The sequence below is a fragment of the Salmo salar genome, chromosome 23 (assembly GCF_965601325.2).
Source record: "Salmo salar chromosome 23, fSalSal1, whole genome shotgun sequence".
Lineage (NCBI taxonomy): Eukaryota > Metazoa > Chordata > Actinopteri > Salmoniformes > Salmonidae > Salmo > Salmo salar.
The window spans coordinates 25,081,432-25,149,776 of NC_138313.1; the positions used below are offsets into that span (position 1 = coordinate 25,081,432).

Consider the following 68,345-nt stretch of genomic DNA (forward strand, 5'->3'; position numbering starts at 1 on the left):
ACAGGGCAAAGAAATGTACTTTTGGCCTAAATAAAAAAATACAGGTTTGGATCAAATTCAATACAACACAAAGTAAAAACCTCTGTATTTTCAAGTATTGTGGTGGCACCATCATGTTATGGGTATGCTTGTCACCAGCAGGGACTGGGAAGTTTGTCAGGATCAAAAGTAAATATGAAAGGAGATAAGCCCAGGTAAAAAGTTAGAGGAAAACTCACCACAGTCTCCTGAAAACCTAACCCTGGGATAGAGTTTTCTTTTTCAGTGGTACAATTACTCACATTTTAATGCCAAAGACACACCAGAATGGCTTTCCAAGAGGTGTTGAGTTTCCCTGAGTGGTCCAGTCTCATTCCTGACTTAAATTAGCTTGAAAATCAGAGACAGAGTTTGAATATTGATGTCCTTGAATTATTCTCAACCAAATTTACTGGGCTTGAACAATTGTGACAAAGACGATGGATATATGTTGTGGTGGAATGTTGTATTCAAATGAGAGCGACTTTGTCATTTCTTCAAACAATCATCTTTATTCAATATCGATTAATTATTGAAATAATGAAACCGTCGACCCAACAGTCTTGACTGTTGAGCCGAGAGCCTACCCTTTACAGGCAATGATCAGTTTACATAGCTGATACCAAGAATGCTTGGTTCCACCCCTCCCATATAGATTGGGGGGCACCATAAGTCACTTTGGGTTCATCCTCTGGTCATCTGCCTCTGGTGTTGTCTCCTAGATGCCAGGATAATTAGGAATACTGAGGCCTGTTTTGTTCCTCCAGGCTATCTCTATCTCGGTGACACCCACCACATCTGATCTATGGAATGCCAGCTGTAGGTTTTTTATCACCAAGCCATCACTTAATCAGTTGCCAACCCAAGCTGCAAAAGACTCCTCAGTTAACTCAGAAAGGGAGAGAGAGAGTTCTAAGAACCTTACTTTATTTAATAAAACAACCATTTGGTGCATAAATATAACATCATTTTGTAATCAAGGCTACCACAATGTTGACCTAACAGCTGTGCAAAGTTGGCAGAATCTTGAAATAAAAGATCCCAGACATTTTCCATACACACAACACAATGCCACAGATGTCTCGAGTTTTGAGGGAGCGTGTAACTGCCATGCTGAATGCAGGAATGTTCAGCAGAGATTTTTCCAGAGAATTCAATGTTCATTTCTCTACCATAAGCCTCCTCCAACGTCGTTTTAGAGAATTTAGCAGTACGTCCAACCGGCCTCACAACCACAGACCACATGTAACCACGCCAGCTCAGGACCTCCAAATCTGTCTTCTTCACCTGCGGGATGGTCTGAGATGAGGCACCAGGACAGCTGATGAAACTGTGGGTTTGCAGAACCGAAGAATTGCTGCACAAACTGTCAGAAACCGCCTCAGGAATGCTCATCTGCGTGCTCGTTGTCCTCACCAGGGGCTTGACCTGACTGCAGTTCGGCGTTGTAACCGACTTCAGTGGGAAAAATCTCACCTTCGATGGCCAGTGGCACGCTGGTGAAGTGTGTTCTTTACAGATTTATTCCGGTTTCAATTGTACCGGGCAGATGACAGACAGCCTGTATGGCATCATGTGGGCGAGCGGTTTGCTGATGTCAACATTGTGAACAGAGTGCCCCATAGTGGCGGGGGGGGGGTTATGGTATGGGCAGGAATAAGCTACGGACAACGAACACAATTGCAGTTTATCGATGGCAATTTGAATGCACAGAGATACCATGACGAGATCCTAAAGCTCATTGTCATCCCATTCATCCTCCACTATCACCTCATGTTTCAGCATGATAATGCACGGCCCCATGTCGCAAGGATCTGTGCACAATTCCTGGATGCTGAAAATGTCTCAGTTCTTCCATGGCCTGTAGAGTCACCAGACATGTCACCCATTGAGCATGTTTGGGATGTTCTGGATCGACGTGCAAAACAGCGTGTTCAAGTTCCCACTAATACCCAGCAACTTCGCACAGCCATTGAAGAGGAGTTGGACACCATTCCACAGGCCACAATCAACAGCCTGATCAACTCTATGCGAAGGAGATGTACCACACTGCCTGAGGCAAATGGTCACACCAGATACTGACTGGTTTTCTGATCCACGCCCCTACATCTTTTTAAGGTATCTGTTACCAACAGATATATATCTGTATTCCCAGTCATGTGAAATCCACATTATGGCCGAATTAATTTATTTCAATTGACTGATTTCCTTATATGAACTGTAACTCAGTAAAATCTTTTAAATAGTTGCATGTTGCATTTATATTTTTGTTCAGTGTATTAACTCTGGGGTGTGAAAACATATGCAATCATAACAACTTAATATTTCTTTACATGTATTATTCATTTGGAACATTTTAGATAATTTTCTTTCACTTAAAGAAATTGGAGTAGGTTGTGTAGATCTGTAAGAAAAAAACAAATTTAATCCCTTTTTAGATTTAATTTTAAGACAGCAAAATGTGAGCACTGTATTTCATTGTTACTACGCAAGACATTGTGACATTTGTGACAGAATGGTTGACTTTAATATGAACTTCCCTCTCTTCCTGTTGTCTCAGAGCTGTTGTTGATTGTGCGGTCCATAGACCTGATGAAAAAAAAGAAAGGTCAGAACCGCATGGAGCATCATACAGACCGTTACTACGGTGATGGCCTCATCATCCGCAGGGGTCAGATCTTCATGATGTGGCTTGACCTCTCGCGACCTTACAATTCCAACACGGACAGACTCCACCTGGAGCTTAGGACAGGTCAGTGAGACATTCTGCTGAATCATGAAGGGTTACAATGACACAAAAATGTCCTCCCTTGTTCCCCTGATGGGAAGCCCTAGGGCTAACAAGTGCACATGATAACAGTAAGCCCTTTATAACCAATCATGGGAACTGACAGAGTAACTAGTTGGTTGTGTGTTTTTGTTTATTGGCATGAGTTTGTGTGTTAGTGTGCGCTTGTGTCTTGGAACGGCCCTGTGTCTGCACCATGTTTTAGTGATTATCACCATGGTAACTGGAGTTATGCATGTGGTTTGTGGCAAGCCTCCAGTGTTTTACAGGAGCCTGCCTCTCTCACAGTCCTGCAAAATCCCCTCTTTCCACTGACAATTCATTCCTACCATAAACAGCTTCGCCACCAACCAACCCACCAACTAATTTCACCATGCACTTTCAGCTTCTAGATTGTAATATTTATCTTAGAGATGAATTGAATATGAGTGTGTACTGAATGAGAGATGTGTATTAATAGACAAGCAGCAAATCAACATTCAGGACAGATACTGCATGGATCTGCAGAATCAGTGTACTGTGGGTGGATTGTAGATGTGTCTGTGTGTGCGTGTGTTTGAGGATGAGAATGTTGCTCTGCTTGTTGTCTCAAACACACCCTGTTAACACCTTGGGTGCAGTCACCAATCTGACATAGAACTCTTTTAGGAAGGAATTTCTTGATGCCGTTAATAACTAACTACAGATTATGAATCAACACGTGTGTTTTATTACTAAATGAAATATCTGTTTTTTGTCAGTGTTGCCAACAAACCAACTTCATGTTATTTTTTTCATGACAGCAATAAATGAAAAATTCAGCTAAAATAGGAGTAAGAGAAATTGCACTACAAAATTTCAACATATTTTGTTCTTATGATACTGAGTAATATTTGTGTGTGACTGTCTGGGATAGGACCCTTGCCTACAGTGGCAAAGGGCACCCATGTCATCATCCCATTGGTTGAGGAGCTGGAAGATGACCGTTGGGAGGCCAAGATTGTGCAACGGGACGGCAACAGGCTCAAGCTGTCCATCAACTCCCCGCCCACAGCCGTGATTGGTCGATACCAGCTCACCGTGGCAACGCAAAGCCCAAACGGGGAGGCCACATCTACACATGACCCTGGGAATGACATCTGCATGCTGTTTAACCCCTGGTGTGAAGGTGAGAGAGAGAGAGAGAGAGAGAGAGAGAGAGAGAGAGAGAGAGAGAGAGAGAGAGAGAGAGAGAGAGAGAGAGAGAGAGAGAGAGAGAGACAAAAATAAAAATGTCCTCCTGTGAGCTACCTATATCCCCCACTAGAATTCACATACTTTAATGAAGACAGCTTCTCCATCCTGGAGGGGTAATCAATAATTTCCAGGCCCAGGGACATGTACTAGTCTGTGGCGACCTAAATGCCAGAATCGGACAAGAACCTGACAGTAAATCTCAGTAAGAACCAAAATAATGGTGTTCCAAAAAAGGTCCTGTCGCCAGGACCACAAATACCAATTCCATCTAGACACTGTTGCCCTAGAGCACACAAAGAACTATACATACCTTGGCCTAAACATCAGCACCACAGGTAACTTCCACAAAGCTGTGAACGATCTGAGAGACAAGGCAAGAAGGGCATTCTATGCCATCAAAAGGAACATAAAATTCGACATACCAATTAGGATCTGGTTAAAAATACTTGAATCAGTTATAGAACCCATTGTCCTTTATGGTTGTGAGGTCTGGGGTCCGCTCACCAACCATGAATTCACAAAATGGGACAAACACCAAATTGAGACTCTGCATGCAGAATTCTGCAAAAATATCCTCCGTGTACAATGTAGAAAACCAAATAACGCATGCAGAGCAGAATTAGGCCGATACCCGCTAATTATCAAAATCCAGAAAAGAGCCGTTAAATTCTACAACCACCTAAAAGGAAGCGATTCCCAAACCTTCCATAACAAATCCATCACCTACAGAGAGATGAAACTGGAGAAGAGTCCCCTAAGCAAGCTGGTCCTGGGGCTCTGTTCACAACCACAAACACACCACACAGAGCCCTAGGACAGCAACACAATTAGACCCAACCAAATCATGAGAAAGAAAAAATAAATAGATAATTACTTGATACTTGACACTTCCCTGTGGCTCAGTTGGTAGAGCATGGTGTGTGCAATGCCAGGGTTGTGGGTTCTGTTCCCACAGGGGGCCAGTACAAAAATGCAATCACTACTGTAAGTCGCTCTGGATAAGAGCGTCTGCTAAATGACTAAAATGTAAAAATGTAAAAAAAACATTGGAAAGAATTAACAAAAAAACAGAACTAACTAGAATGCTATTTGGCCCTAAACAGAGAGTAAACAGTGGCAGAATATCTGTGACTGACACAAACTTAAGGAAAGCTTTGACTATGTACAGACTCAGTGAGAATAGCCTTGCTATTGAGAAAGGCTGCCATAGGCAGACCTGTCTCTCAAGAGAAGACAGGCTATGTGCACACTGCCCACAAAATGAGGTGGAAACTGAGCTGCACTTCTGTGACGTCGTGGGTGTGGAGTCAGGCGCAGGAAACAGAAGTGTTTAGTACAGTGCCTTTTATTACGCACCACCAAAACAGTATTCGCCCAACACAACAGGCCGTATCAAAATACAAAGTCCCAAAAAACACGATCCACTACACAACACACAGTGTAAATGAATGAAACAAGCCCGCACACAGAACAGGTGGGGAGACAGGCTTAAATAGCTTAGCTAATGACCTAATTAAAACAGGTGCAACAAATAAAGGCATAACCAACAGAAAAGGAAAAAGGGATCGGTGGCAGCTAGTAGGCCGGTGACGACGACCACCGAGCGCCACCCGAACAGGGAGAGGAGCCGACACCGGCCTCGGGGGTGACCCTGAGGGCGAGGCGCAGGGCGGTCCGGGTGGAGGCAATGGAAATCCCTCAACAGTGACGGATCCAGTATGTCCCCCACCGGCACCCAGCACCTCTCCTCCGGGCCGTACCCCTCCCAGTCCACGAGGTACTGCAGGCCCCTCACCCGGCGTCTTGAGTCCAGAATGGTACGTACTGTATACGCCGGGGACCCCTCGATGTCCAGAGGGGGCGGAGGGACCTCCGGCACCTCACCTTCTTGTAATGGACCAGCTACCACCAGCCTGAGGAGAGACACATGAAACGAGGGGTTAATACGATAATAAGAAGGGAGTTTTAATCTGTAACACACCTCGTTTATTCTCCTCCGGACTTTGAAGGGCCTTACACGCTGCGGACCCAGCTTCCGGCAGGGCAAGCAGAGGGGCAGGTTTCGGGTCGAGAGCCAGACCCTGTTCCCCGGTTGGAATACGGGGGCCTCACTGCGGTGGCGGTCAGCGCTCCTCTTCTGCTGTCCACCTGCTTGCTTAAGGGATTCCTGGACAGCCCTCCAGGCCTCCTTGGAGCGCTGCACCAATCCTCCACCGCAGGAGAGAGTGAGTGAGTGAGTGAGTGAGTGAGTGAGTGAGTGAGTGAGTGAGTGAGTGAGTGAGTGAGTGAGTGAGTGAGTGAGTGAGTGAGTGTGAGAGAGAGAGAGAGAGAGAGAAGAGAGAGAGAGAGAGAGAGAAAGAGAGAGAGAGAGAGAGAGAGAGAGAGAGAGAGAGAGAGAGAAGGAGACAAACAAGGAAGAAGTAAATTAGTTAATACAAAGAGAGCTTGTCCCTGTCCTCAGCCAACCCTACACTCTTAGAAAAAAGGGTTGCAAAAGGGAACCCTCTGTCGAAATGATTCTACATGGATTCTACATGGACCTCAAAAGTGTTGGACCAAAAGGGTTCTACCTGGAACCAAAAAGGTTTCTTCAAAGGGTTCTCCTATGGGGACAGCCGAATAACCTTTTTAGATTCTAGATAGCACCGTTTATTTTCTAACAGTGTAAGCTCAGAGACTCTCCATAGTCTTCACCCTCATTTCAGGCTGATGACATCACACAATGGAATTGTTTTCCTTTTGAACAACTGGATTTAATCTCTCTCTCCCTCTCCGTCAGATGACACAGTGTACATGGACAATGGCGATGAGAAGAATGAGTATATCCTGAATGATGTTGGAAGGCTCTACTACGGCACAGAGAACCAGATTGGTTCAAGAACGTGGAACTATGGACAGGTGAAGGAACATGAAGATTGTTAGTCAGTTGATGGCAAAATATTCTGAGTAGGACAGACCTAACTAACATATTTCTATCATTGCCCCTGCTTCTCTCTCTCCTTCCATCTCTCCCTCTCTATTTCTCAGTTTGACAAGGGGATCCTGGATGCCTGTCTTTATGCTTTGGAGAAGAGCGGGACCCCCCCCTCAGGCTGGGGAGACTCTGTCAACGTGGTACGAATCATTTCAGCCATGGTGAGTCCTCCTCGCAAATACAGGGCCTACACTTTAAAACTTCACAATATCACCTCTAACCTCGCCTCTAAGTCCAACCAATGTCCAACCAAACTGGCACCTCATTATTCCAACTCTAAATTGAATCCGAAGTGAACCCGTACTCTCCTTTATCCCAGATCAACTCCCCAGATGACTGTGGGATCCTGGAGGGGAACTGGTCAGGGAACTATGTGGGCGGGACTTCCCCTACATCCTGGAGTGGTAGTGTGGACATTCTGAATAAGTACCATAAGGACGGAGGCGCACCGGTCAAATATGGCCAGTGCTGGGTCTTCTCTGGGGTCACCACCACAGGTGTGTTTGTGTGTCTTTGTATAATTCAAATGACTTATCTGAGGGAAACTTGATTGCCATGTTGCTATGCATTGACCCCTAACCTCTCACCCTCCAATCTCTTCCAGTGTTGAGGTGTTTGGGCATTCCCTCCCGTAGTGTGTCCAACTTCAACTCCGCCCACGACACAGATGTCTCCTTGACAGTAGACGTGTACTTCGATGAGAAGTTGGAGTCTATAGATCACCTCAACTCTGACTCCATCTGGTGAGTAGAATATAAACATACTCTCTGACTCATGGTATCATTCAGTACTACATCATCTTAGTCATGTCATCACACACCACTTATGTAAATACAATGTGGATTTACTAGATTACATCTAAGTTATAACCCATTCCTGCTTTAGGAACTTCCATGTGTGGAACGACTGTTGGATGGCTCGTCCAGACTTGCCACCTGGTTATGGTGGCTGGCAGGTAGTAGACTCCACCCCCCAGGAGACCAGTCAGGGCACATACCGCTGTGGCCCAGCCTCCATCAATGCCATCCGTAACGGACAAGTGTTCCTGAAACATGACTCACCATTCGTCTTTGCCGAGGTGGGTCTCTAGTGTGTCTTCTCCCTTCTTTTCTCTCAGACGCACAGTGATGACCTCACTTGCCCCTAGTCTCAGATGTCCTCCATCTCAACCATCTCTACCTCTCTCTCTCTGCTGTACCTGTACTGTAGGTGAACAGTGATAAGATCTACTGGCAGAGGAACCTGGATGGCACCTTCACCCAGATCCACAGTGAGAAAAACGCAGTGGGCCACTGTATCAGCACCAAGGCTGTGGGCTCTGATGAACGCAATGACATCACAGACCTTTACAAGCACCCAGAAGGTAGCTTCACATAGCTGTGCAAATATTAACAAACACTGGGTAGCATTGCATATCATAGTTTCATTGCCATACCTATACAAGCAGACTCCTGTATAAGAACCCAGAGGTTAATATCTATTTTATTCTTTCTTATTGTTATTCTCTCCAGGCACAGAGGAGGAGCGCATCGCTGTGGAGACTGCAAGTCGCTATGGCTCCAAACCAGATGCCTACGCTTCACCCATCGCTCAGGATGTATCCATAGAGGTGACCATGGATGGGGAGGGGCCACGCATGGGGGGAGATGCAGAACTGACCATTGTCATGCGCAACGCTAGTTCTCTACCACGCACTATCAACCTCCACAGCCAGGTGGCAGTCATGTACTACACTGGTGTGGTCAAGGCTACTGTCAAAAAGGACCAAATTCCTGTGGAGCTGCTACCCAATGAAGGTGAGCCACTGGGAAATGTCTTGTGTTGCGTATATATGTGTAGTTCAGTCAGACAGTGTTATTCATTGCATGCCCAGGTTTTTCTCATCCCTAGTCCTACCTCCCTCTCCTAACAGTGAAGAACCTGGAGTGGATCCTTCAGTACCAGAACTACCAGGACCAGCTTGTGGACCAGGCTGCTCTGATGCTGACCCTGTCGGGCAGGGTCAGTGAGACACAGCAGGTTCTGGCAACTCAGTTCAGCTTCCGCCTCCGCACCCCTGACCTCATCATTAAGGTAAGCAGAATGAATTAATATCTCCATAAATCTCATCCACAGCATCTATATGTGTGTCTGTCTGTCCATCTGAATATTGTCTGTTGACAACATAATCCAGAGATGTTCTGTAATGATAAGGTTTCCATATACTTTCCCTCCTAGCCAGTAGGGGAGGCTGTGGTGGGGGAAAAGATGGCGGCTGAGATCTCCTTCACCAACCCTCTGCCATGCACGCTGAAGGGAGTGGTGTTCCGTGTAGAGGGGCTGGGCCTGCAGAGTGTTCGACAGATCACTGTTGGGTGAGAAACTATGTTCACGTACATTCTGCTTGCCATATCTCTTTGTCACTCCATTCATCACATGGGCATATACAAATGTCCTGTAACCAGGGTTGGGGTCAAATCCAATTTCATTTGGAATTCCAATTCAATTCTTGAATTCACTCATGAAGTGGAGAATTTACATTGAATAACATTTTAAATTATGGAATTGGAATTATACTGTTTTTGAATTGTAATTTAATTGTAATTGTAAAACATTTAATCTTTGGAATGTAATTGAATTGGAATTCTATATATTTACATTTCCTAGTTAAGGGAATTAATGGACGTAGTTTCAACAAATGTACTGTAGGATTTGTTTTTAATCATTTCAAGCTGTATTCCTATATTTCCAGTATAGCTAGACTGTCTGAAGCCTGAAAGCCTGAGGGAATTGAATTCAAATTGGAATTTGTGGAACTGTTGGGGATAATATTGAATTGGGAATTAAATTATTGGAACTTACCTAACATTGTAATTCAGAGGAATTTAATTATCTCTGAATTCAAAGACTGACCTGAAATTTGAATCGATTTAAATGGAATTTACAGGGAGAGAGATTTTAATTAGAATTGAATTTGTAAAATTGACCCCAACCCTGAGTGTAACATCAGCTAAACATGCCTATGAGTTCATCTGAACACAGCATCAGTCTGTATGACACTATACTCTCTGTCAATCTGTGGTGCATGTAGTCAATCTTCCTTCATGTTATGAACAAGCGCAGTACTGAGTGTCTCTATCATATTTCTCAGTGACGTGGCCAGTCACTCCACTGTGGTTCAGACGGAGGTCTTTGTCCCCACCCTGCCTGGACCCAGGAAACTGTTGGCTTCACTGGACTGTAAACAGCTCACACAGGTTCATGGTGTTGCTGACATCAACGTGAAGGAGAAATAAGTCTTCAGACACCATAGACCTCTCTTGGTCTGCTTGGCTATTGAGGCATAATCACTATGGAGGTCAGAAGAAATCATCTCCCTTCCTCTTCCCCCTACCAGAGTGCTGGTGTTGCTGTTGAGTCAATTATGATGTTCGGAAGTACAGCTTGAGAGACAGGAAAACCATACACCATGCAAGACAAGCATTTTCAATAGTCATGTTGTCACATATTTTTCCATTCCTCCCTCTCAATATCAGATTGGACCTGTATAATGTGCCTTGAAAAGTGGCTAAACGAATGATTGCAGCCCTTACAAGACTAATATTAGGACTTGAAGCATACCTACTGAACAGAGCACCCGTTAGTTATATGACACATGGGAACAATAATGTTAGCTCAGCATACTGTACAGTGCAGCAATACTACCTTATACAGAACATGTGGCATGTTATGTTGACAGAACATTATACACTATCTATGACATCATCAGATTTATCTCAGCTATTATTTATCACTTATTAGAAGGGCTTTGTGTTAACTTACACTGTACAATGATCTAATACTTTGGTGTTATTATTAACTTATAAACGTTGTTATGGATTTTAAGAGATCAGTTCTTTGAAACACATATCCATGCTTATGCGGCAGGGCGGCAGGGAGCCTAGTGGTTAGAGCGTTGGACTAGTAACCGAAAGGTTGCAAGATTGAATCCCCGAGCTGACAAGGTAAAAATCTGTCGTTCTCCCCCTGAACAAGGCAGTTAACCCACTGTTCCTAGGCCGTCGTTGAACATTTCCTAGTTAAATAAAGATAAAATAAAAAAATGCACTACATGTAGTGTGAATGTCTAAAAGTCTTTCTATTTGAACTGGATGAACAAATCAGTATTAGGAAGTCAAGTTAAATCTGCTCCATCCCATGCTTTTTAGATCCAGGTTTTGTATTAACATCAGATGTGCTGTTATTTTGCACTTATCAAATATCAACTCAATATTAAGTACACAATTAGCTCTGAACTAAATGAAGCACCCAAGGTAGAGGTTTATGACAAAAATGCTGAAATGGCAGCTACACATGTTTATTTTTCACAAACAGCATATCATCTGTAACTGTTTTAATAGTGTATTGTATTTGTGTGCTATTTACATGTTTATACTATGTGAGTAAATTAATTCCACTTCAATACTTTGTCCTTATTCTGTGTGGTGAGTGAGAGAGAGAGAGAGAGAGAGAGAGAGAGAGAGAGAGAGAGAGAGAGAGAGAGAGAGAGAGAGAGAGAGAGAGAGAGAGAGAGAGAGAGAGAGAGAGAGAGAGAGAGAGAGAGAGAGAGAGAGAGAGAGAGAGAGAGAGAGAGAGAGAGAGAGAGAATGTTTTTTTGGTAGAGTGACAGCAACAGGTTTACCCAAGTACATGTTATGAAAGAGTTGATATTTTAATAATGTAAGTGTTCAGTTTGACATCATGCACAATTATGAACACACTCCCTCATACACATACATAAACTGGAATGTACAAATCACATCTTTCTACATTTATTTGTCCTTTTTCATATTCAGTAGTTCATTACAACACGTGATACTGGCAGTCATAAGTCAATCCCTTCATAATAAAGTCAAGAAACTATAATGGTGGTCTTATTGTCAGTCATGACAAGCCTCTTGAAAAGGAAAACTTTTTTTAAAGCCTATAGTGGTTGGCACTGGGCTAATTAGCCTCTGCCAACAAAACTCACACAGTAGACTGTATTATATAAATAAAATTAAGCAGCATTGTTAAATTAGTCACACACACACAAAATCACTCATTCTCAGTCTACATTATCACAGATGGTCTACACAACTCTGTTGAACTCCTCAGGCTGATCAATATAGACCTGATCAGCAGCTCCCTCAACCACCTGAGACAGGGAAAGAGAAGGGGGAGGAGTGAGGGACTGTGAGGTTCAGCTCCATTTCACACTTTGTGATTTCAGGGGTGTTGTCGGTTGTAATCTTGTACCCATTCGTTTGAACTCCACTTTTAGGTCTGCTATTGTTAGCTCAAAAGAGAAGCCCACTGTGGTCTGCTCACCCAGTGCTTTTAGGTCAAATGTGAATTCCATAAACTTGAATACCCCCTCAGTTTTCAAATCACGTAGAGGGCTTGCGCGGTTGCACGATAGCAACCAAAGCCCATGTAAGTCAGTTTATAACATTCCATCTTTGGTTACTCTGACAGTTCCTCATATTTACATTGGCTGCAGCCTCAGGCCTTATGGTGGTAACCTTGGACAAGTAATTCCAATTTCTATTCCTTCCTCTATTACTAATAGGGATAGACCAAAATGGTGCAATCTTATAGCCATACCAACTATATCAATATCAACCGTCAGACAGGGCCTGCAACTTACATTTACGTCATTTATCAAACGCTCTTATCCAGAGCGACTTACAAATTGGTGCATTCACCTTATGATATCCAGTGGAACAACCACTTTACAATAGTACATCTATATATTTTTTGGGGGGGAGTGTAGGGGGGGGTAGAAGGATTACTTAATCCTATCCCAGGTATTCCTTAAAGAGGTGGGGTTTCAGGTGTCTCCGGAAGGTGGTGATTGACTCCGCTGTCCTGGCGTCGTGAGGGAGCTTGTTCCACCATTGGGGTGCCAGAGCAGCGAACAGTTTTGACTGGGCTGAGCGGGAACTGTGCTTCCGCAGAGGTAGGGAGGCGAGCAGGCCAGAGGTGGATGAACGCAGTGCCCTTCTTTGGGTGTAGGGACTGATCAGAGCCTGAAGGTACGGAGGTGCCGTTCCCCTCACAGCTCCGTAGGCAAGCACCATGGCCTTGTAGCAGATGCGAGCTTCAACTGGAAGCAAGGAGAGTGTGCGGAGGAGCGGGGTGACGTGAGAGAACTTGGGAAGGTTGAACACCAGACGGGCTGCGGCGTTCTGGATGAGTTGTAGGGGTTTGATGGCACAGGCAGGGAACCCCGCCAACAGCGAGTTGCAGTAATCCAGACGAGAGATGACAAGTGCCTGGATTAGGACCTGCGCCGCTTCCTGTGTGAGGCAGGGTCGTACTCTGCGAATGTTGTAGAGCATAAACCTACAGGATTGGGTCACCGCCTTGATGTTAGCGGAGAACGACAGGGTGTTGTCCAGGGTCACGCCAAGGCTCTTAGCACTCTGGGAGGAGGACACAATGGAGTTGTCAACCGTGATGGCGAGATCATGGAACGGGCAGTCCTTCCCCGGGAGGAAGAGCAGCTCCGTCTTGCCGAGGTTCAGCTTGAGGTGGTGATCCGTCATCCACACTGATATGTCTGCCAGACATGCAGAGATGCGATTCGCCACCTGGTTATCAGAAGGGGGAAAGGAGAAGATGAATTGTGTGTCTGCCTATTGAACATAGCTTGTTTGAATTGGAGACTCCTTGTTACTTTAAAATCATAAAGGACTTGGGGTGATGCATCTGAACATTAGGAGCTTACTTCCTAAACTGGATTAAATCAATATCTGGGCTATGCAGACGAATCCGGACATTCTCGTTTTGACTGAAACTTGGATCTCTGGAGACATTCTAGACTCATTCTGATAATAATAATATTGAGTCTTTGTCTGGGGTAATAATTGCTCCATAACTGTTATAGGGGTCTACCGTCCTCCCTCTGCTAACCTTTGTGCACTTAAGGAATTAACTTGTTTGTCTCTTTTTACTAAATCAGAAATTATCATCCTGGGTGACCTAAATTATGATTGGGAAATGCAGGCCTCAGACAACCTAAAATACATGTGTAATGATCTAAACCTAACCCAGCTGATGACTAAGCCTACACAGTCCAACCCTAAAAATCCTTCAAAATCAACTCTGATTGGTCTTATTTTAACGAATACATCAGAGAAATATGTTTCTACTGGTGTCTTTTCCGAAGACATTAGTAACCATTGCCCAGTTGTTTGTGTCAGCACACAGAGGAACTTCAACAATTTCAGTGAACAGGCTTTTTCACATGATCTTTATTTTAGTGACCTTGATTGTTGTTCAGCTATCCCTGACCCTGATTTAGCTTTGAGCCTTCTATACTATTGTGGATAATCATGTTCCCTTCAAAAAATGTATGGTTAAAGGTAGTTCGAATTCTATTGGGAACCTGGCAAAATTCTGGAAAACTGTCAAATCCCTGAAGGGTTCTACTTCCTCCTCTCTGCCACGATAAATTAATTCATACACTGGCCTCATTACGGGAAAAAATTCCATCATTGATGCATTTAATCACCATTTTATTTCAGCGGGCTCTATCTTTGAAATAACTTCTAAGCCTATTCACAATGATGTTGGGCTGGATGCTGATAGGGGAAACTTGTTGAATGATCAGAGAAATTATTACTTTAGGCTATTTACAGAAAAACAAGTCCTGAATGCTTTGCTAGCAATAGACAATAAGAAATCCAGAGGGGCCGAACAATTGGATCCTGGTCTGCTGAAGTGTGCAGCACCCATCATTGTTGGCTCAGTAACCCACATTTTTTTAAATTGTTTCAGGAACTATTCGAAAAGTATGGAAATCAGTGCTGCCACTCCATAAAGGCCGGATTAGTAGCGATCTTAATAATTAAGCCCATTTCAATGCTTCCTGTCTAGCTAAGATTCTTGAACGCTTGGTAAATGTACAAATTTGCTCTTTTTTATTTGAGAAATGTATTTTGAATGTAAACCAATAAGGGTTTAGGCCTAGGCATAACTCTATTACAGCAACCATTTTAGTTGTTAATGATCTTGTCAATACTTTAGACGCTATAATGAAATGTGCTGTTTGTGGACCTGTCAAAAGCTTTTCATACTGTCGATCATGCTATTTTATTGAATAAGTTGTCCTCGATAGGCCTGAGCTCTGATGCCTGTTCATGGTTTCATGATTATCTTAGTGACAGAACTCAGTCCATCGTGATTGACGGGGTTAAGTTCATTTCTTGAAATGCTGTACATAAAGATGCACCGCAGGGGTCAATTTTGGGACCTGTTCTCTTAACTATTTATATAAACACCATTGGTCAATCTGTTAAAAACGGTCAATTTAATCTATATGTGGATGGTACTATTATGTATGCTATTGCCCCAACTGTTGATCTAGCTGTGTCAAAACTACAGTCAGATTGTATAGCTATGCCGGAATCCCTTGCTAATTTAAAACAAAATACATGTCGTTTTTAAACTCTCGTATGAATGTTTCAGATTAACTACATGTTTACTCATTAGATGGTTTGAACGTGTTCATGCATATAAATACTTATGCATTTGGATTGAAATGGATTTTACATTAAAAAAAAAACTATAGATGAGCTGGTTAAGAAGCTAAGATTTAAAGTTGGCTTTTTCTACAGAAACAGATGGTGTCTTTCTCTAAGCAGTAGCAAGCAGATTATTCAGTCAACCTTTTTATCTGTTCTTGATTATGGTGATATTATTTATCAAAGTGCAGCTGCTACTACTCTTAAAACTTTGGATGCCACCTACAATAGTGCCCTTCATTTTGTTACAGGCAACAGTTTTGATACTCATTACTGCATCCTGTATCAAAAGGTTGGCTGGACTTCGCTAAATACTCGTAGATCTCTACATTCCTTTTTTGTTCACAAGGTCCTACTTAATAAACTTCCATCTTATCTAACTTTTCTGTTGAAGTATAGACACCTGAGTCACCTAACCCGTTCACAGGATTGGTTAACTCTTCAGGTTCCTAGGGTCTCCACCGAGATGGGTAAACCTGCTATTAGTTTTAATGCACCGTATTGCTGTAACAAAATTCTAAAACACATTTTATCTTGATATTCTGGTGCTACCGGTGATACAATGTGGCATAATCAAGTAGTCAAGTCAGGACTGGTGGGTACCTGTGAAATGCTTTCAGACATATTAGATAAGGGGACTCACTGTCAAGGATCTTGGCTTCTGTGCTCTTCAGAATGGACATGGACGTGGGGCACCATGAGGGCCACCATTCCCAGCCAGATACTGACTTACAGAGAGGACACACACTTCAAAAACAAAATACAAAATCCCCATTAAATGTCTACTATGCTATGCTCACTATTCATGATTATTTCCACAAATTTACTTTGGTTCAGTATTGTTATCGGTACTAAGCTATATGGAATTGTTTTAAGAAGGTCATACCAAGAAACATTTAGCTATTTGAGTTTGAATTATTTTAAGAGTATAAAAAGTATTAAAAAAATATCCAATTAGGAAAATTATTTTGGGCCTTACTGCTATTAACCCATACAAAAGCATTGCATAACAAATTCACTACATGGAACAGAGTCTGCAAAAGATTCAGAAGGACGTTTGTTTGGAATTGTCTGTCCTATATGTGAGAGATATAAGAAAGATCAGGAAACATTATTTATTTTTATTTTCAGCACTGAACAGTCTAAGCACTGTCTAAGAGGCAATTAATGCTTGATCTGAAAATGCTCTACTAAGCTATATAGAATTGCTTTAAGAAGGTCATATCAAGGATCATTTGATTTTGAATTTTAAGATCCCTTAAAGTAAAAAATAAATATATACAGTACCAGTCAAAGGTTTGGACACACATACCCATCCAGGGTTTTTCTTTATTTTTCTACATTGTAGAATAATAGTGAAGACATCAAAACTATGAAATAACACATAGGGAATCATGTAGTAACCAAAAATGTTTTAAACAAATGTAAATATATTTTATATTTGAGATTCTTCAAAGTAGGCACCCTTTGCCTTGATGACAGCTCTGCACACTCCAAAAAAGTATCTAAAAAGAAGTTTGTTCCGAAGTGTTCAATATCGTTCATCGCAAACTCAAGGCATATCAGGGACATATTCACAACACGTAGAATCAAAGTCGACCGATGGTCGTTGTTTTGTAACATGGAACTACTGTACAGTGGATTATATGTGCAAGAGGGAATGTTGTTATTGTTACACCAGTTTTATCGACACGTCATTTTTGTGCTACGTCTGACGGAAGCGTATTTGACAAACCGTTTGATTCTCTCTGCACCGTTTGGGGCTTTTTGTTCATAAGAAAACATGTCCAACTCGGTAATTTCAGTGATTTCTCGATTCCTGGAAGAATACACGACCAAAACATCGAATAAATTGAAAGTGGTCGACGCGTACCTTTTCTACATCTTGCTAACCGGTGCATTGCAGTTTCTGTACTGCTTGCTGGTTGGCACCTTCCCATTCAACAGCTTCTTGGCCGGGTTCATATCATGTGTTGGCGCCTTCATCCTGGGAGGTAATTGACACACTTCACGGTCAATTATTTGCATAATCATGTGACATTCAGCAGTATTATACGTCTATTAAATATGAAGATAATCAATGGTAGCAACCATTATTGCTGATTAATCGATCTTCTCTGTGGTCCCGCCCTGCTTACAGTCTGCCTGCGTATCCAGATTAATCCAGATAACAAAGGAGACTTCCTGTCCATCTCCCAGGAGAGGGCCTTTGCAGATTTCTTGTTAGCCCACACTGTCTTGCACCTTGTGGTCATTAATTTCATTGGTTGAGAAAACCAATGATTTGGATCCTCAGAACAGGTGTGAACAGTACACACACACCCTCAATGTTTTTCATTGTTATCCAGTGTTATTTGTCAGCGTGTTACTAACATGATTCATGTTTGTTTCATTTCACAGATGAACAACCGACATGACCAAAATGCACCTGTCACCTCAAGACAACATTCATACAATTAGATTTACCCTGGCTGGAAGAGCAGGGACAGCTCAATAATGACAGTAATGGCCTATATGTTCTACAAATTCCTGTCATTTGTGTTTCTGGAATAATTATTTTGTACTGTTTGTATGATTGTTGCAATCCACTTGAGATTGAAATAAATGACACAGAATTCTGTTGAAAAGATACTGAGTTGTGATTTAATGAAATGTCTTTCCTTGCCAGTATTGGCAATGATTTTCTTAGGAGACATCATTCCATTGCTAGCACTGGAGAAGACTCCACATTTTGGACTTATTCTAATAAAGCTACTTGCATTGTAGGGCAATAGCTGTGACCTAATGATTATCTTTAGACTTGCAGTTTTCAAATATTAAAGGCAGAGGCATACACTAAATTCAAGGATGCTTTTTTTTCTCTCTAACCTTGTCCCCAGTTTATTGTGCACAGCCCAATGGGATATCAACTATCTATCCAAAGTTGACCTTGTGCTGTGCTCATCTACCAAGTGGGAAGGTGGTAATTATCAGTGGTGAAGTCGTAAATACGAGTTAGATGCATTCACGTGCTTTGAACTTGTTGAGATATGCCGATTGGCTGATGGCAAACAAGCTGCGTCAATTATAAACTTAAAGTACAGCTATCATGCTCGCAAACAAATTATAGTGTTAAAAATACATATTAACTTTATATGGGAATTGGCCTATATGTATAGGGTTAAATTGAAATGTTTCTTACAGAAGAAATATGAAAAGCATATGCATAACCATGGTAGCGATTGATAAGGCAGTTTGGAGATTATGGGAAAATGATTAGACCAAAGGTGTGTACACTGAATCCAAACATTACACTGTTGATTTTACGTGCATTCTACTGTAGTTTTCGCCACATTTGTTGATTACAAAATCTGAAAATACTCTGGATAAATTCAGTAACACGATAAGATGATTCCTGGAAAATGTGGGGTAGGTGCAACAAAAAAATGACAAGGGTTTGAGTGAGAGGACTAACTGGTGTCTCCAAGTGGCCACACACTACTCCAAAGAGTGCATAATTACTAAGCAATTTCAATGCACTTTTATGACTCAAAGAAGAGTCCTCAACTACGCACCTGAAATCTCAAGACAACATTCATATAATTTGATTGTGCCCCTGTAATTTATCCTGACTGGAAGTGCTGGGACAGCTCAATAATGACAGTGATGACCTAAGCAGCAGGTAGCCTAGTGGTTAGAGCGTTGGGCCAATAACTGAAAGGTTGCTAGATCAAATCCCCGAGCTGACGAGGTAAAAATCTGTCATTCTGCCCCTGAACAAGGCAGTTAACCCTAGGTTGTCATTGTAAATAAGAATTTGTTCTTAACTGACTTGCCTAGTTAAATAAAAAATATTGCCAACATGATTAGCTAAGTTAGAAAATATATTACATTGCTAGGCTTTCACAAGGCAATTCAGAGAAACAGATTGTAATTGTGGTGCGCATAGAAAGGAGTCATTATTGCGTATGCCGTGGCAATTTTCTTCACTTTAAACAAACAGGCTAATTCTGTTCAGAACAACCCAGGGTATGACGACATGTCATCTTGTAACTTGTACAAACATAGTGATCATAAACGTTGACACTGTACATGACATGAGTGTTGGAGATGTGAAGTGCACATTTGGACTCACAGGTGTTTGGTTTGCCAGTATGTCATCAAAGCGGTATTTATTATAGGCTAATCCTCAACCTTTCATCTTCCAAAATGTATGGTGCAACTCAATATTAGGAAGGGGCTCCTAATGTTTGGTATGCTCAGTGTACACAGGTCTTTCTATAAATAATGGGAACAATGTGTGACATGGGACCAAAATGGCAAAATGGTATGAAACAAAATCAAAAAGGATTTTTATGCAGTTCCACATGTGTACTTAGAGGAATATATGGACATTAGCCCATAACTACCTATACAACAACATAGGCCTAGTCATCCTTTATTAAGCAGGGTTCATACAGACATTGGCAAGTCGAATTCATGGACATTCAGGGACTTTTTCAAGCACTTAATTGTAATTTTCAAGGACCTCAATGTTATACAATTGTATATATATGGCAGAGGAGGCTGGTGGGAGGAGCTATTGGAAGATGGGCTCATTCTAATGGCTGGAATGGGATAAATAGAACTGTATCAACACATCAAACATGTGGAAGCCACATATTTGACTCCATTCCATTTACTCCATTACAATGAGAATGTCCTCCTATAGCTCCTCCCACCAGCCTCCACTTATATCAGGATAATGCATACATTTCATTTCATTTCACTTCATTTCATGCATTTTTATTTTTTTGTACTGGCCCCCCGTGGGAATTGAACCCACAACCCTGGCGAAGCACACCCCATGCTCTACCAACTGAGCCACAGGGAAGGCCTATGTCCTGTGTAATGATCATGCTGTTTAATCAGCTTCTTGAAATGCCACACCTGTCAGGTGGATGGATTATCTTGGCAAAGGAGAAATGCCTTTGTATTTTAGCTAACCCCAAAATTTGAGAGAAATAAGATGTTTGTGCATATGGAACATTTCTGAGATATTTAATTTCAGCTCAAGAAACATGGGACCAACACTTTACATGTTGTGTTTATATTGTTGTTCAGTGTATATATAATGTAATAAAAGACCCCCTATAAGTATGTTCTTCCTCGTACATTGGTCTCTAGTTAAATCATTCGACGGGCCTTTTCGTCCTATGACAAATGTAGGGCTGTAAGATTCACTTTCATGTATGCACAGCACTTGGCAGTAAAATAGGAAAGTATTTTCAAACTCGGTGGTATTTGGTCTTTTCGAGTTTCCGTATTTAAATAATAAACTTTTCCTCAGAGAGGAAGAGACAAAGCGAGAGGTTTCACTCTCGCCAACGTCTGTCCAAAAATAAGCACGATGCGTTTCTATGGGCTTATTTTGGATCTAAGATTGTCGCCTTCCTTCACGACTTTCGGACAACCAACTCCCATTGTTAGGGCGGAGACATGGGCATCTCGTCATTATATACAGATATCTGTTTTACCCTGCGTTTCCCGGCCATGTCTAGATGGGATACAGATTTTGTCAAATTGACGTACATATTTTTGTATTTTAGCTAACCCCAACTATTTCCCTGACCTTAATCTAATGACCCTAACGAGCTACTTTAATTCTCATAACCTGCTGCGTAAATTCCCCTAAACTCAATTCTGAAAATTCAATTTTGACAAAAGCTGTATCCCTTCTAGACATACCCGCTTTTACCCGACCCTCACAGATAATCCTGAAAACCGTCCATGTAGCTAGCTACAGACAGGTAAATATATATTCTGCATATATATTTTTCTAAACATATGAGCTTTATAATATTGCTATTTGATACGTTGGGTGTGTAGCTAACATTAACTATAAAAGCCATCTAGAACGAATTATCTACAATAGCTAGCTACGTTAACGTTAGCTAACGTAAGTTAGTTTAGGGCAATTCCACGTACACTTAACATTTTCATTGAACTAATATCATCAAAATCAATAAATCACAGTACGTTTTTGGGCTAATTCAGTAGTTTTTACCTGAATGTAGAATCCTGTTGAATTTAAAAATAATTTATATTGCTTAAACATGCATTACATGATACTGTTGCTGCTTCCTGTTGTCATGGCCGAGTATCAAAACTGTTTTTAAATTCATAATCAATACGCTGAAACAAGTCGTGATATTTTGAAGACCAATACATACAAGTTATTCGAACACACGTTTTCAGATTACTTGTACTTTGCTAAATTTGTATTTTAGAAACTGCATACCCACCAATATTTACCAAATGGTCACTCAATTCTGGAATTGATTAGCTTGTTCTACTGTATAATAAATATCGCGCGCAAATGAATTACTCACATCGATATTGAAATTAATGGAACTGGGACAATAACAGCATCTACATGTACCGTTTGCGCTCTTCTAACAGACAACCCTCAATGAACTTGTGTATACCACATACACTAGATGTGGACACCCCTTCAAATGAGTGGATTTGCCCATTTCAGCTGTTGTTAGTTCGAGCACACAGCCATGCAATCTCCGTAAACAAACATTGTCAGTAGAATGGCCCAACCGAAGAGCTCAGTGACTTTCATTGTGGCGCCGTCATAGGATGCCACCTTTTCAACAAGTCAGTTCATCAAATTTATGCCCTGCTAGAGCTACCCGGGAAACTGTAAGTGCTGTGAAAACGTCTAGTCAGCAACAACGGCTCAGCCGTGTAGTGGTAGGACACAAGCTTACAGAAAGGGATTGCCGAGTGCTGAAGCGTGTAGTGTGTAAAAATAGTCTGTCCTCAGTTGCAACACTCACTACTGACTTCCAAACTGCCCCTGGAAGCAATGTGAGCAAAATACCTGTTCGTCAGGAGCTTCATGAAATGGGTTTGCATGGCCGAGTAGCCGCACAGAAGCCTAAGATCACCATGTGCAATGCCAAGCGTCGGCTGTAGTGGTGTAAAGCTTGCCACCATTGGACTCTGGAGCAGTGGAAATGCGTTCTCTGGAGTGATAAATCACGCTTCACCATCTGGCAGTCTGACGGATGAATCTGGGTTTGGTGAATGCCAGAAGAACGCTACCTGCCCCAATGCCTAGGGCTAACTGTAAAGTTTGGTGGAGGAGGAATAATGGTCTGGGGGCTGTTTTTCATGGTTTGGGCTAGACCCCTTAGATCCAGTAAAGGGAAATGTTAATGCTACAGTAAACAATTAAATTCTAGAATGTTCTGTGCTTCCAACTTTGTGGCAACAGTTTGGGGAAAGCCCTTTCCTGTTTCAGCATGACAATGCCCCCCGTGCAAAAAGCGAGCTCTGTACAGAAATGGTTTGTCGAGATCGGTGTGGAAGAACATGACTGGCCTGCACAGAGCCCTGACCACAACCCAATTGAATGCCTTTGGGATGAATTGGAACGCCAACTGCGAGCCAGGCCTGACGCCCAACATCAGTGCCCGACTTCACTAATACTCTTGTGGCTGAATGGAAGCAGCAATGTTCCAACATCTAGTGGAAAGCCTTCCCAGAAGAGTGGAGGCTGTTATAGCAGCAAAGGGGGACCAACTCCATATTAATGCGCATGATTTTGGAATAAGATGATTGAGGAGCAGGTGTCCACATATTTGTAGTGTATATCTGTCTATAGATGGCAACCAGTCATAGCCAGGAGCCACGTTTCCATCCACAGTTTTTATGTGAGTAAACTCATACCATATATAAAAAATCACAACAGCTGTGAAGGAAACCGGTAGTTTCGGTTCAATTTTACAAACGCAGACAGATAATTGGTTCGTTTGACAGGTTGGGATCGTTTTGTGTTGGTAAAATGAATTATGCACAAATATTGATATAATCATATCAAAGTAAACTTGGAGTCATGCGATGATATGGTGTGAGGTCCTCCCACTATGACTAGTGAAACCATGCAGTTTATAATGATACAGATTAATTAAGTTATTAACTTCACAGGGTGGTGAAAGTGCTTGGTGATCTTGTTGCTTCTTTCCAATAAATATAGAGGTTCTTATTCTGGTGACATGATGATTGATGCTTGACTGCAGATTGACAAATACAAATATTCTCGTTCTTATCCAAAATAATCTCATGTACAGTCGTGGCCAAAAGTTTTGAGAATGACACAAATATACATTTTCACAAAGTTTGCTGCTTCAGTGTCTTTAGATATTTTTGTCAGATGTTACTATGGAATACTGAAATATAATTACAAGCATTTCGTAAGTGTCAAAGGCTTTTATTGACAATTACATGAAGTTGATGCAAAGAGTCAATATTTGCAGTGTTGACCCTTCTTTTTCAAGACCTCTGCAATCCCCCCTGGCATGCTGTCAATTAACTTCTGGGCCACATCCTGACAGATGGCAGCCCATTCTTGCATAATCAATGCTTGGAGTTTGACAGAATTTGTGGGTTTTTGTTTGTCCACCCGCCTCTTGAGGATTGACCACAAATTCTCAATGGGATTAAATTCTGGGGAGTTTCCTGGCCATGGACCCAAAATATCGATGTTTTGTTCCCTGAGCCACATAGTTATCACTTTTGCCTTATGGCAAGGTGCTCCAACATCCTGGAAAAGGCATTGTTCGTCACCAAACTGTTCCTGGATGGTTGGGAGAAGTTGCTCTCTGGGGATGTGTTGGTACCATTCTTTATTCATGGCTGTGTTCTTAGGCAAAATTGTGAGTGAGCCCACTCCCTTGGCTGAGAAGCAACCCCACATATGAATGGTCTCAGGATGCTTTACTGTTGGCATGACACAGGACTGATGGTAGCGCTCACCTTATCTTCTCCGGACAAGCTTTTTTCAGGATACCCAAAACAATCGGAAAGGGGATTCATCAGAGAAAATTACTTTACCCCAGTCCTCAGCAGTCCAATCCCTGTACCTTTTGCAGAATGTCAGTCTGTCCCTGATGTTTTTCCTGGAGAGAAGTGGCTTCTTTGCTGCCCTTCTTGACACCAGGCCATCCTCCAAAAGTCTTTGCCTCACTGTGCGTGCAGATTAGAGGTCGACCGATTATGATTTTTCAACGCCGATACCGATTATTGGAGGACCATAAAAACCCGCTGCCGATTAATCGGCCAATTAATTAATTAATTTATATATATGTTTTTTGTAATAATGACATTTACAACAATACTGAATGAACACTTATTTTAACTTAATATAATACATCAATAAAATCAATTTAGCCTCAAATAAATAATGAAACATGTTCAATTTGGTTTAAATAATGCAAAAACAAAGTGTTGGAGAAGAAAGTAAAAGTGCAATATGTGCCATGTAAAAAAGCTAACGTTTAAGTTCCTTGCTCAGAACGTGAGAATATATGAAAGCTGGTGGTTCCTTTTAACATGAGTCTTCAATATTCCCAGGTAAGATGTTTTAGGTTGTAGTTATTATAGGACTATTTCTCTCTATACGATTTGTATTTCATATACCTTTGACTATTGGATGTTCTTATAGGCACTATAGTATTGCCAGTGTAGCAATATAGCTTCCGTCCCTCTCCTCGCTCCTACCTGGGCTCGAACCAGGAACACATCGACAATAGCCACCCTCGAAGCAGCGTTACCCATGTAGAGGAAGGGGAATAACTGCTCCAAGTCTCAGAGCGAGTGATGTTTGAAACGCTATTAGCGCACACCCGGCCAACTAGCTAGCCATTTCATATCGGTTACACCAGCCTAATCTTGGGAGTTGACAGGCTTGAAGTCATAAACAGCGCAATGCATTGCGAAGGGCTGCTGGCAAAACGCACGAAAGTGCTATTTTGAATGAACGCTTACGAGCCTGCTGGTGCCTACCATCGCTCAGTCAGACTGCTCTATCAAATCATAGACTTAATTATAACATAATAACACACAGAAACACGAGCCTTAGGTCATTAACCTGTTGGGGCTAGGGGGCAGTATTTTCACGGCTGGATAAAAAAACGTACCCGATTTAATCTGGTTACTAATCCTACCCAGTAACTAGAATATGCATATACTTATTATATATGGATAGAAAACACCCTAAAGTTTCTAAAACTGTTTGAATGGTGTCTGTGAGTATAACAGAACTCATTTGGCAGGCAAAACCCTGTGACATTTTCTGACAAGAAGTGGATACCTGATGTGTTGAATGACCTTTAAGCCTATGCCATTGAAACACACAGGGGTTGATTAATGTTTTGGCACTTCCTATTGCTTCCACTAGATGTCACCAGCCTTTACAAAGTGTTTTGAGTCTTTTACTGTGAGATCTGACCGAACAAGAGCCATGATGATGGCCGATTAGACTCTGGCGCGCGAGTTCATGTTGGGTACCCTCGTTCCAATACGTTATAAAAGAGAATGCATTCGTCCACCTTGAATATTATTCATGTTCTGGTTAAAAAAGGCACTAATGATTTATGCTATACAACGTTTGACATGTTTGAACGAACATAAATATATTTTTTCCCCTCGTTCATGACGAGAAGTCCGGCTGGCTTAGATCATGTGCTAACAACACGGAGCTTTTTGGACATAAATGATGAGCTTTTTTGAACAAAACTACATTCGTTATGGACCTGGGATTCCTGGAAGTGACATCTGATGAAGAGAATCAAAGGTAATGGATTATTTACATAGTATTTTCGATTTTAGATCTCTCCAACATGGCCGTTTGTCTGTATAGCAAAGCGTATTTTTCTGGGCGCAGTGCTCAGATTATTGCAAAGTGTGATTTCCCAGTAAGGTTATTTTTAAATCTGGCAAGTTGATTGCGTTCAAGAGATGTAAATCTATAATTCTTTAAATGACAATATAATATTTTACCAATGTTTTCTAATTTTAATTATTTAATTTGTGGTGCTGACTTGACTGCCGGTTATTGGAGGGAAACGATTTCCTGAACATCAACGCCATAGTAAACCGCTGTTTTTGGATATAAATATGAACTTGATAGAACTAAAAATGCATTTATTGTCTAACATAATGTCCTAGGAGTGTCATCTGATGGAGATTGTTAAAGGTTAGTGCATCATTTTAGCTGGTTTTATGGTTTTGGTGACGCCTGTCTTTGAATTGACAAAACATTACACACAGCTATTGTCAATGTACTCTCCTAACATAATCTAACTTTATGCTTTCGCCGTAAAACCTTTTTGAAATCGGACAACGTGGTTAGATTAAGGAGATGTTTATCTTTCAAAGGGTGTAAGATAGTTGTATGTTTGAAAAATTTGAATTTTGACATTTATTTGGTTTCAAATTTGCCGCTCTTGAAATGCACCTGCTGTTGATAGGGTGCACCACGGGTGGCACGCTAGCGTCCCACATAGCCCCAAGAAGTTAACCTCTATGGGCTAGGTGGGACGCTAGCGTGCCACCCGTGGTGCACTCCATCAACAGCAGGTGCATTTCAAGAGCGGCAAATTTGAATCCAAATAAATGTCAAAATTCCAATTTTTCAAACATACAACTATTTTACACCCTTTGAAAGATAAACATCTCCTTAATCTAACCACGTTTTACGATTTCAAAAAGGTTTTACGGCGAAAGCATAAATTTAGAGTATGTTAGGACAGTACATTTACAAGAGTTGTGTGTAATGTTTTGTCAAGTCAAAGACAGGGTCACCAAAACCATAAAACCAGCTAAAATGATGCACTAACCTTTTACAATCTCCATCAGATGACACTCCTAGGACATTATGTTAGACAATGCATGCATTTTTAGTTCTATCAAGTTCATATTTATATCCAAAAACAGCGTTTTACTATGGCATTGATGTTGAGGAAATCGTTTCCCTCCAATAACCGGCAGTCAAGTCAGCGTCACAAATTAAATAATTAAAATTAGAAAACATTGGTAAAATATTATATTGTCATTTAAAGAATTATAGATTTACATCTCTTGAACGCAATCAACTTGCCAGATTTAAAAATAACCTTACTGGGAAATCACACTTTGCAATAATCTGAGCACTGCGCCCAGAAAAATACGCGTTGCGATACAGACTAGACGTCATGTTGGGGAGATCTAAAATCGAAAATACTATGTAAATAATCCATTACCTTTGATTCTCTTCATCAGATGTCACTTCCAGGTATCACAGGTCCATAACGAATGTAGTTTTGTTCAAAAAAGCTCATCATTTATGTCCAAAAATCTCCGTCTTGTTAGCACATGATCTAAGCCAGCCGGACTTCTCGTCATGAACGAGGGGAAAAAATATATTTACGTTCGTTCAAACATGTCAAACGTTGTATAGCATAAATCATTAGTGCCTTTTTTAACCAGAACATGAATAATATTCAAGGTGGACGAATGCATACTCTTTTATAACGTATTGGAACGAGGGTACCCAACATGAACTCGCGCGCCAGGTGTCTAATGGGACATCATCGTTCCATGGCTCTTGTTCGGTCAGATCTCCCTCCAGAAGACTCAAAACACTTTGTAAAGGCTGGTGACATCTAGTGGAAGCAATAGGAAGTGCCAAAATATTCCTCAGCCCCTGTGTTTTTCAATGGGATAGGTTTAAAGGTAATACAACACATCAGGTATCCACTTCCTGTCAGAAAATGTCTCAGGGTTTTGCCTGCCAAATGAGTTCTGTTATACTCACAGACACCATTCAAACAGTTTTAGAAACTTTAGAGTGTTTTCTATCCATATATAATAAGTATATGCATATTCTAGTTACTGGGTAGGATTAGTAACCAGATTAAATCGGGTACATTTTTTTTATCCAGACGTGCAAATGCTGCCCCCTAGCCCTAACAGGTTAATATGGTCGAATCCGGAAACTATCATCTCGAAAACAAAACGTTATTCCTGTTACATTGCACAACCTTCAGTGTTATGTCATAATTACGTAAAATTCTGGCAAATTAGTTCGCAACGAGCCAGGCGGCCCAAACTGTTGCATATACCCTGACTGCGTGCAATGAACGCAAAATGACACAATTTCACCTGGTTAATATTGCCTGCTAACCTGGATTTCTTTTAGCTAAATATGCAGGTTTAAAAATATATACTTCTGTGTATTGATTTTAAGAAAGGCATTGATGTTTATGGTTAGGTACAGTTGTGCAACGATTGTGCTTTTTTCGCAAATGCGCTTTTGTTAAATCATCCCCGTTTGGCGAAGTTGGCTGTCTTTGTTAGGAAGAAATAGTCTTCACAGTTCGCAACGAGCCAGGCGGCCCAAACTGCTGCATATACCCTGACTCTGTTTGCAAGAGAAGTGACACATTTTCCCTAGTTAAAAGAAATTCATATTAGCAGGCAATATTAACTAAATGTGCAGGTTTAAAAATATATACTTGTGTATTGATTTTAAGAAAGGCATTGATGTTTATGGTTGGAGCAACATGTACCTAAGCGATTATATGCAACGCAGGACAGGCTAGATAAACTAGTAATATCATCAACCATGTGTAGTTAACTAGTGATTATGATTGATTGATTGTTTTTTATAAGATAAGTTTAATGCTAGCTAGCAACTTACCTTAGCTTCTTACTGCATTCGCGTAACCTCGTGGAGTGCAATGTAAAGCAGGTGGTTAGAGCGTTGGACTAGTTAACCGTAAGGTTGCAAGATTGAATCCCTGAGCTGACAAAGTAAAAATCTGTCGTTCTGCCCCTGAACAAGGCAGTTAACCCACCGTTCCTAGGCCGTCATTGAAAATAAGAATGTTTTCTTAACTGACTTGCCTAGTTAAATAAAGGTCAAAATAAAAATAAAAAATTAAATCGGCCAAAATCAGCGTCCAAAAATAGCGATTTCCGATTGTTATGAAAAATTGAAATCGGCCCTAATTAATCGGCCATTCCGATTAATCGGTCGACCTCTAGTGCAGATGCACTCACACCTGCCTGCTGCCATTCCTGAACAAGCTCTGTGCTGGTGGTGCCCCGATCCCGCAGCTGAATCAACTTTAGGAGACGGTCCTGGCGCTTGCTGGACTTTCTTGGGCGCCCTGAAGCCTTCTTCACAACAATTGAACCGCTCTCCTTGAAGTTCTTGATGATCCGATAAATGGATGATTTAGGTGCAATCTTACTGGCAGCAATATCCATGCCTGTGAAGCCCTCTTTGTGCAAAGCAATGATGACGGCACGTGTTTCCTTGCAGGTAACCATGTTTGACAAAGGAAGAACAATGATTCCAAGCACCACCCTTCTTTTGAAGCTTCCAGTCTGTTATTCAAACTCAATCAGCATGACAGAGTGATCTCCAGCCTTGTCCCCGTCAACACTCACACCTGTGTTAACGAGAGAATTACTGACATGATGTCAGCTGGTCCTTTTGTGGCAGGGTTGAAATGTAGTGGAAATGTTTTTTGGGGATTCAGTTCATTTCCAAGGCCAAGAGGGACTTTGCAATTAATTGCAATTCATCTGATCACTCTTCATAACATTCTGGAGTATATGAAAATTGCCATCATACAAACTGAGGCAGCAGACTTTGAAAATGTATATTTGTGTCATTCTCAAAACTTTTGGCCACGACTGTAGACTAAGACTAGCCTACCTGCACTGTATCTGCGAGCTGTTGCCTAGAGTAGACACATTTGCTATTTAATGCAACAGTTTTTGTGACAAAACTGTCGGTAGAGTTGAAAATGCGATGAAAACACATTGAACTTTAGATTTCTTTTCAGTAAATGAAAATGTACACATTTTGTGACTTTTATCCGCATGTCTGTTTGGTGGAAACAATATTCGCATGAAAATCTGTATCCAATTGGATGGAAACATAGCTGCTAACCACGTTTCCATCCATAGTTTTTATGCGAGTAAAGTCATACTATAGATACAGTTGAAGTCGGAAGTTTACATACACCTTAGCCAAATACATTAAAACTCAGTTTTTCACAATTCCTGACTTTTAATCCTAGTAAAAATGACCTGTCTTGGGTCAGTTAGGATCACCACTTTATTTTAAGAATGTGAAATGTCAGAATAATAGTGGAGAGAGGTATTTATTTCAGCTTTTATTTATTTCATCACATTCCCAGTGGGTCAGAAGTTTACATACACTCAATTAGTATTTGGTAGCATTGCCTTTAAATTGTTTGACTTGGGTCAAACGTTTTGGGTAGCCTTCCACAACCTTCCCACAATAAGTTGGGTGAATTTTAGCCCATTTCTCCTGACAGAGCTGGTGTAACTGAGTCAGGTTTGTAGGCTTCGTTGCTCGCACACACTTTTTCAGTTCTGCCCACAAATGTTCTATAGGATTGAGATAGGGCTTTGTGATGTCCATTCCAATACCTTGACTTTGTTGTCCTTAAGCCATTTTGCCACAACTTTGGAAGTATGCTTGGGGCCATTGTCCATTTGGAAGACTCATTTGCGACCAACCTTTAACTTCCTGACTGATGTCTTGATGTTGCTTCAATATCCACATAATTTTCTTTCCTTATGATGCCATCTATATTGTGAAGTGCAGCAGTCCCTCCTGCAACAAAGCACCCCACAACATGATGCTGTTCTATTTTTGTTTCATCAGACCAGAGAACATTTCTCCAAAAAGTACGATCTTTGTCCCCATGTGCAATTGCAAACCGTAGTCTTGCTTTTTTTATGGCGGTTTTGGAGCAGTGGCTTCTTCCTTGCTGAGTGGCATTTCAGGTTATGTCGATATAGGACTCGTTTTACTGTGGATATAAATACTTTTGTACCTGTTTCCTCCAGCATCTTCACAAGGTCCTTTGCTGTTGTTCTGGGATTGATTTGCACTTTTCGCACCAAAGTACATTCATCTCTAGGAAACAGAACGCGTCTCCTTCCTGAGCGGTATGACGGCTGCGTGGTCCCATGGTGTTTATACTTGCATAGTATTGGATGAACCAGTCTTGTGGCGGTCTACAATTTTTTTTCTTCTGAGGTCTTGGCTGATTTCTTTTGATTTTCCCATGATGTCAAGCAGAGAAGCACTGAATTTGAAGGTAGGCCTTGAAATACATCCCCAGGTACACCTCCAATTGACTCAAATTATGTCAATTAGCCTATCAGAAGCTTCTAAAGCCATGACATAATTTTCTGGAATTTTCCAAGCTGTTTAAAGGCACAGTCAACTTAGTGTATGTAAACTTCTGACCCACTAGAATTGTGACACAGTGAAATAATCTGTCTGTAAACAATTGTTGGAAAAATTACTTGTGTAATGCTCAAAGTAGATATTCTAACCGACTTGCCAAAACTATAGTTTGTTAACAAGAAATTTGTGGAGTGGTTGAAAAACAAGTTTTAAAGACTCCAACCTAAGTATATGTAAACTTCCAACTTCAAGTGTGTGTGTGTGTGTGTGTGTGTGTATATATATATATATATATATATATATATAATCAACTTCTCAAAAAACTATTTGGGTTTCTAAATAACAACAGGGTTGGCTTTCATTTGAATGCTAGTTTAACCCTCAAATCCATGAATTCATGTGAGGCCAGAGATGGTAGGAGCGCCCAATGTTTTTCTAGCCACGTGGTCAGAAAATGACAGCTGCATTCTAAGCAATGATTTATATATACATTACCAGTCAAAAGTTTGGACATGCCAACTTATTCAAGAGTTTTTGTTTATTTGTACTATTTTCTACATTGTAGAATAATAGTGAAGACCTCAAAACTATGAAATAACACACAGGGAATCATGTAGTAACCAAAAAAGTGTTAAACACTCTTGGCATTCTCTTAACCAGCTTCACCTGGAATGCTTTTCCAACAGTCTTGAAGGATTTCCCACATGTGCTGAGCAATTGTTGGCTGCTTTTCCTTCACTCTGCAGTCCAACTCATCCCAAACCATCTCAATTGTGTTGAGGTCGGGTGATTGTGGAGGCCAGGTCATCTAATGCAGCACTCATCACTCTCCTTATTTGTCTTATAGCCCTTACACAGCCTGGCAGTGTGTTTGGTCATTGTCCTGTTTAAAAACAAATGATAGTCCCACTAAGCACAAACCAGATGGGATGGTGTATCGCTGCAGAATCCTGTAGGAGCCATGCTGGTTAAGTGTGCCTTGAATTCTAAATAAATCACTGACAGTGTCACCAGCAAAGCACCATCACACCTCCTGTTCCATGCTTCACGGTGGGAACCATACATGCAGAGATCATCCGTTCACCTACTCTGTGTCTCACAAAGACATAGCAATTGGAACCAAAAATCTCAAATTTGAACTCATCAGACCAAAGGACAGATTTCCTTTGGCCAAGCAAGTCTCTTCTTGTGATTGGTGTCCTTTTAGTAGTGGTTTCTTTGCAGCAATTCGACCATGAAGGCCTGATTCAGGCAGTCTCCTCTGAACAGTTGATGTTGAAATGTGTCTATTACTTGAACTCTGTGAAGCATTTATTTGGGCTGCAATCTGAGGTGCAGTTAACTCTAATGAACTTATCCTCTGCAGCAGAGGTAACTCTGGGTCTTCCTTTCCTTTGGCGGTCCTCATTAGATCCAATTTCATCATATCGCGTGATGGTTTTTCCGACTGCACTTGAAGAAACTTTCAAAGTTCTTGATATTTTCCAAATCGACCTTCCTGTCTTAAAGTAATGATGGACTGTCTTTTCTCTGCTTATTTGAGCTTTTTCTTGCCATAATATGGACTTGGTTTTTTACCAATAGGGCTATCTTCTGTATACCACCCCTAGCTTGTCACAACACAACTGATTGGCTCAAACGCATTAAGAAGGAAATATGTTCAACAAATTAACTTTTAACAAGACACACCTGTTAATTTAAATGCATTCCAGGTAACTGCCCCATGAAGCTGTTTGAGAGAATGCCAAGAGTGTGCAAAGCTGTCATCAAGGCAAAGGGTGGCTACTTTGAAGAATCTCCAAATATCAAATATATTTTGATTTAACACTTTTTTTTGGTTACTACATGATTCCATGTGTTATTTCATAGTTTTGTATGTCTTCACTATTATTCGTTTTATTCACACTGCCCTTGACTTTGAATGAGGAATCAACTCTTTTGCCAGTTCACTCAACCTATTTGGTGGGCCGAGTCCTCTTTGCGTTCACAATGCTATGTTTAGCATTGAAGATTTTACAAAAACACATTGACTTAAACTTAACTTGCAATTAATTTGTTTTGTTTGACGTACGTTTCAAAGTGAAAAATCGGAGTCTCATTCCGTTACTATGGAATTGCCCTTTAGCTAACATCAACATTGGTGCCATTGTTGCCTTTTATTTTGGCTTTGTTGTTAAGCCTTTTGATCTAACTCAACATTTGGGTGGTTTAATTTGTTGTTGACAGGTCACAAGTCTGATCATCATCTGCTGAAAATTGGATCCAATGGATCAATATGTGAGATATGAAAACATTGGTCAGTCAGAAGAACTTTTTGTAGGTTGAGCCAAATTTGATCCATTCTTCAAAATGAGAAACAATTTAATTATACTATATCTAAAATAATCAGCTACAAGTTTTATTGATCTATGGTTTATTCTAACACCAACCGTGGTCTGTTCTAGGGTCAATCATTGCATTGGAGTGAGGTTAAAGAGGAGGCTGAAGAATGTCCAATTTCAGCTGTGCCATTAGGACTTGAAACGTCAAAGGTTTTTAAAAAAGAGGACACTGATGGACAAGATCCCTCCTTTGAAACAGTTTCAGACATCCATGGAGTCGCAGAGGAAGAGCGTGGACCTAAAGGCAAGGTAAGTAGCTCCTCAACACTGCGCAAGCACCGTTGCAAAGCCAGGAGTTATACCCTATAAAAGTCCGGCCTGCTTCCTGGTGCAAGTCTCATACTGTTTTTGAATGGGCGTCAAGCTTTTATCACCAAATACATGAAAATGGCGTCAATCAAGTGTATTTATAAAGCCCTTTTTACATTAGCCGATGTATAGATATACATAATATTATATTTGTAAGTTAATTTACCTTTACCCAATGCCTTTCATGAAGGTTTTCGGTTACGGAAAAAAGAACGCAAGGCATCAGAAGTAAAATAATTCAGGAATACGAATATAATTGTACATGCATGTATATCTTTAATACCTCTGGAGTCTCATCATCATTCCGTTACTATGGAATTGCCCTTTAGCTAACATGAACATTTCATGAATTTTATGATATAAGCTTGATACTGAATGATACTGAATGAATGATGTTTTCTCTGTGTAAGGTGCTGCCTTCACCAGTCCTAGTCAAAGAGGAGTCTGAAGAATGCTCCCTTCTGCCAGTAGATAAAGAGGAAGTTACCTTAATTACAATGAAGGAAGAAGAGAATGAAGATGGGTTGAAGTCAGAAGACGAGAATATTGTGAAAGTGTCAGTGCCTTGGGAGCCGTTGGAAACATCACCATCATACTCGGATACAGATGATACAGAGGACAGTGAGATGGAAGGTGATAATGTGCGGGTGAGTTTAAGCATTTAATAACAGTGAAATAGACACTTTGAGATGTTTTGTATGGTCAAACTAAACGTTTGTTTTGTTCCACTAGTTGTTTTGAACATTCTTTACCCTACCTATTATAAGCTGTGTACACAAAACTAGCCTTCAACCTTCATGTTTTCTGACACTATGTGACTGCATTTGAAGTGTGCTACTGACATACAAGAAGTAGGCTATAGGTGTAGCGAAAATGTCTAAACTTAAACCAGATCTGAACTTGAGAACCAACTTCTCTCTTTAAAAACAGCATATGTGACATCGAGATTAGTCAGGAACATGTATTCCATTGCCAAAATTGACTAAAAATTGCCAGTAGGTAAAGTCAGTATCTTCCAAAACTGAGTTTTGTGAGATTTGAGTACAAGAGTTCGTCATGACTTACTAAGAAAGCTAAAGTAACTGAGCTAAATGACTACCGCCCTGTAGCACTCACTTCCGTCATCATGAAGTGCTTTGAGAGACTAGTCAAGGACCATATCACCTCCACCCTACCTGACACCCTAAATCCACTCCAATTTGCTTACCGACCCAATAGGTCAATTGACGACGCAATCGCCATCACACTGCACACTGCCCTAACCCATCTGGACAAGAGGAATACCTATGTAAGAATGCTGTTCATCGATTACAGCTCAGCATTTTTAACACCATAGTACCCTCCAAGCTCGTCATTAAGCTCGAGACCCTGGGTCTCGACCCCGCCCTGTGCAACTGGGTCCTGGACTTCCTGACGGGCCGCCCCCAGGTGGTGAGGGTAGGTAACAACATCTCCACCCCGCTGATCCTCAACACTGGGTCCCCACAAGGGTGCATTCTCAGCCCTCTCCTGTACTCCCTGTTCACCCACGACTGCGTGGCCATACACGCCTCCAACTCAATCATCAAGTTTGCAGATGACACTACAGTGGTAGGCTTGATTACCAACAACGACGAACGGCCTACAGGGAGGAGGTGAGGGCCCTCGGAGTGTGGTGTCAGGAAAATAGCCTCACATTCAATGTCAACAAAACAAAGGAGATGATCGTGGACTTCAGGAAACAGCAGAGGGAGCAGCCCCCTATCTACATTGATGGGACAGTAGTGGAGAGGGTGGAGAGTTTTAAGTTCCTCGGCGTACACATCACGGACAAACTGAAATGGTCCACCCACACAGACAGCGTGGTGAAGAAGGCGCAGCAGCGCCTCTTCAACCTCAGGAGGCTGAAGAAATTCAGCTTGTCATCAAAAACCCTCTCAACTTTTACAGATGCACACTCGAGAGCATCCTGTCGGGCTGTATCACCGCCTGGTACGGCAGCTGCTCCACCCTAACCGGAAGGCTCTCCAGAGGGTAGTAAGGTCTGCACAACGCATCACCGGGTGCAAACTACCTGCCCTCCAGGATACCTACACCACCCGATGTCACAGGAAGGCCAAAAAGATCATCAAGGACAACAACCACCCGAGCCACTGCCTGTTCACCCCGCTATCATCCAGAAGGCGAGGTCAGTACAGGTGCATCAAAGCGGGGACTGAGAGACTGAAAAACAGCTTCTATCTCAAGGCCATCAGACTGTTAAACAGCCATCACTAACATTGAGTGGCTGATGCCAACATACTGACTCAACTCCAGCCACTTTAATAATGGAAAAATTGATGTAATCAATTTATCACTAGCCACTTTACTCATCTCATCTTGCCATCTTGATGTAATTAAATGTATCGCTAGCCACTTTATATTACATAATGTTTACTTACCCTACATTACTCATCTCATATGTATATACTGTACGCTATACCATCTACTGCATCTTGCCATCTTGATGTAATTAAATGTATCACTAGCCACTTTAAACAATGCCACTTATATAATGTTTTCATACCCTACATTACTCATCTCATATGTATATACTGTACTCCATACCATCTACTGCATCTTGCCATCTTGATGTAATGTATCACTAGCCACCTTAAACAATGCCGCTTTATATGTTTTCATACCCTACATTACTCATCTCAACTGTATATACTGTACCCTATACCTTCTACTGCATCTTGCCTATGCCGTTCGGCCATCACTCATTTATATATTTTTATGTACATATTCGTATTCATTCCTTTACACTTGTGTGTATAAGGTAGTTGTTGTGAAATTGTTAGGGTATATTACTTGTTAGATATTACTGTGTAAAAGTGTAGGTTCCGTCCCTCTCTTCGCCCCAACCTGGGCTCGAACCAGGGACCCTTGCACACATCAACAACTGACACCCACGAAGCATCGTTACCCATCGCGCCACAAAAGCCGCGGCCCTTGCAACGCAAGGGGAACAACCACTTCAGGTCTCAGAGCGAGTGACGTCACCGATTGAAACGCTATTAGCGCGCACCACCGCTAACTAACTAGCCATTTCACATCGGTTACAACTGCATGGTCGGAACTAGAAGCACAAGCATCTCGCTACACTTGCATTAACACCTGCTAACCATGTGTATGTGACAAATACATTTGATTTGATTTGAGGGTTGGGTTTTGATTTCAACAATGCTCACTAACACAGGATAAAGAGCTGCGGTGATTGCGCTCTATCCAATTGCACGGCAGAACACACAGACTCTAGCTATTTTTTCATTAACTTGTCCTGTCGACATTTAGAAAGTTCACATAGAAAATTCCATTGAACTGTCTTGGGTCGATTTAAAAACAGCTGGACATGATGAAATCACATCTAAAAAATAAATTCAGTTATGCAAAAGCCGAGTGTCGAATAAAAATGAAGTGGTTAAAGTGTTTCCATTATCCATTCAGGCAAAGAAATTGGCGACAGCCTGTGTGCCCTCCCACATATCTGTTTCATGTCTCAGGTTGCCCGCAAAAGCCAGAATGGATAGAATGCGAGAATTTACAAATATTTGCAATATTCTAATAATTCTACAGTCCGTGCCATGGTGAGACTTTCACTCCTGTAGATCTGAAATAATAATTGGATGGTGAAACATGCATTAAGCAAACCAGAAAACAAAGTTGAAGCAATTTAGGCATTCTTGAAAGTCAAGACAATCTTTGTCCTGCAATGAAGCGTTGTTTTTATAGTTGAAAAATACATATACAGTTGAAATAGGAAGTTTACATACACTTAGGTTGGAGTCAATTAAACTCGTTTTTCAACCATTCCACAAATTTCTTGTTAACAAACTATAGTTTTGGCAAGTCGGTTAGGACATCTACTTTGTGCATGACACAAGTAATTGTTGGTTTCAGACAGATTATTTCACTTATAATTCACTGTATCACAATTCCAGTGGGTCAGAAGTTTATATACACTAAGTTGACTGTGCCTTTAAACGGCTTGGAAAATTCCAGAAAATGATGTGATGGTTTTAGAAGCTTCTGATAGGCTAATTGACATAATTTGAGTCAATTGGAGGTGTACCTGTGGATGTATTTCAAGGCCTACCTTCCAACTAAGTGCCTCTTTGCTTGACATTGTGGGAAAATCAAAAGACATCAGCCAAGAACTCAGAAAAAAATTGTAGACCTCCACAAGTCTGGTTCATCCTTGGGAGCAATTTCCAAATGCCTGAAGGTACCATGTTCATCTGTACAAACAATACTATGCAAGTATAAACACCATGGGACCACGCAGCTGTCATACCGCTCAGGAAGAAGATGCGTTCTGTCTCCTAGAGATGAACGTACTTTGGTGCGAAAAGTGCAAATCAATCCCAGAACAACAGCAAAGGACCTTGTGAAGATGCTGGAGGAAACAGGTACAAAAGTATCTATATCCACAGTAAAACGAGTCCTATATTGACATAACCTGAAATGCCACTCAGCAAGGAAGAAGCCACTGCTCCAAAACGGGCAAAAAAAAGCCAGACTACGGTTTGCAATTGCACATGGGGACAAAGATGATACTTTTTGGAGAAATGTCCTCTGGTCTGATGAAACAAAAATAGAACTGTTTGGCCATAATGACCATCGCTATGTTAGAAGGAAAAAGGGGAATGCTTGCAAGCCGAAGAACACCACCCATACCGTGAAGCACGGGGGTGGCAGCATCATGTTGTGGGGGTGCTTTGCTGCAGGAGGGACTGGTGCGCTTCACAAAATAGATGGCATCATGAGGAAAGGAAAATGATGTGGATATATTGAAGCAACATCTCAAGACATCAGTCAGGAAGTTAAAGCTTGGTCACAAATGGGTCTTCCAAATGGACAATGACCCCAAGCATACTTCCAAAGTTGTGGCAAAATGGCTTAAGGACAACAAAGTCAAGGTATTGGAGTGGCCATCACAAAGCCCTGACCTCAATCCATAGACAATTTGTGGGCAGAACTGAAAAATCGTGTGCGAGCAAGGAGCCTACAAACCTGACTCCGTTACACCAGCTCTGTCAGGAGGAATGGGCCAAAATTCACCCAACTTGTTGTGGAAGGCTACCCGAAATGTTTGACCCAAATGAAACAATTTAAAGGCAATGCTACCAAATACTAATTGAGTGTATGTAAACTTCTGACCCACTGGGAATGTGATAAAAGAAATAAAAGCTGAAATAAATAATTCTCTCTACTATTATTCTGACATTTTCACATTCTTAAAAGTGGTGATCCTAACTGACCTAAAACGGGGATTTTTTACTAGGATTAAATGTCAGGAATTGTGAAAAACTGACTTTAGATGTATTTGGATAAGGTGTGTGTAAACTTCCGACTTCAACTCTAGAAAGGAGTAGGAATTTAGATTTAAATGTGGAGTGGAGCTTCATAGTTATGTCACGTAATAACATCACGTGCACCATCCAAACTATTCGGCAAGCATCCTTTATTCTAAAAACACTGTTTCCATCATCATTTGTTGTGATAAAGTTTGACAAAAAAACAAAAAATTCACCCCTGTCGAACGGAGACATGTCGCTCTTTAGAGGTTTTTTTTGCAACATTTCTTTTGTGAAATTAACCTGGTTCAATAGAAACCTGCCTAGTGAGACAGACCTGCCCAGCAGCGCAGCAGATTGGCTCGGAATTTTTCATAAGGCAACACACAGCGCGTTTTTGTACTTAAGATATACTGCTCCAAACACCTTAGCTAGATGTAAAATTGGGCCACTAAAACCTCCTCGGTAAAAATTTATTAATTGAGATTCATTCTGACTGTTTTGAGGAAGTGGTACTAGCTTTGTTCCTATGGTGTCTCATGGGGGACAAACATCAATAACTGCCACATTGAACCACACCCCCAAAACTGAAATCTTGTTTTTCTTCATGAGCAACAGAAAAATGCCTATAGCTTCATAATAAAGTTAAGATTTCACAAACACAAAGCATAGCTTTCTTGAGCAGATACTAGCTTGAGTGCTGGGCCTAGTTAGTATTTAGCCAGTTGTTGATTGTAACTGACTTTCGGACTCAACTGAATTCACCCTCATCTCTGCTTCAAAGGACTGTGAAAACGATGAGCATGACGTTTCAGTAGGATTGAAGATTGAAGATTGCAGCAGGACATCATTGGATCCAGGGACTGAACCAGGTACAGATGAGAAAACAAATAATGTTGATATCAGTGTGTAACATAGGTGGGGTGGATTGCAGTTGTTGTGTAGAAATATGATTGCGTTACGTTAGCTACGGCTCATTAATGAAATAGAACTGCAATTCCTTTTGTTTTTCTCTCTTTCCTTTAGGTGACTCTAAAGGCGTGTCCTCCTTCTATCCATGCCCCCAATGTGCGCTCGGCTTCACCATAGAGCGCTTTTTCCATGGGCACCTCAAGAGGGACCACCCCAAAGAGTACATCGCAATGTTGAAGTCTGGGAAAATCATAGCAAAAAAAGAAAACAGTGTACAGCTGACCCCAGCCACATGTCCGCAATGTGGCAAAAGCTTCTACAATAAATATGTCATGCAAACGCATCAGAGGACTCACACAGGGGAGAAACCCTATCACTGTGTAGACTGTGGGAAGAGCTATGTCTGCGCTGAATCACTTAAAACACACAGAAGGACTCACACTGGGGAGAGACCATATAAATGCTTTGAGTGTGGGAAAGGATTTGGAGAACGATCCCAACGGATTAGACATGAAATGATCCACACAGGAAGACCATATAAATGCTCTCAGTGTGACAAATGCTTTTGCTTTTCCAGAGACTTTAAGAGACATCAGTTGACACATAAGAAGACCCACACTGGACATAGACCCTATAATGTCCACAGGTGTAAGAAGTCCTCTGGCCAGCTAGAAGCTCTCAAAGCACACCAGAAAACACACAAAGGAGAAAAGCTTTTTCAGTGCTCTGTGTGACAATTGTTTTGGCTTTTTCAGAGACCATACCATACATCAGTTGACACATACAGGGGAGAAATCGTTCACACAGCACCTAATGTCCTATAAACACCAGCCTGAGAGGCTTGAAGGAAGTCACAATATCATCTGCTACAGAATCGCAAAGTGTCACAGATACATTATCAGTGTGCCCACGACTCAGTCTGGTGTCAAACTTTAACCGTAACATTTGATATTGGTAGTTAAACAGGTCAAAATTATGAACATCTTTACTTAGTTCCAAACGGATAATTGTAGACTAATAAGGGAAACGTCTTCCCACACATACAATCATGCTTATTACATACCAATTAATATAATCAGTAAATGAAATACTGGAAAATAATTGATCAATTCATTTTCCCTTTACAGTCCCCCTTTGGTCAAACAGACATAAACATACGTGTCACTCCCTATAACCACAGATGCCTTCATGCATATAGATTACTACAAATTTCAGTGTGTAGACCCCCACAATCAACCTGCCATTTAAACAACAACAACATTGTTTGCAATCCCAAATCAATTACAGGCAGGCTTCTTCCAATTGTTTACAGTTCAGACTCACAACAGCACAAATGAAATGTATGACTATTAGAGATGGCTTTGATGATGATGTCTCAATGTCCAGGAGATTGTATTTAACCAACCAGACAAGCTTTCACCACCATCACCTGCTGCACATTCTGCCTCGTCAGATTCTCCCACACACCAGTAGCATGATAGAAGTTTCGATAAGATCTCCCCATGCCTGCTCCACGTGCCTCGTCTCAGGACACATGCATCGATAGCTCAGATGCTGTACACAGGTTGCTTCGCTCAGGCTAGTAGTTGAGGGACAGAGCAGTTGTGGATGCTATTTTTCAGCTGGTTAGAGAGGCTGGGGTCTTGCACTGATCTGGTCAAATTAATCGGATGCATATAGGTACCCTCTGGAGGCTGTATGGCCATCACCTCGAGAAAATGATCAGATTAATTAGACCATTACAAATACATATTACCACAAGTACATTCTTGACACAATAATCTTTAACAAGAAACACATGATTAGTCATCAACATGTGTCTCCGTTCTTGATTAAACACAGGCATAGTTATACTCTGTCTCACAACCAAATTATCTACCATTCCCACTGGAACTGTCAGATCCCCCATTGATTTAATTTTTTCCCTTGGTTTTGAATGAGGTTAAACCCCTTTTCATTAGATATGTAGATATGGTTCTATGTGGCTCAGTTGGTAGAGCATGGCGCTCGCAAAGCCAGGGTAGTGGGTTAGTTTCACACTGGGGACCGCTACGAAAAAATATGAAAATGTACATCACTCTGGATAAGCGCATCTGCTAGATGACTAAAATGTGAATGTAAATGTAATATCATATTTGTATATCTCCTTCAGGATAAACAAATACAGCATATATTACATTTCAAGTACACAGTGCTGAGCTGTCTGTATATTTTTATTTTACTTTTATTTTACCAGGCAGGTCAATTAAGAACAAATTCTTATTTATAATGATACCCTTTTTATCAAACAAAAAGTAATATTAGTTATAATTTCTATTTCATTTCTCCACCTAAAAGTAAAACATTCCATACCCCAGGATTATCCAATAAGTGTCTCAAATTACACATACTCCTATTTTCATTTACTCTATAAGCCGGAGAACCAAGTGGCTCGCAACAGGTTTTAAAAAATGAAACACTTTTGTTCACAGGGAGGACACAGCACCCTTTACTTTCTCATTATTGAAAGGCATAGTTTGTATTTTAGTCTTAAGTTTTACTGTAGATATGTATTACCAATCTCCATTGGATATTCTTTATTTGCTATATTATAAATGTCTTCTTTTTTTTAATTAATATGTAACTATAAAATACATCAGCTATATATCAATGTTCACCAAATTAAAAACGTAGTAACTATCACTTAAACTACTCCTTACAGCTTTTCAAAACCAATCATAGTCATGCAATTTGTCAGGCAACTCAAGGGCTTCACATACTTTCTTTTTTCTCTCAAAAAGACAAGAGTATTTATTGTCCTGTTAGAGAAATTTCACATATCAACACGGCTGCCTTCTCGGTCTAATCTTTCTTATATTTCGACCAAAAGCCTTCACATACCACCATCTTTTCTCCATGTTTTTGTAACTTTGTTCTACCGTTACAAAATAAGCAGACATCTAATAGGGGAGCGTGAAAGGCAATTCACAAATATAGAACCATAGTTCCAAAAGTAGACCAGTGGCAACCCATCATTTAGGGCATGTGGGGTAGAGCCTACCTGTTTAGCAAAAAATTATATATATATATATATATATATATATATATATGTGTGTTATATATTTATATATATATATATATATATATATGTTATATATTTTTATATATATATATATATATATATATATATATATATATATATATATATATATTTTGTTGCCGGTTTTGCATGTTATTTTTGCATTAATACGTGTCACATATCAGTTTGCAAACTATGTAAAAGAACAACATTGAGTTAATAAAGCCGCATACAAACATGGTCTCTTTTTTTGCTTTCTTGAGTAAGGCAGCTCCAAAATGAAGGTGTTTCAGCCTAGCTCAGTGCTTTTGGTGGTGGTGGGTCAGCCAGCGGAAAATACAGAGCGTAGGGGTTGGTAATGTTGTCTACTTGTGCTGTGATTGGCTCAGTGTTCTGTCACTCATGGGGACACTACATCACCACAAAATCTACAGGGAGAGCTCGGAAATTCAAGCCCCTTGGGTGCTGCCATAGATTTACATTAGAAGTCCCCATCCAAGACGTTTGGCCACAGATAAAATGACGTCAAATCACGTTATATCTACCGAAACTTTGATTGCATTGATCATGTCAATATTATACTTTCAAAATCTTAGCTAGCAAGCTAGACAAGCAGTCATCGTCATGAATCAAGTTGAAAATCTACTGGCAAATCCTTGTCATATGAAGAGAAATTATAGATAAAATGTATTGGTGCTCATCGGCCATTGGACATAAACATTACACAACAAGTTGGAAATCTCAAATTCAACAATGATTGGTTTGGAAGAAATCAGTGACTACCTGCAAGCGTTGCAAAGCAGTATCAAAATGGAGACCGGGAGTTGCTAAACCTCGGTCCCTGACAGCAAAACTCACAGAATTCACAATTGTGACCATCAGTCTTGAGATTAGAGAGAGAACCCAGCAGATTGCACCTCCTAGAGATGTAAACGGCTTGTTGAAGTGAAGTAATCACAATTCTACCTTGAACGGGCCGATGCTCCCCCCTTGTCTGGTTTCACAGAACCAGATCGAGTCACTAAAATGAACCAACAACGTGACACTGAACACAGGCTCTTTATGACTGACTTTTTAAAACTAATCTGAACAGAATTTCACTACCCTGTTACACAAAATACACACAGTAACACCATTTTTTTGGTATAGCAGTATCACAAAGGAGATCTGCCGGGGGTTGCTAATCGCTGGTCCCGGAGAGCTCTAACAATTGTGTGGTCAGTAAACCGATTGGTTACTTTTCCACCAGGTCAACACCGCCAAGGCGGATGTCACTCGAGTTTTAAAGATGTAGTTTTGCAGCTCCACCGCACAAACCACACACAGCTGATTTGGTTTTCCACTCTGCTGACCTTGTACTTACAGAATTCCTGACTTTGTTCAGACTCTATCTGCCACGGTACAGAAAGGCCATTGGTGTCTGATGGTATACTGGTATACATTTTTTACCAAGTCAACTACAACAAGACCAATATTAAAGACCAATATTATTACTTGATGATACAACAAGGCTCTTTATACCGGAATCTACATACCTTTGTATATATAGTGTACAAAAAAAAATAATAATAAAAAATGCATGAAATGAAATGTATGCACTCACTACTGTAAGTCGCTCTGGATAAGAGTGTCTGCTAAATGACTAAAATGTAAATGTAAATGTAGTGTATGTGGACACCCCTTCAAATTAGTGGATTTGGCTATTTCAGCCACACCCGTTGCTGACAAGTGTATAAAATCGAACACACAGCCATGCAATCTCCATAGTCAAACATTGGCAGCAGAATGGCTGTCTTAGGATGCCAACTTTCCAACAAGTCAGTTCGTCAAATTTCTGCCCAGGTAGAGCTGCCCCGGTCAACTTTAAGGGATGTTATTGTGAAGTGGAAACGTCTAGGAGCAACAACGGCTCAGCCGCGAGATGTTAGGCCACACAAGCTCACAGAACGGGACAACATTGTTGTTACTCCACAATACTTACCTAATTGACAAAGGGAAAAGAAGGAAGCCTGTACATAATACAAATATTCCAAAATAACTAAAGTAATAATACAAAAAATGTGTCAAAGCAATAAACTTTTTGTCCTGAATACAAAGTGTTATGTTTGGGGCAAATCCAATACAACACATTACTGAGTACCACTCTCCATACTTTCAAGCATAGTGGTGGCTGCATCATGTTATGGATATGCTTGTAATTGTTATAGCTAAGCACAAGTAAAATTCTAGAGGACAACCTGGTGTAGTCTGCTCTCCACCAGATACTGGGAGATTAATTCATCTTTCAGCAGGACAATAACCTAAAACAAGGACACATTTACACTGGAGTTACTTACCAAGAAGACAGTGAATATACTTGAGTGGCAGAGTTACAGTTTACATTTATATATATTTTTGCCCTTTTTCTCCCCAATTTCGTGGTATCCAATTGGTAGTTACAGTCTTGTCTCATCGCTGCAACTCCCGTACGGACTTGGTAGTGGCGAAGGTCAAAAGCCATGCGTCCTCCGAAACACAACCCAACCAAGCCACACTGCGTCTTGAAACAATGCCCACTTAACCTGGAAGCCAGCCGCACCAATGTGTCAAATCAAATCAAATCAAATTTATTTTTATATAGCCCTTCGTACATCAGCTGATATTCTCAAAGTGCTGTACAGAAACCCAGCCTAAAACCCCAAACAGCAAGCAAAGCATGTGAAAGAAGCACGGTGGCTAGGAAAAACTCCCTAGGAAAAACTCCCTAGAAAGGCCAAAAACCTAGGAAGAAACCTAGAGAGGAACCAGGCTATGAGGGGTGGCCAGTCCTCTTCTGGCTGTGCAGGGTGGATATTATAACAGAACATAGTCAAGATGTTAAAATGTTAAAATGTTCATAAATGACCAGCATGGTCAAATAATAATAATCATAGTAGTTGTCGAGGGTGCAACAAGCACGTCCGGTGAACAGGTCAGGGTTCCATAGCCGCAGGCAGAACAGTTGAAACTGGAGCAGCAGCACGGCCAGGTGGACTGGGGACAGCAAGGAGTCATCATACCAGGTAGTCCTGAGGCATGGTCCTAGGGCTCAGGTCCTCCGAGAGAAAGACAGAAAGAGAGAAAGAAAGAATTAGAGAGAGCATATTTAAATACACACAGGACACCGGATAAGACAAGAGAAATACTCCAGATGTAACAGACTGACCCTAGCCCCCCGACACATAAACTACTGCAGCATAAATACTGGAGGCTGAGACAGGAGGGATCAGAAGACACTGTGGCCCCATCCGATGATACCCCCGGACAGGGCCAAACAGGCAGGATATAACCCCACCCACTTTGCCAAAGCACAGCCCCCACACCACTAGAGGGATGTCTCCAACCACCAACTTACCGTCCTAAGACAAGGCCGAGTATAGCCCACAACGATCTCCGCCATGGCACAACCCAAGGGGGGGGCGCCAACCCAGACAGGAAGACCACGTCAGTGACTCAACCCACTCAAGTGACGCACCCCTCCCATGGACGGCATGGAAGAACACCAGTAGGCCAGTGACTCAGCCCCTGTAGAAGGGTTAGAGGCAGAGAATCCCAGTGGAAAGAGGGGAACCGGCAAGGCAGAGACAGCAAGGGCGGTTCGTTGCTCCAGCCTTTCCGTTCACCTTCACACTCCTGGGCCAGACTATACTTAATCATAGGACCTACTGAAGAGATAAGTCTTCAGTAAAGACTTAAAGGTTGAGACTGAGTCTGCGTCTCTCACATTGGTAGGCAGACCATTCCATAAAAATGGAGCTCTATAGGAGAAAGCCCTACCTCCAGCCGTTTGCTTAGAAATTCTAGGGACAATTAGGAGGCCTGCGTCTTGTGACCGTAGCGTACGTGTAGGTATGTACGGCAGGACCAAATCGGAAAGATAGGTAGGAGCAAGCCCATGTAATGCTTTGTAGGTTAGCAGTAAAACCTTGAAATCAGCCCTTGCCTTAACAGGAAGCCAGTGTAGGGAGGCTAGCACTGGAGTAATATGATCAAATTTTTGGGTTCTAGTCAGGATTCTAGCAGCCGTATTTAGCACTAACTGAAGTTTATTTAGTGCTTTATCCGGGTAGCCGGAAAGTAGAGCATTGCAGTAGTCCAGCCTAGAAGTAACAAAAGCATGGATTAATTTTTCTGCGTCATTTTTGGACAGAAAATTTCAGATTTTTGCAATGTTACGTAGATGGAAAAAAGCTGTCCTTGAAACAGTCTTGATATGTTCTTCAAAAGAGAGATCAGGGTCCAGAGTAACGCCGAGGTCCTTCACAGTTTTATTTGAGACGACTGTACAACCATCCAGATTAATTGTCAGATTCAACAGAAGATCTCTTTGTTTCTTGGGACCTAGAACAAGCATCTCTGTTTTGTCCGAGTTTAAAAGTAGAAAGTTTGCAGCCATCCACTTCTTTATGTCTGAAACACAGGCTTCTAGCGAGGGCAATTTTGGGGCTTCACCATGTTTCATTGAAATGTACAGCTGTGTGTCGTCCGCATAGCAGTGAAATTTAACATTATGTTTTCGAATGACATCCCCAAGAGGTAAAATATATAGTGAAAACAATAGTGGTCCTAAAACGGAACCTTGAGGAACACCGAAATTTACAATTGATTTGTCAGAAGACAAACCATTCACAGAGACAAACTGATATCTTTCCGACAGATAAGATCTAAACCAGGCCAGAACTTGTCCATGTAGACCAATTTGGGTTTCCAATCTCTCCAAAAGAATGTGGTGATCGATGGTATCAAAAGCGGCACTAAGATCTAGGAGCACGAGGACAGATGCAGAGCCTCGGTCTGACGTCATTAAAAGGTCATTTACCACCTTCACAAGTGCAGTCTCAGTGCTATGATGGGGTCTAAAACCAGACTGAAGCGTTTCGTATACATTGTTTGTCTTCAGGAAGGCAGTGAGTTGCTGTGCAACAGCTTTTTCAAAAAAATTTGAGAGGAATGGAAGATTCGATATAGGCCGATAGTTTTTTATAATTTCTGGATCAAGATTCGGCTTTTTCAAGAGAGGCTTTATTACTGCCACTTTTAGTGAGCTTGGTACACATCCGGTGGATAGAGAGCCGTTTATTATGTTCAACATAGGAGGGCCAAGCACAGGAAGCAGCTCTTTCAGTAGTTTAGTTGGAATAGGGTCCAGTATGCAGCTTGAGGGTTTGGAGGCCATGATTATTTTCATCATTGCGTCAAGAGATATAGTACTAAAACACTTTAGTATCTCCCTTGATCCTAGGTCCTGGCAGAGTTGTGTAGACTCAGGACAATGGAGCTTTGGAGGAATACCCAGATTTAAAGAGGAGTCTGTAATTTGCTTTCTAATGATCATGATCTTTTCCTCAAAGAAGTTCATAAATTTATTACTGCTGAAGTGAAAGCCATCCTCCATTTGCGAAGGCTGCTTTTTAGTTAGCTTTGCGACAGTATCAAAAAGAAATTTCGGATTGTTCTTATTTTCCTCAATTAAGTTGGAAAAATAGGATGATCGAGCAGCAGTAAGGGCTCTTCGATACTGCACGGTACTGTCTTTCCAAGCTAGTCGGAAGACTTCCAGTTTGGTGTGGCGCCATTTCCGTTCCAATTTTCTGGAAGCTTGCTTCAGAGCTCGTGTATTTTCTGTATACCAGGGACCTAGTTTCTTATGACATATGTTTTTAGTTTTTAGGGGTGCAACTGTATCTAGGGTATTGCGCAAGGTTAAATTGAGTTCCTCGGTTAGGTGGTTAACTGATTTTTGTCCTCTGACGTCCTTGGGTAGGCAGAGGCAGTCTGGAAGGGCATCAAGGAATCTTTGGGTTGTCTGAGAATTTATAGCACGACTTTTAATGCTCCTTGGTTGGGGTCTGAGCAGATTATTTGTTGCAATTGCAAACGTAATAAGATGGTGGTCCGATAGTCCAGGATTATGAGGAAAAACATTTAGATCCACAACATTTATTCCATGGGACAAAACATAGGTCCAGAGTATGACTGTGGCAGTGAGTAGGTCCAGAGACATGTTGGACAAAACCCACTGAGTCGATGATGGCTCCGAAAGCCTTTTGGAGTGGGTCTGTGGACTTTTCCATGTGAATGTTAAAGTCACCAAAAATTTGAATATTATCTGCTATGACTACAAGATCCGATAAGAATTCAGGGAACTCAGTGAGGAACACTGCATATGGCCCAGGAGGCCTGTAAACAGTAGCTATAAAAAGTGAGTGAGTAGGCTGCATAGATTTCTTGACTAGAAGCTCAAAAGACGAAAACGTCATTGTTTTTTTTTTTGTAAATTGAAATTTGCTATCGTAAATGTTAGCAACACCTCCGCCTTTGCCGGATGCACGGGGGGTATGGTCACTAGTGTAACCAGGGGGTGAGGCCTCATTTAACACAGTAAATTCATCAGGCTTAAGCCATGTTTCAGTCAGGCCAATCACATCAAGATTATTATCAGTGATTAGTTCATTGACTATAACTGCCTTGGAAGTGAGGGATCTAACATTAAGTAACCCAATTTTGAGATGTGAGGTATCACAATCTCTTTCAATAATGGCAGGAATGGAGGAGGTCTTTATACTAGTGAGATTGCTAAAGCGAACACCGCCATTTTTAATTTTGCCCAACCTAGATCGAGGCACAGACACGGTCTCAATGGGGAAAGCTGAGCTGACTACGCTGACTGTGCTAGTGGCAGACTCCACTAAGCTGGCAGGCTGGCTAACAGCCTGCTGCCTGGCCTGCACCCTATTTCATTGTGGAGCTAGAGGAGTTAGAGCCCTGTCTATGTTCGTAGATAAGATGAGAGCACCCCTCCAGCTAGGATGGAGTCCGTCACTCCTCAACAGGCCAGGCTTGTTCCTGTTTGTGGGTGAGTCCCAGAAAGAGGGCCAATTATCTACAAATTCTATCTTTTGGGAGGGGCAGAAAACAGATTTCAAACAGCGATTCAGTTGTGAGACTCTGCTGTAGAGCTCATCACTCCCCCTAACTGGGAGGGGGTCAGAGACAATTAATCAATGGCGACACATCTTTCTAGCTGATTTACACGCTGAAGCTATGTTGCGCTTGGTGACCTCTGACTGTTTCATCCTAACATCGTTGGTGCCGACGTGGATAACAATATCTCTATACTCTCTACACTCGCCAGTTTTAGCTTTAGCCAGCACCGTCTTTAGATTAGCCTTAACGTCGGTAGCCCTGCCCCCTGGTAAACAGTGTATGATCGCTGGATGATTACTTTTAAGTCTAATACTGCGGGTAATGGAGTCGCCAATGACTAGGGTTTTCAATTTGTCAGAGCTAATGGTGGGAGCCGTCGGCGTCTCAGACCCCACAACGGGAGGAGTAGAGACCAGAGAAGTCTCGGCGTCCGACTCCGACTCGCTTAATGGGGAGAACCGGTTGAAAGTTTCTGTCGGCTGAATAAGCGACACCGGTTGAGCATTCCTACAGCGTTTCCCTCCAGAAGCCATGAGAAAGTTGTCCGGCTGCGGGGACCGTGCGAGGGGGTTTATACTAACGTTACTATCTGTACTTACTGGTGGCACAGACGCTGTTTCATCCTTTCCTACACTGAAATTACCCTTGCCTAACGATCGCGTCTGAAGCTGGGCTTGCAGCACAGCTATCCTTGCCGTAAGGCGATCGTTCTCCTGTATATTATAGGTACAACGACTGCAATTAGAAGGCATCATGTTAATGTTACTTAGCTTCGGCTGTTTGAAGTCCTGACGAACCATGTCCAGATAAAACCTCCGGGGTGAAAAAGTTGAATGAAAAAAGTTGAGTGAGGGAAAAAGTAAAAATATACGGTAATGAAAAAGTAAAAAACCGTCAGGTAGCAAAGTAAGATCGGCAACAAAACGCACAGCAGCGTAAACAAGTCTGCAAGTTGTGACCAGAGGAAACACCGTACACCTGGCAACCGTGTCAGCCCAGCCCACCGCAAGAGTACCTAATGCACGATGGGACAAAGACATCTCTGCCAGCCAAACCCTCCCCTAACCCGGACGATGCTGGGCCAATTGTGCGCTGCCCCATGGGTCTCCTGGTCGTGTCCGGCTGCGACAGAGGCTGGACTCGAACCCAGAATCTCTAGTGGCACAGCTAGCACTGTGATGCAATGCCTTAGACCACTGCACCACTCGGGAGGCCCTGAGTTACAGTTTTGACTTAATCTACTTGAAAATCTATGGCAAGACCTGAAAATGGTTGTCAAGAAATGATCAACAACCAATTTGACAGAGCTTGGCAGAGCTTGGCAGAGCTTTGAAAACAATAATGGGCAAATGTTGCACAATCCAGTGGATTGCTCTTAGTCTTTCTTACCCAGAAAAACTCACAGCTGTAATTGCTGCTAAAGGTGCTTCTAGAAAGTATTGACTCAGGGCTGTGAATACGTATGTAAATGGTTATTCACACGATAACATTTTTCCAAAAACATGTTTTCACATTGTCGTTATGGGGTATTGTGCGTAGATGCGTGAGAAAAAAAATGAATCCATTTTGAATTCAGGCTGTATAACGCAACAAAATGTGGAATAAGTCAAGGGGTATGAATACTTTCTGAAGGCACTGTACCAAGGGAAGTCAACCTCTCAGTGAGAGAAACCATGCACAGAATGCTCCACAAAAGAGGAGAACACGTTTGACTCACCTCCAGAAAGCTAATTCTGAAGCATTGTTCACCGAGCACTGGTGAAAACCTTAGCATCCCATCCTCATCACCATCTATAATGGGGATTTCAAGGTGAATAAAAGAGAGGAGCAGTCGCAGATAAAGTCTATCAAAATCAATCTGCTTTCATATAAGTTGCAACAGGGAGACACCTCCAGAACAGAAGCAGAGAAAATGTCAAAGGGGAGATTTTAACAGCCACCAGCAGAGCCACACAAGGAAGAATACGTATCAATGCTGTCAGTGTGACAAGAGTTTCTTCAGAGCGGCTCACGTGAAAACCCATCTCATTCACAGTGGTACCAAAACACTAGTCTGCTCTAACTGTGGGAAAAGGTTCAATCAGGAATGAAACTTAGAAAATCAACATTAGAGTAAAGTTGTAATGAACCTCCATCTGTAGAAGTACAGATATGATGATGAATGTGAGTAGTAGGTGAATAAACAACTTAATATGAATTATAATGAATTACAAGAACACAACATGAGTTATATTAGAGTGGTATGAAGTGGATCATCATTAAGTGAAATCATCTAATTCAGTTCCCAATACACTAAAATAAAATGATTTTTCCTTGTGATGTGACTTAGACAGACTTCCATTGGTGGTTGTCCATTGACTAACTTGATAATCTTCTAACCTCATTCTGACCAAACAAACTGTGGCAATTGTAAGTTGCAACACTTATGAACACGTGTAGACATTCCAGTACAGTGTTGCACAGTAATGGGTTACCATAATGCACGGACCTGTTACTCATAGGAAGTTTCATTGTGTGTCTGACGCACTCATTAGGAAGTGAGAGTCAATGTCCTTGCAAATGCAATCAAACCCACTGATATGTTAAGATTGATTTGCTAGGAGACACTGTGAGCAGACACACTGATGCGGATTGCACCAGCTCACCCATCTACATATTACTTTGACATGCTGTACACGTCTATTTGACTAAGGAGAGAGTAGACTAACATTGGTATTGACACAATTAGAACAAATAAGTACACATGGTTTCTCTTTATCTTCTCATCCTTGTCTTTGTCCATGGACCATCAGGTGAGCCTCTCATTTACAATGAATTTGTATTAAACTGTATGTTGATGGATGTGTTGGGGGTCTCTAACTTTTGATAGTTAATCAGATTCTAAAGGGTTTTTAAGTCTTGGGTGGTAATTACATCAAAATCCCTTTAAGAATTGCCTTGGTAATTTCTAAATATTGCATTCCCTAAACAACAAAATATAGACCTACACATAGTGAAAAATAATCTATGTTTTAGAAATATGTGCTACATTCAATACTGTTCTCTTGTATTAGAGGAAGCAGTATTAGCATACTGTGAAGAAAAAGGAAATTGTTGTGCAATGTTGGCCTGTGGTGTCTTAATACCTCACTGTCCACCCTATATCCCCCCTTTTCTTTTGAGTAAAAATTGTATTATACTCATAAATCACGTTTTTAGAGATACAAACAAATATTTGATATTTTAGCTTTTCAATAGACAGAATAAACCATTATCCAGCTTATTCTAATACAGCTTTCACAAATATATTTGAAATGGATGTCACTGATCAGTCTGCTATCTATTCATTCAACACAGGTTGCAACAGCCTGTGGACGGTGACAAAAAGTACTGCAAAGAGTGGCGGAGCCATCACAATCCCCTGCCACTACCACCGCATGTTCAGAGACCATGCCAAATACTGGTGTAAGGGCAGAACCTGGCCCTTATGTACTGTGATGGCAAGCACCGACCCAAGGCGGAACAGAGGAGGCATGTCAATCACAGACATCCCAGAGGAGCTGGTCTTCACTGTGACCATGAAGAACCTACAGGAGACTGACACCAACAGGTACTGGTGTGCTCTGAAAGTGGGTGGGATAGGCAAGCCAGATGTCAAAGTATCCGTGGACCTCACAGTCACCCAAGGTAAGCTCCACTTGAATGTACATTTTTGACCTTACACTACTTTTTGCATTGCATCATTTCTGTAAAAAGTCTGGGGAAATGTAGCATATTACAGCAGTAATAATAATGTATATCTTTTCCATCAGGCTCTCCTGATCTGTCAGTGGTTGATGAGCTGGTATCTGGTGAGGAGGGGGGCAGTGTCAGTGTACAGTGTCTCTACAGTGACACACTCAGAGGCAAAGAGAAGAAGTGGTGCAGGAGTGGGGACCGGCATTCCTGTCAGACACAGACAGATACTAGCCAGAATGCATCTGTTGTGATCAGTGATGGCAAGAGGGGAGTGTTCAATGTGACAATGAAACAACTAGAGAAGAAAGATGCAGGCTGGTATTGGTGCTCTGTTGGAGACCTACAGGCTGCAGTTCATATCAACGTCACTCAGAGATCCACAGCACACAGGAACACTGCAGGTCAGTTGATGCTGGTAGAGTGAAGCACTGTTACGCTGTAGTTTGTTTGCACCACCTTATGCTTGTGAGAACATTGTTATACCGAAAACACCAACACTGAAGTTGATATTTGCAGTATTATTTCTGAAGCAAAATAAGATTCTTTTTTTGTTTCATTTCTGAAACAATTTTTTGGTTTAATTTCTTCCTACCCATGTTTCCTTCCACAGAAGCAGTGACTACTCCAACGCTGCCCATGTTACACTCCGCATTCTCGACATTTGCAGACTCCACAGCTACCTCTACCTCAAAGACAAACCCTTCCGCCACAGTAGACTCTGCTCTGACAACATCCTCATATGGCTCTGCAACTCCCTATCCATCTGTCTCAGTTCCATACATCACAATCCATTCTTCCACACTGACTTCTTCACTAACAACAGTACAACCTACATGCTGTCCTTCTACTGAATCTACAGCTACTTACAAGAAAATCAGGTATGTTTTGATTGATACTCAAAGAATTCTATTCAAAGTTCACTATTTTTGCTGCATTACTTCTATGCTTTGCCACAAGATGTCACCCTCTGTATGAAAATTGATTTACATGTGAGTCAAGTTACGGCTTCTAACTTGTGCTGCTTCCTCAAATTACAACTTTTCTTTTTGTTACCATTCTTTGATCATGATTTTATGTTTTTTTCTATTTTAGCAACCTGCCCTGGCATGCTCTTATTCTCATTGTGTTGGCCATGGTGTTGTTGGTTATTGTTGTTATGGCTGCAGTTAACATCTATAGATATTCCAGGAATAGTAAGTGCTCTCCTCCTTCAACTTTATCATTTCTCTTTCGGCTCCAAAATAAATAAATACATTTTTTGTGTGTTTTCTTGGGAACATACTGTTTCATTTGTTAACCTGACCATTTCATCACTGTTATAAAGCTACCCCATCCCTTGACTTGTCTCTCTCTTATCTCCCGTCAGATATCAGACCTGTGGAAGGAGAGATGACTGAGCTGGTGATAAATCAAGATCAATAATATCAATTAAAAGAGCCTAAAAATAAATTTGGATCATAAAAATTACTGTAAGTTTGCTTTAATATCAACCAAAATAATCACATGTACAGTAAATGGATTGTAGCAATAACACAATTAGCTAGAGAACAGAGAAAAAAATGCATGAAACATTAAACAATTTCAATAGATTATTCTGTTGTGGCTGCAAAATCATGAAGAACCATTCAAAAAGAATTGTCATCATAAGAGCAGACACAAATAGATGTCATGTGTAATTAGCTAACGTTACAAAACAAATCAATAACTGAATTAAAAGTTCAAGAAAGAGAAATGTGACTACACATTATTGTACAATAGCATTCATCTTTAGGTAAGGTTTGTATCTTTATAACAGAACTGAAAGAGCTATAAACATTTGACGATGTCTTTCAAAAACCTGACATACTGGAGACTGAGATGATCGAATGGATCCTAAGACAGACTGCATCCCTAGGTGAGGGGGATTCGAATGATCAAAATGACACACATTGTCATGTTCCGTTAATTTTGTTCATTAAATGAAGAATAAACACAAATGCAGAGACGTTGATTTACCTGTTTCCTGTTCCTTAGAGTTCTTTCCTGTTTTTGTCTGACATAAATAGTGTGTTAAATTTCACTTAAATAAGTCAATAAGTATAATCTAATCATACATGGTCATTTTGTTTAAGATGTTTGGACTCAACGATTTAAGTGATAAAAATACATAGCACTTACTTTGGTAGTCTCTCATCACCAGAGCTGCTAGGATGGTGCATGCCAAAAATAGCAGGCCAACAGCACCTTTCAGCAGAATATCCAGATATCTCTCCCAGATCCAACTAGAAAAAAAAATAAATAAATCTAAATTAGCCTCTCTGTTACAGTATATCTACACTAATGAAAAAAAGCTATAGTTTCACCTCCACCTTGAGTTATCATCCTCCGTTGCTCTCAGAGTCAAGACCAAAGGGAAAGTAATCAGGTTCATGGTTGGAGGAGATATTGCTGTGAGGGAAAGGACATTTGAGTCATTGATTTGTGTAGCAAGCATCACATACAGAGCACTTGTAAATGATATATAAACAAGTATTATTATTATTGTTATTATAATTATTATTATTCTCTTGTTTCAATAAATCTCTCTTGAAAATGAAAGATGTACAAGATACAATGGTTTTTCGTCTGCGTTATTTGTATTCTGAAGGGGGCTACAAAGCCTTAAATGTGAGTGATAGTGAATCTGTGACTGTCTATCAGCTTACATGCGTTAGTTGCATTGAGGACTGAGATGTACACCGGGATCTGCTTGTCTCCTGCTATGCACCAGTACCAGTCGGTATCGTTCATCTCCAGATGTCTCATCGTCACAGTGAAGGTGCGACTCCATGTATTGATGATCAAATCCATGCGGTCCTGAGACGCCCGTTCTCCCTCTGCAGTCAAGCAGGAGCTCCAGTTCCCTGCAGGTGTCCCGTTCCTACACCACATCTTCTCACTGTCATCCATGATGTCACTGTAGAGACACTCAGCTGTGGTGCTGTTCCCCTCCTTACCAGACACCATGTTGCTCCTCACTGACACATCTGGGAAGCCTGGAATATAGAAACACAGAAACAATACAGACAAAGCAAGCTCAGTCTCGCGCATCACACAGAGATCCAGGGTTGGGGTGGATTAAATGTATATTCAGAGGTGGGCAGTATATCTGTTACATATATTTCAATTACTTCAGAGTATTTTGTCATTTATAATACACTGGGCTGAACTAGACTCCAATGTATTTTGTAACAAATACTTCTGTGGCCCCCTTTCACCCTACATTGGTATCAGAAATCTGTTGGAACTATGATGTGATCATCTGAGAGCATCTGCTAAAATGAACTACATATAAATGTAGTAATGTAAAAATTAACAATTGCAAAGGATGCTGAGTATTATTCTATGCCCTGAAACAAAGACAATAATGACTACCCACTAATGCAGTTAATTTTGGTATGTTCATTTTCACAAATACATTTACATTTTGGTAATTTAGCAGACACTCTTATCCAGAGTGTCTTAGGGCTCTATTCAATCCGCATCGCGGAAGTTCAGCTTTACAGCGTGATTAAAATTTAAAGGCAATGTTCCCGCTTTATCGGAGACTACCTTCAGATTAAACGCTGCATACTGTATGTCGGCTCGAGCCCTTACTATTTACAGTTAGTGCATTCCATTAAGGTAGATAAACAACATATCACAGTCATAGCAAGTAAAATGTTTCTGTAACCGTTAATGAGGATGTTGTTGCTGTTCAGGCAGGCTACTTGCAAATTCCAATTCCAATTTTCCTCATAGAATTTTGTATTTTTAATTTTAATTTTAATTGAACTTTTATTTAACTAGGCAAGTCAGTTAAGAACAAATTGTTGTTTACAATGATGGCCTACCCCGGCCAAACCCGGATGATGATGGGCCAAATGTGCACCGCCCAGTGGGACTCACAATCACGGCCGGATTCGAACCATGTACTGTAGTGATGCCTCTTGCACTGATGCCTTAGACCGCTGCGCCACTCGGGAGCAGCCTTGAAAAGAATTGGAATTGGAATTTCAGTGTACTTCCTGAATTGACTGCAATTGAAATGGAATTTACCCTGCAGAGATGTTAATGACATTTTGTTTTTGAAAGCGTAGCTAAAATCCAACCATGACAAAGCAGGACTATGATAAATATTATATCACCTGCAGTGACAGTCAGTGACAGAGATGCCATGTAGAGGGGGTTTCTTCCATTGTCCACTGCACACACATACTCCCCTGTGTCCTGAGTCTGTAGGTTCTGCATGGTCACAGTGAAGACATGCTGGCTGGGGTCATCTGTGATGGACACATCCCCTCGTCGCAAAGGAAAGTCAGTACGCACTATGGTAGCGCAGTCTAACTCTCCCTTCATCCTGCACCAGTATTTCACATCCTCCTTGTACCTCTGGTCATAGGGACAGAGAGCAGAGAGAGACTGGCCCCTGTAGAGAGTGACCTGGCTGTCTGTCACGTTACTGTTCTTTGGACCTGTGAGAAGAACAACTACATACTGTATGTTGGCAGAGATTGGGCTAAATCACTTAAAACCAGGAGGGTGATTGAATCAAAATCAACATGGGTTTATGGGAGACATGATGATGACACTCAGTTCTTCATTGGAAGTAATTGTAATAACGACTTGGGGTGCTGTGGACAAAGACAAGATAACGAGGGCAGGTTACCTGGTGGTGGCACGTGGACGACCTGTTGTCCCCTGTCCTCTGCTGAGCTACAGATCTCCTGGCTGATACGTTCAGAGATCTCCTGCAGGCCTGAGAATTTCTGGACAAAGAACACATTTTCGCGACGGCCAGTGATCTTGTTCAGACCCATCAGGGAAGCATTGGCGCCCCCGATAGCATACAGAGACACACCATGATTCTTTAGCTCTTCCAGTGACGCTCTCACATTCTCATGGAGCTCACTGCCCATAATGACCAACCCAACCTTAGTCACCGATTCTCCTCTGACACCCTCCCTCTCCTCCCTGAGAAGGTCACTCATCATCTCCAGGTGTGGGTCAGTCTCTGTGGTCGAACTGTTTGACTGTCTCAGATTCCAGATGTGCTTTAGGATCTCCCTGTTGTTTAGGGGAGTGCTGAGGTTGAACGCCGCCGTGTCACTGTGTTGACTATATAGAACCAGGCCCACTCGAACCTGGTCCTGCCCCAGGTAGAAGCAGTGCAGCAGTGATCGGAGGAAGTCTTTGATAAGCTCAAACCCCTGAGGCATGATGCTCTGGGATCTGTCATCCAGAATAATCATGATATCGATGGATGCTCCCTGGGAACAGACTGGCAGAACAAACATGAATTACAAGTCTACCTAATTGTTTAAAACATAACGTATGGCATTATGTTGTAATATAGCAAAACGTATATGTTTAGAATACACTACGGATGGAAATGGAAACTAATTCAACAAACATTTCAGGGGAAGGAAACCTGAATATAACTCCTACTCATTCACACTCCAGGCTGGTGTAAGTACCTGTCAGGTTGCAGGACACCCTCTCCTCTGCCAGGTCACAGAGCCTCTGGGCAACATACGGGACACTGCTCTTCATGTCTCCAAATGTATCAATAAGGAACACATTCTCTGGATTGCCAGTGATCATTAACAACTCTTCCTTTGAAGCGCCTTGAATACCAATACCCATGAGAGAAACGCCATGTTTCCTTAGAAGATGTGCTGACACTTCAACTTGATCATTGGATTTTCCATCTGTGATGACAATTCCAATTTGGGGAACACCCTCACTTGCCCTGCTGCCTCTAACCATCTGAAACAGAGCCATCATATGCCACAGGGCCATTCCAGTATATGTAGCACCTCCCGTTTGTACAACAGAGTAAATACCCTTCAGGATTTCACTTCTATTCATATGATCATTGAGCCTGAACACAACTTCTGGGGATGAACTAAACTTCATCAGACTGATTCTGATATGGTCGGTGCCCACAAACAAAGAGTGCACCAGGGTATCCAGAAACTCCTTCATCATCATAAACTCTATATATCCTATGCTACCAGATTCATCCATCAGGATAACAACATCAGCCTTCACTCCCTGTGGGAAAACTGAAAGAAAAGCTATTTGTCACAAACTTGATGATAGTGTAACATTACAAATTAACTATATAAGGATAAACTACTGAAAATATTTGATTACCTTCTCCCTGAGCTTCTGCCACTTTGCTGGGGTAGACAATCAGAAGAATGACAAATGTCCATTTGGGCCCCATATTCACGCTTTTGTTGAAAGACAAATATTAGAAATACATAGTTATTTAACATGCAACTAGACAAACTCAGATATGTTTATTACTAAGACTACTATTTTATTACCTTGTTACCTCTATACCATTACTATGACTACTAATGATGATTAAATATGTGTTGCTATATTACTTACCTGATTCATCAAGAAATTTAAAGAAGATTCCCACTGTATTTTAACCAGAATTCATCACTCTCAGATTTGACTGTACACCCCTTATAGTTTGCAGGTCATGGGAAACACAAATCTTCTCTGCCAGCAAAGTACTACTGTCCTTCCTCAGACCACAGAATGTATCGTCATATGGAAGCATAATTGCCATGGTAACACAACAGAAGCACACACACACGATATGTGAGCACGCAGCACACAGCATTATCATTGTCATCACTTAGATACAGTACTTCCTGTGAAATTCTCATAAATGAAGAAAAAAAAATGCTACGATCCAACACTTGTGATAAAAAGGACCCACGAGTTTTGTCGGTAACACTGGTAGGTTGGTTGTAGAATACCAAGTTCTAGTAGCTGCTAGACCACTCTATTTTGAGTGCCTGAGAATATTGGATTTCAAGGTTTCCTGATGTGAGCAGAAACAAATATCAATAGTGCTACTGCTCAATTTGTTTTCCATTTGCAGGTCCACCTGTGTCTCTGGCGACTCAAATTATTATTTCCAAGTGAACAGAACATGGTTTGAGGCCTGACCATTTCTGGTTGTTTAGGAATACTGACACGACAACTCAGCCACTGACCGCAAGGCTCTATAGCTGTCAGACTGGCCAATAGCTTCTACCCCCAGACCAGCAGGCTGCTGAATAGCTACCACTAGGCAGCTACCTGCCCCCCCCCCCCCCAACAGATATTTACACTGCCCCCACCCCCAATGGATATTTATCATTGTTACAGTTGTTAAAAACACTATATATACAAAAGTATGTACTGCAGACACCGCTTCAGATGAGCTGATTCAGCTATTTCAGTATGTAGACCCACACACACACACACTGTTCACTCTATCAATTAGGTTAGTACTGTGGAGCAACAAAACTCAGCAAAAAAAGAAACGTCCTCTCACTGTCAACTGCGTTTATTTTCAGCAAAGTTAACGTGTGTAAATATTTGTATGAACATAACAAGATTCAACAACTGAGACATAAACTGAACAAGTTCCACAGACATGTGACTAACAGAAATTGAATAATGTGTCCCTGAACAAAGGGGGGGGGGGGGTCAAAATCAAAAGTAACAGTCAGTATCTGGTGTGGCCACCAGCTGCATTAAGTACTGCAGTGCATCTCCTCCTCATGGACTGCACCAGATTTGCCAGTTCTTGCTGTGAGATGTTACCCCACTCTTCCACCAAGGCACCTGCAAGTTCCTGGACATTTCTGGGGGGAATGGCCCTAGCCCTCACCCTCCGATCCAACAGGTCCCAGGCGTGCTCAATGGGATTGAGATCCGGGCTCTTCACTGGCCATGGCAGAACACTGACATTCCTGTCTTGCAGGAAATCACACACAGACCGAGCAGTATGGCTGGTGGCATTGTCATGCTGGAGGGTCATGTCAGGATGAGCCTGCAGGAAGGGTACCACATGAGGGAGGAGGATGTCTTCCCTGTAACGCACAGCGTTGAGATTACCTGCAATGACAACAAGCTCAGTCCGATGATGCTGTGACACACCGCCCCAGACCATGATGGACCATCCAAATCGATCCAGCTCCAGAGTACAGGCGTCGGTGTAACGCTCATTCCTTCAACGATAAACGCGAATCCGACCATCACCCCTGGTGAGACAAAACCACGACTCGTCAGTGAAGAGCACCTTTGCCAGTCCTGTCTGGCACAGCGACGGTGGGTTTGTGCCCATAGGCAACGTTGTTGCCTAGACTGGACCTCAATCCAGCCTCTCTCAGCCTATTGCGGACAGTCTGAGCACTGATGGAGGGATTGTGCGTTCCTGGTGTAACTCGGGCAGTTGTTGTTGCCATCCTGTACCTGTATCACAGGTGTGATGTGTGGTGGTTAATTTCTTTACAATCAAATGAGGAGAGACAGACTTATCACACAAGTCAGAGTTATACTTAAACTAAATCTTTAATGGTGAGTACTTTGCAATAGCAATGACTTGTCGACGAATCACCGTCTCTGATGATCCGTTGAGAGCGCCGAGACAAAAGTACAAAGGTCTTTTATAGCCAAGATACACCCCTTTCAACATACATGACGAACAACAGATATAGAATGGGTCACACGGTTAAGATTTGTATGAAAGATACCTACAATACATAGCAGACAGTATCTGCTGTGTCAACAGTTTTCATTGTATAGACCAGTGTCTGGCCCTCCGACTCCAAACTGGAACCATCTCTCCCTGGTACGGTATAGAACAGAAACATTAACTCATGCTCTGGAATGCGCTTTAGGTTTTATCACCCAAAATACATCGTAAATCTCCTGTCAGTGTTATCTCCCAGAGGCCCATCCTCAGTAGAACACACACACAATAGTTAAGAATACTCTATTCTGTTGAAATAAAACAACCATTTGATGCAATAAAAGTATTATAACATAATCTTGCAATTTTGCCACCATAGATGTTCAGATGTACCGATCCTGTGCAGGTGTTGTTACACATGGTCTGCCACTGCGAGGACAATCAGCTGTCCATTCTGTCTCCCTGTAGCGCTATCTTAGGCGTCTCACAGTACCGACATTGCAATTTATTGCCCTGGCCACATCTGCAGTCCTCATGCCTTCTTGCAGCATGCCTAAGGCACATTCAAGCAGATGAGCAGGGACCCTGGGCATCTTTCTTTTGATGTTTTTCAGAGTCAGTAGAAAGGCCTCTTTAGTGTCCTAAGTTTTCATAACTGTGACCTTAATTGCCTACTGTCTCTAAGCTGTTAGTGTCTTAATGGCTGTTCCATATTAATTGTTTATGGTCCATTGAACAAGCATGGGAAACAGTGTTTAAACCCTTTACAATGAAGATCTGTGAAGTTATTTGGATTTTTATGAATTATCTTTGAAAGACAGGGTCCTGAAAAAGGGACGTTTCTTTTTTTGCTGAGTTTCGAATGTTTCTGATCCATCTTCAGTTTTCTCCTATCACAGCCATTAAATTACTCTGTAACTGTTTTTAAGTCACCATTTGCCTCATGGTGAAATCCCTGAGCGATTTCCTTCCTCTCTGGCAACTGAGTTAGGAAGGATGATGTTTTTTTGTAGTGACTAGGTGTAATGATACACCATAATAACTTCCCCATGCTCAAAGGGATATTCAGTGTCTGCGTTTTTTGTAGTTGTTGCCATTTACCAATAGGTGTCATTCATTGCCAGGCATCGGAAAATATCCTTGTTCTTTGTGGTTGAATATGTGTTTGTAATTCACTGCTTGACTGAGGGTCCTTAAAGATAATTGTATGAGTGAGGTACAGAGATGAGGTAGTCATTCAAAAATCATTTAAAAATCATTTTAAACTCTTATCACTGCACACAGAGTCCATGCAACGTATTATGTGACTTGTTAAGCAGATTTTTACTCCTGAACTTATTTACTGTAGGCTTGCCATAACAAAGGGGTTGAATACTTATTGACTCAAGACATTTCAGCTTTACATTTTTTATTAATATGTAAACATTTCCGAAAACATAATTCCACTTTGGCATTACAGTATGCTGCAGTGTGTAAAGAAATCTCAATTTAATCAATTTTAAATTCAGGCTGTAACACAAGAAAATGTGGAAAAAGTCAAGGGGTGTGAATACTTTCTGAAGGCACTGTATTATTATTATTATTGTTTCATTTACTGCTCTTTTTGACCTTTGACCTTTTTGACCTTTTTAAGAATTTCACTGTACCCTGCGATTACATCTGGGACCCTGTGCATGTGATTTATGAACACATCAAATCTAGTGGGTTCTTCCTTCTATTTTGACAATAATGTTAAAGACTTAAAGAAAGGCTGTGGCAGTCATACTCTATGAATAAATACATTGACTAAATAATATAAAAACATCTCATACAAGTTTTCCCATGTGTTTTAATGATAAGTTCAATCATAACAAAACAACTGCAGTTGAAGAACGTTTTAATACTGTTTTAAATAGTTTTCCCTTGTTTTTACAAAATGTCTGTACTCCAAATCTCAACCCCAGGTTTCTTATTTGAGTAGCAGAAATACATGGGTATCACACTTAAATACATTTCAATTAGTTGTGCATTGGACATATTGTGATTGAGGTTTTAAAAATGTGGGAATCATTTTTATCTTTCTAGCATAGCTTATGACTGTACTTATTTGTATTCACAGTTTATAGGTTCTTCCAGGGTTCTGGTGTTGCAATAAACCATTGTGATTCTTGTGAATGTCAAAAGCTCAGTCTTACTGCCAGGAACGACGTTCCACTAATCCCCACGGATGTTAGACATTCTGTTAATACAGAAAAAAATCATCAAGGTCAAAGAATTTGAGAACTGACATGGCCTCCCTCTCCGAAATGTCTGCGATTCAGTATCATCTCACTGGTGCATCAAAAAAAAGTCCTTGCCTTACATAACATTTGTTTTCTTTTTTATGATCTTTTTCACCAATGTTGTGTTGACTTCCTGGAAATAACAAATTCAGCTCTGTCTCTTTCCATTTTGGCAGGACAGGCTGTTTTTATAGTCAATCTGGCAGTAATCTGGCAGTGTGTATCTTTCCATATTTTTTTTATTGTATAAAACAGCAGACTGTAAACACTATACTTGTGTCTGTGGTAATGTGTTGGATGGTTAAATGCTCCAGGTTAAATATTTCTATAGATACTAAGACATTACATTGACCTATGACCTATCATAAACAATCTGCTACAATATAATCTGTTATCTGATTGAGTATGGAGGATGCACAATGCCAATACATTCTATTATAAACTGACACTGTCACACACTGTAATTTGACAGTAACTTACAGGCAGCTAGTGGTAGAGCTAGTGGTAGATAAGTTATGCTATTTCATATTGCAGTACAACTACGGTTATCTTAATATTGTATCAAAGCAAGTATTGTGTAATGACACATAGTTAAATACAATTTTCACTGTATTATACTTATACGTAAATGGTACTGTAATCTTAATGAATGAATACATTAATTAATGGATGAATTAATCAAATTAATTGAGGGGTGCTGGGGTTTGTATTTTACAGTAATATGCTCAACCATTAACGGTTTCAGACTTGATGCCACACCAATTTGTCCCCTATACATTTTTTATTGATGAGGGACTACTACCACATACCAGTTAAATTGGTACAGCATTCACACCAACGGGTGCAACCAATGTAGACTCTTACAAGGCACGCCTAAAAATATGTTAATGAGCCACAAACAGTAATACCATGCACCCATTAGTGGTCAACAGGTTTTTGGCGCTCCAAAAATGGTAAATTACTGTATTCTGTGGGATGGAATTACAGTACCATTTGAAATACAGCAATTATTTCCCCGCCCACAAAACTTCGCCACAATGCACCTTAAATTGCAGTATGCTGCAGTAGAACATTTCACAATATCTCACTGTTGATAATACCTCAAAATACCGTATAAATTCCCGGTTTCCATTACAGTGCAGACAATAATGTTGTAGATGATGTATGAAATCAGTGAAGTATGTCTGTAATATAAATGTACACTCCTCCAACTCAAACCAAACTTCACCATAGCAAGCTTTAAATATGTCCCACAACATGAAACCTTTGATCTCACAAACATTTCATTACTCTCTCCACTCCCTGCTGTGTAGTTGATTATCTACTTCTAGTATACTGTATAGTTAATGATTGATTATCACTCATTACCTTTTATTGTATCTATGGACCCCTCTGACATACACTACCAGTCAAAAGTTTGGACACACCTACTCATTCAAGGGTTTTTCTTTATTTTTTACTATTTTCTACATCAACGGATGATCTCTGTGGTTCCCATGAAGCATGGAGGAGGAGGTGTGATGGTGTGGGGGTGCTTTGCTGGTGACACTGTCTGTGATATATTTAGAATTCAAGGCACACTTAACCAGCATGGGTACCACAGCATTCTGCAGCGATACACCATCCCATCTGGTTTGCGCTTAATTGGGACTATCAATTGTTTTCAACAGGACAATGTAAGGGCTGTTTGACCAAGAAGGAGAGTGATGGAGTGCTGCATCAGATGACCTGGCCTCCACAATCACCCGACCTCAACCCAATTGATATGGTTTGGGATGAGTTGGACCGCAGAGTGAAGGAAAAGCAGCCAACAAGGGCTCAGCACATGTGGGAACTCCTTCAAGACTGTTGGAAAAGCATTCCAGGTGAAGCTGGTTGAGAGAATGCCAAGCATGTGCAAAGCTGTCATCAAGGCATTTTTTAAAATGATTTAACCTTTATTTAACTAGGCAAGTCAGGTAAGAACAAATTCTTATTTACAATGTGTTAACAAATGGGAACAGTGGGTTAACTGCCTTGTTCAGGGGCAGAATGACAGATTTTTACCTTGTCCGCTCAGGGATTTGATCCAGCAACATTTCGGTTACTGGCCCAATGCTCTAACCACTAGGCTACCTGCCGCAAAGGGTGGCAACTTTGAAGAATCTGAAATATAAAATATATTTTGATTTGTGTAACACTTTTCTGGTTACTACAGTGGCTTGCGAAGGTATTCACCCCCCTTGAATTAAAATAGATTTTTGGGAGGTTTGTATCATTTGATTTACACAACACTTTGAAGATGCAAAATGTATTTTTTTCTTGTGAAACAAACAAGAAATAAGACAAAAAAAGAAAACTTGAGCGTGCATAACTATTCACCCCCCGGAAGTCAATACTTTGTAGAGCCACCTTTTGCAGCAATTACAGCTGCAAGTCTCTTGTGGTATGTCTCTATAAGCTTGGCACATCTAGCCACTGGGATTTTTTCCCCCATTCTTCAAGGCAAAACTGCTCCAGCTCCTTCAAGTTGAATGGGTTCCACTGGTGTACATCTTTAAGTCATACCACAGATTCTCAATTGGATTGAGGTCTGGGCTTTGACTAGGCCATTCCAAGACATTTAAATGTTTCCCCTTAAATCACTCGAGTGTTGCTTTAGCAGTATGCTTAGGGTCATTGTCCTGCTGGAAGGTGAACCTCTGTCCCAGTCTCAAATCTCTTGAAGACTGAAACAGGTTTCCCTCAAGAATTTCCCTGTATTTAGTGCCATCCATCATTCCTTCACTTCTGACCAGTTTCCTAGTCCCTGCCGATGAAAAACATCCCCACAGCATGATGCTGCCACCACCATGCTTCACTGTGGGGATGGTGTTCTCCGAGTGTTGAGAGGTGTTGGGTTTGCGCCAGACATAGCGTTTTCCTTGATGGCCAGAAAGCTACATTTTAGTTTCATCTGAACAGAGCACCTTCTTCCATATGTTTGGGGAGTCTCCCACATGCCTTTTGGCAAACACCAAATGTGTTTGCTTATTTTTTTCTTTAAGCAATGGCTTTTTTTCTGGACACTCTTCCGTAAAGCCCAGCTCTGTGGAATGTTCGGCTTAAAGTGGTCCTATGGACAGACACTCCAATCTCCGCTGTGGAGCTTTGCAGCTTCTTCAGGGTTATCTTTGGTTTCTTTGTTGCCTCTCTGATTAATGCCCTCCTTGCCTGGGCCATGAGTTTTGGTGGGCAGTCTTCTCTTGGCAGGTTTATTGTGTTGCCATATTCTTTCAATTTTTTTATAATGGATTTAATGGTGCTCTGTGGGATGTTCAAAGTTTCAGATTTTTTTTTATAACCCAACCCTGATTTGTTTTCCACAACTTTGTCCCTGACCTGTTTGGAGAGCTCTTTGGTCTTCATAGTGCCGCTTGCTTGGTGG

The 68,345-nt window shown here is 41.3% G+C and overlaps 6 protein-coding genes across 12 annotated transcripts in view; 4 read left to right on the top strand and 2 right to left on the bottom strand.

Moving 5' to 3' along the window:
• The window catches only part of LOC106584295 (protein-glutamine gamma-glutamyltransferase K), a 19,374-nt gene extending 7,938 nt beyond the window's left edge, over nucleotides 1–11,436 (top strand). Inside the window, exons 3-14 of the mRNA XM_014169368.3 lie at nucleotides 2,579–2,770; nucleotides 3,702–3,953; nucleotides 6,801–6,919; nucleotides 7,049–7,156; nucleotides 7,315–7,492; nucleotides 7,600–7,738; nucleotides 7,881–8,073; nucleotides 8,205–8,358; nucleotides 8,507–8,791; nucleotides 8,908–9,068; nucleotides 9,213–9,349; nucleotides 10,126–11,436. Of these exons, the coding sequence (XP_014024843.3) occupies nucleotides 2,579–2,770; nucleotides 3,702–3,953; nucleotides 6,801–6,919; nucleotides 7,049–7,156; nucleotides 7,315–7,492; nucleotides 7,600–7,738; nucleotides 7,881–8,073; nucleotides 8,205–8,358; nucleotides 8,507–8,791; nucleotides 8,908–9,068; nucleotides 9,213–9,349; nucleotides 10,126–10,270 (2,063 nt within the window). The 3' untranslated portion in view covers nucleotides 10,271–11,436. The remainder of the gene's footprint in view (nucleotides 1–2,578; nucleotides 2,771–3,701; nucleotides 3,954–6,800; nucleotides 6,920–7,048; nucleotides 7,157–7,314; nucleotides 7,493–7,599; nucleotides 7,739–7,880; nucleotides 8,074–8,204; nucleotides 8,359–8,506; nucleotides 8,792–8,907; nucleotides 9,069–9,212; nucleotides 9,350–10,125) is intronic.
• Nucleotides 11,437–17,199: 5,763 nt separating this feature from the next.
• Nucleotides 17,200–18,146, top strand: dad1 (defender against cell death 1). 2 transcript variants are annotated; one of them, NM_001252357.1, is given in 3 exon segments: nucleotides 17,209–17,517; nucleotides 17,664–17,824; nucleotides 17,924–18,146. In NM_001252357.1, coding segments are annotated over 2 exon segments (342 nt in total). In that variant the 5' UTR covers nucleotides 17,209–17,306; the 3' UTR covers nucleotides 17,795–17,824; nucleotides 17,924–18,146.
• A 2,736-nt stretch (nucleotides 18,147–20,882) lies between these two features.
• LOC106584296 (uncharacterized) lies at nucleotides 20,883–42,660 on the top strand. Of its 3 annotated transcripts, none has more exons than XM_014169369.3 (6): nucleotides 20,883–21,291; nucleotides 33,780–33,869; nucleotides 33,998–34,183; nucleotides 34,654–34,890; nucleotides 40,346–40,433; nucleotides 40,588–42,660. In XM_014169369.3, exons 2-6 carry the CDS (start codon nucleotides 33,819–33,821, stop codon nucleotides 41,205–41,207), a joined length of 1,182 nt encoding a protein of 393 aa, XP_014024844.2. In that variant the 5' UTR covers nucleotides 20,883–21,291; nucleotides 33,780–33,818; the 3' UTR covers nucleotides 41,208–42,660. The 3 variants fall into 3 exon arrangements, with proteins under 3 accessions (XP_014024844.2, XP_014024847.2, XP_014024845.2); XM_014169372.3 differs by having other exon boundaries at nucleotides 33,780–33,830; XM_014169370.3 differs by having other exon boundaries at nucleotides 20,884–21,291; nucleotides 33,780–33,849.
• Nucleotides 42,661–53,037: 10,377 nt separating this feature from the next.
• Nucleotides 53,038–56,177, top strand: LOC106584298 (polymeric immunoglobulin receptor). The gene is made up of 6 exons (XM_014169377.3): nucleotides 53,038–53,268; nucleotides 53,813–54,142; nucleotides 54,268–54,594; nucleotides 54,804–55,071; nucleotides 55,286–55,386; nucleotides 55,560–56,177. The coding sequence occupies exons 1-6, from the start codon at nucleotides 53,220–53,222 to the stop codon at nucleotides 55,613–55,615; spliced, it is 1,131 nt and encodes a 376-aa protein (XP_014024852.3). The 5' UTR covers nucleotides 53,038–53,219; the 3' UTR covers nucleotides 55,616–56,177.
• LOC106584297 (collagen alpha-6(VI) chain) lies at nucleotides 55,658–60,714 on the bottom strand. Of its 4 annotated transcripts, XM_014169375.3 has the most exons (10): nucleotides 60,593–60,714; nucleotides 60,350–60,429; nucleotides 59,668–60,258; nucleotides 58,860–59,471; nucleotides 58,339–58,665; nucleotides 56,878–57,207; nucleotides 56,542–56,620; nucleotides 56,351–56,454; nucleotides 56,189–56,225; nucleotides 55,658–56,083 (listed from the first exon to the last, which is right to left on the bottom strand). In XM_014169375.3, the coding sequence occupies exons 2-9, from the start codon at nucleotides 60,420–60,422 to the stop codon at nucleotides 56,203–56,205; spliced, it is 2,139 nt and encodes a 712-aa protein (XP_014024850.1). In that variant the 5' UTR covers nucleotides 60,423–60,429; nucleotides 60,593–60,714; the 3' UTR covers nucleotides 55,658–56,083; nucleotides 56,189–56,202. The 4 variants fall into 4 exon arrangements, 3 of the variants coding, with proteins under 3 accessions (XP_014024850.1, XP_014024849.1, XP_014024848.1); XR_006761544.2 differs by having other exon boundaries at nucleotides 56,189–56,454; XM_014169374.3 differs by having other exon boundaries at nucleotides 55,658–56,225.
• Nucleotides 60,715–64,069: 3,355 nt separating this feature from the next.
• LOC106584301 (histamine H3 receptor) overlaps nucleotides 64,070–68,345 on the bottom strand; it is a 14,416-nt gene continuing 10,140 nt past the window's right edge. Inside the window, exon 3 of the mRNA XM_014169385.3 lies at nucleotides 64,070–68,345. This exon is cut by the window's right edge and continues 6,726 nt beyond it. The gene's annotated coding sequence lies outside the window, so the exon portion shown is untranslated.

Coding starts and splice junctions, on each gene's coding strand:
- dad1 (XM_082967834.1), top strand. CDS start 17,307: ATGTCCAACTCGGTAATTTCAGTGATTTCTCGATTCCTGGAAGAATAC. Junction 17,518..17,663: donor TGGCGCCTTCATCCTGGGAG/GTAATTGACACA, acceptor CCCTGCTTACAG/TCTGCCTGCGTATCCAGATT.
- LOC106584296 (XM_014169369.3), top strand. CDS start 33,819: ATGGATCAATATGTGAGATATGAAAACATTGGTCAGTCAGAAGAACTT. Junction 34,184..34,653: donor AGCGTGGACCTAAAGGCAAG/GTAAGTAGCTCC, acceptor TCTCTGTGTAAG/GTGCTGCCTTCACCAGTCCT. Junction 40,434..40,587: donor GGATCCAGGGACTGAACCAG/GTACAGATGAGA, acceptor TCTTTCCTTTAG/GTGACTCTAAAGGCGTGTCC.
- LOC106584298 (XM_014169377.3), top strand. CDS start 53,220: ATGGTTTCTCTTTATCTTCTCATCCTTGTCTTTGTCCATGGACCATCA. Junction 54,143..54,267: donor GGACCTCACAGTCACCCAAG/GTAAGCTCCACT, acceptor CTTTTCCATCAG/GCTCTCCTGATCTGTCAGTG. Junction 54,595..54,803: donor AGCACACAGGAACACTGCAG/GTCAGTTGATGC, acceptor TTCCTTCCACAG/AAGCAGTGACTACTCCAACG.
- LOC106584297 (XM_014169373.3), bottom strand. CDS start 60,422: ATGGGGCCCAAATGGACATTTGTCATTCTTCTGATTGTCTACCCCAGC. Junction 58,666..58,859: donor CGTCCACGTGCCACCACCAG/GTAACCTGCCCT, acceptor TTCTTCTCACAG/GTCCAAAGAACAGTAACGTG. Junction 56,455..56,541: donor ACGGAGGATGATAACTCAAG/GTGGAGGTGAAA, acceptor TTTTTTTTCTAG/TTGGATCTGGGAGAGATATC.